Source organism: Amblyomma americanum, chromosome 11 (genome assembly GCF_052857255.1).
Source record: "Amblyomma americanum isolate KBUSLIRL-KWMA chromosome 11, ASM5285725v1, whole genome shotgun sequence".
Classification (NCBI taxonomy): Eukaryota; Metazoa; Arthropoda; class Arachnida; order Ixodida; family Ixodidae; genus Amblyomma; species Amblyomma americanum.
The window spans coordinates 58040224-58112312 of record NC_135507.1 but is presented as its reverse complement, the minus strand read 5'-3'; the positions used below and the strand labels follow the sequence as shown (position 1 = coordinate 58112312).

The following is a 72089-nucleotide window of genomic DNA, read 5'->3' as shown; positions in this document are numbered from 1 at the left end:
AAGTGTTTCACTGCAGTCTTGTTACTAGAACAGCCTCTTGAAAGTATTCAGCCTGGTGGTCATTGAGGGTTACTATTCACATATCAAAATGACGGATCAGCTGTATACTCTTTACAGCTACCAGAATTATGGTACATTTCATGACATGCTGGCTGACGAGTGCTGGAGCACCAGACTGGGGATTTGGATGAAACAATTTTCAAATGTGTGCTCGGTATCACGCTGTTTTGTTCCAGTTGTGGAGAGGTTTTCTTTTCATATTTGTTCTGTCAAACATCTAAATTTTGTGCAATATGTTGTTGCCTTTATCTTGTGTTCTCTTTGTTGTTGAGGTTTAGTTTTTGTGGCACAAGCACTACACTCTATTACTTTTCAGTATAATTTAAAATTTGTAGGGCACGCCATGAAGAACAAAACTTCTACTTTAATAATCTGTATGTGTTTATGTTCTTCATTGATGATATAGAAACTAAGTTGAGACAGCTTGTATTTTAGCTCTGGCTAGAATTTTTAGGAGAGCCTCAGTAACATAATCACATGACCAACACAAACTCGGTATTATTGTTTGTGCAATGAAAAACAGTTTTAAAATATCTATTAACAGCTGTCAGTGTAGGACTGGCCTAAAACGTTTTGTGCTCTATGTAGCTCTTCTCGGAGGCAGGATTAATTCATCTGCACCTTCAGCCTGATACCGCCAAGATACCAATTCTTGGGTGAAGTTATAATTTTTTTTTCACTGAGAAAACTTGCATCATCTTGAAGCATGGAACTTGAGCTGATTCTTAACAGCTCTAGTGTAGCGAATTTCATTATCCTCATCGCTTAATTTACATTCACCTCAGCACAATGGCCTTTTCCAGTTTAATTATATGTGTCTTGCACCAGCTGCATGCCACACTATCAGAAATCTCCTAATCTTATCTAGTGAGCTTATAATCAGCTATCTCCTCCTATATTTTCCTTAGGGTGAAATTCATTTTGTTGCGATACAATGCACAAGCTGTTTCCTGGCCTGGTGCTCAGCTTATCTGGAATAAAATGCTTGGGAAATGGGTCTCTGATCTCACCTTGAGTAGACGAAATTAACTTGTGCTAAGGCACTCTTTGGCCACAGATGCCCTTGTGCCATTAAAATCCATCAAATTCATTCTGTTGCCCTAAGATACCATTGGTGATTCATTCTCTGCATTGTATGCCCTGGCCAGATTCATTTTCTTCTTTTAATTTCTGCCAGAATATTAACAACTTCCTTGTGCATCCCTGTTTTGGTTTCACTCGGTCAGTTATTCTATTAATAATTATAATCACTTTATTGAAAACATATTTGGGGCTAAATGGCATCAAGTTTGCCAATCTGCACAATGATATATATGTTTGCTCTTGTATGTCTTTACTTGTGTGGTAATGTTTATTTTGTGCTCACTGTCTAAACAACCTTATTTGCCTATCATATCCTAAGCCCTTCTATACCTATCTTCCTTCCCCCTGGCTCTTTCTCTTTTCAATCAATCCTCCTCTTTCTTTTACACCGGCCATTGGTCACAAGGCTGCTGTGGGAACGACAGTCAGCACTGGGTCCTTTTTTGTTCATGGAATCTGCACTGCTACTATTAACACTAATAGTAAGTTATCAGTATTTTTGGGATACTGCATTTATTGTTATTTATGAAGTAGTTGGCTAAGGCAATGGGAGCAGTGTTGGATATTACAATATATCATGCATATATCTCGCTTGCAATATATCAGTGTGTTCACTATTACACTACCCTCTATTTCTTTCAGTTCGGTTATTTGGCTATAGATATATTGTGCTGCTTTCCTAGTTTGGTCCACTCAAACTAAAACTTTGCTCTTTGTGTCACAGGTAGAATCTACAATGATTGCGGCTCTGTGTCTTGTAAGCAGGAGGCAGTGTTCAATGGAGCCATGAACTTTCCTTGGAATTGAAAAGCCTTTGCCGTATTATGCTCTGAACCACGAGTGTGAAGAGGAAAATGTCATGCCTTGGATTTCTGCAGAGGTGAGCCATCGCGGTGAATCCACCAGCGCGAAAGACAGGGACGAAAAAGGAGACAAGACAGGTGCTGTCTCGCGACTAAAGTTCATTGGCGTGAACAAGGAATATATAAAAACCCAAGCAATACCATAAACCACGCAGTTACAGATAAGCATACAGGACAAAATGAGTCAAAAATCGCCCTCAACATTTCTCTGATCGGGATAGTCCAACTCATTGCGTGTTAACGAGATAGACAAAACACTCACACATTCTTCACGGAGTCATAAGACGTGTCTAGCCTCGATAATCTCCCATTTATTCTCTGAATTTACTGTCAAAATGCATGTTGCCAAAAGGAAAGGGTAGCAGACTTCACATCCCGTGCAGTGTAGCGCAGAGTTACCCCAAGCACTGAGCCAAGCCCTTACCCTCTTGTGTTCCTGTAGTCTTACATTCATACACCTTCCAGTTGCGCCTACGTAAACCAGACCACAAGATAATAATATCTGATACCACATTCATTTTACAAAGTCCATATACATTTCACTCTACACGTGTACTTATCTCGAGCCACATTCACAGAATTAGCCTTAAAATTTTACATACTTTATAGACAACTTATTAGGGGCCGAGAAAGCCACTTTTACATCGTACCTTCTGGCCACATTTTTCAAATTGTGCAACAATTTATGTACATACGGTAACACAACTGGTCTTTTGGCATCTCGCTGGCTGGCCCCAGCCTGATTGTGCCGGTCACCGCGAAACTGTCTCAGCTTCTTCAACAATTTATCATATGCTCTTGCAGTAACAAGGTTGGGAATCCTGCGTTCGTTAACCTTAAAATCTGGTCTTGGAAACTAGTCGTCATGCTGTGAAAGCATAATTTCATCAATTCTGAGCCCGCACTAGAAAGTGCAATGCTATCTTTCACTAGCTTGGAATGGTCGACATGTAGCCAGGTAGGAGCTTAACACTCGCCAGCACACATGAAGTGTGCAGAACATCAAGGTAAGGTCCAGAAACCACAGCTCTTTTTCTTGGGACATATGCTCCAAGGTAAACCTGAGATAAAGGCCTTGCTCCTTAAACAACTTGAGAAGATGTACAGGTCCCGAACTATCACAACCTTTATAAAAGACCAGAAAATCATCGACATAGCAAAAGATTTTTCCCCCAGCCCATGTACATTCTGGACAATTATTCTATCCACCCTACTCAAGAAAATATTGCTTAGCACAAGGTCAACCTTCGAACCACTACATATTCGAGACTTTAGAACACATACCGCACTGCGCTACTCTACAAACATGCTCTTCAAATAAATGCTATTCAATAACATGCTCTTCAGATAAATTTCAGAAAAGGATTCATGCAAAATTATCTCTGGTTATTTGCAAAAGCATCTGTCTACTTCGCATCATGAAGATCTATTTCTTGTACTCAATTCGCAGTGTGGTTGAGTATCTTAAGAATGACAATCCAGCGGATTGTCTTGTGATTAGTGTCGATGTAGAACTATTTTATTCTATCCCGTAAGAAGATCTTGTGAAAAGCTTATGAATGTGTATATCGGAGCGCAACGATGAGCTTGTGTTTAGGAACGGGTGTGTAACATAAGTCATTTTTGGCACTTGCCTCCTTTAATTTGAAGTGAAGAGCATGTTTGTGGAGTATGGCAGTGCGCATATGTTCAAAAGTCTGCTAAATGTATCGATTCGAAGGTTGCCCCTGTGCTAAGCAATATTCTCTTAAGCAGGGTGTATGGAATGATTGCCCAGAAATTGCATGGGCTGGGGGGGAAATCTTTCGCTACGTCTATGATTTTCTGGTCTTTTACAAAGGTTGCTATAGTGTGGGATCTGTACATATTGTGAACTTGTTTAAGGAGCAAGGCCTTTGTATTAAGTTTACCTTGGAGAAAATGTCCCAACAAAAAGAGCTGCGGTTTCTGAACCTTACCTTGATCTTCTGCACACGCCATGTGTGCTAGCGATATTCACCCAGGAGTGTTAAGCAGCTCCTTGACTGTTGGTCGAACGATTCTAAGCTAGTGAAAGATAGCATTGCGTCGTCAAGTCTAGGCTCGGTATTGGTGAAGCCATGCTTTTACAGCGTGACAACTGGTTTCCAAGAGAAGATTTTAAGGCTAATGAAAGCATGATTTCCCAACCATGCTATTGCACGAGCGTGTGATAAATTGTTAAAGCTAAGCATATAAGATTGGGCAAGTCGTTCAGACATGCTAAAGATAAGAATGGCGCAGCATCAAGCAACGAGGACAACAGGAGAGCACACCCACGCACACGTGCCATCCTTGGAGCGGATGCAGAATCTAAGAGTGCGTACTTGACATTCAGTGTTGGCAGCAAAGGATCGGGCTCGTTCAATCTTTAGTGTCCAAATCCGTGTTTCCTTGACTGTCAACGCTGAATGTCAAGCACGCGCTCTTGGATTTTGTATCTGCTCCAGGGTTGGCACTTGTGTGTGGGTGTGCTGTCCTGCTTTCCTCGTTACTTGATGCTGCGCCATTCTTCCCTTTAGCATGTTAAAAGCTGAAACCCCTTCGCAGGGACTGGCATGATCAGGCCGGGGCCAGCCAGTGAGACGTCAAAAGACTGACTGTGTTACTGTACATACATAGATTGTTGCAAAATTTGAAAACTGTGGCCAGAAGGTATGACGTAAAAATGGTGTGTTCGGCCCCTAATATGTGATCTACAGTCTGTAAAATTGTTAATAATTTTGTGAATTTCGTTAGGAAAAAGCACATGTGTCGAGTGAAACGAGGCAACATATATGTGCCTTGCAAAATGTATGTGGTGTGTCGGATACCATTATCATGTGGTTGGGTTTATGTTGGTGAAACTGGAATGTGTATCAATGTAAGAATACAGGAGCATGAGAGGTATTTGAATATTGGTAGGGGTTGTAACTTATCTGCATATTACAAGGGATGTGAAGGCTGTTAGCCATTCCTTTCGGCAACACGCATTTTGGCGCTACGTTCACGGCAGATTAACCAGAAAATTATCGAGGCTAGACACATCTTATGACTCGGTGACGAATTTGTGAGTGTGCTGCCCATAGCGTTAACATGCAGCGGGTTTGACTGTCTAGATGAGAGGAATGTTAAGGGCAATCTTTTACTTGTGTTATGATGTAGCTTATGTGTAATTGTGTAGTTTGTGGTGTGTGGCTTTTCAGTATACTCTCTGTTCACTTCAATAAACTTCAGTTGCGAGTCAGTGCCTGTTTTGTTCCTTTTCTCGTCCCTGTCTCGTGCTGATAGATTCAAGTACTTGTAGAGTAGATTCACTGAATTGTGTACTTGCAGAGGCTTGTGAAAAAAACGAGAGGAATTTTCTTTCCTTTATGCAGAATGGAAGGTTGAAATTTTTTACTTAAATGTTTGCAGCATTAAATTCTATTAGGAAAGGTAAAACCCACTTTATTTTACATTTTGTGTGCAATGGTGCCGATGGCTGCATGCAACTGAAAACATTCGTCCAGGTTATCTAGCTAGCGTCCTTCTTCCTTGCGCCACATTATCTGAAATAATATTTTGTCAGATTTATTTCAATCAGAATTTCTAAGAACATATTAATTACACCAAATTTGGTGATCATATATGACATAATTCAAAGCGTGATCATTGGTATTTTTTAGTCTGGGGCAGTACAATGAGAAGTACATAGTATATAGTACAATTAAATATGACCAGTCTAACATAAACAAAACTACTCTCTTTTTTTAAGGAAAATTTTGCTACTGAAGTGCTGGAGTGACATGGCATTATGAAGACGTGGACAGTGTGCTGTATTCATGATGGCACGAGAACTTGCGTACAGTGCTTCAGGCAATTGGTGAGTACCTTGGTGCTGTGCTTCTGCTAATGTAGCCAAATTATGTTTTTAATCTAAGAGTGTATCTGAAAACTTAAGCAAAAATTCAGTAGTATTTAGATATTCTTGCACCAGATACCACTGTGAGAATTAGTTATTAATGATGTGTCTCAGATGTACCCTTGTCTGTTGAATATAGTAAGCATGCCTTTCGAGCTGAGTGCCTCCGACGTATGAAAAAAAATGGCCACTGGGCTGCTCCACGACGCGTGGAGCAGTAGCACATTCAGGCTTCATGGAGTGGAGAATGAAGGGAGTAAATAATTTAAGAGTAGAAAACACAGCACAAACAACAGGACCAGGAAACTGACAGAACACACCGACCCTGATGACACTCTTTGCATGAAGGGTGTTATAAAGTTGCCTGTCATGTAATGCAAGATGGAGGTCGCACAGGACGGGTGTTAAATATGAGTTGATGCAGACACCTTCTGTCATTACGTAGTACTCACTGTAGAACTCGAACAAGAAGCAAAGGTAACAGCTGAGCATGGCCACTCTTGTGCTTTCCTCTGCAAGCAATCTGGAATTGCGCTAAGAAATTTTTTATGCTTTCGCTTGACATATACATCATTGCTGCATGTGGCGAGGAAAAGTACATACCCTTGATGTCAAGTGACAGTGCACTCACAGGGCTGGTAACAGCTCACTGAGGTGTTGTAATATATCTACAGGGCACCTCATGAGAAATTCTTAGGCATTAGAACATAGAGCTCTTGCAGGAATTCTCTCAAAGTTTGTTGCCACATAGACCTCTTCGTAATCAATGACCCTAAAAGGCGAGCCTTTCTTTAGTGTCACAAAAAAAGGCCAAGGACATGGGTCTTTTTGCTTCTCCATTAGTGCCAAAATGTTTGCTAGCGAGATCTTTCGCAGATATATAATTATTTCACAAAATGTCAAGAAGGAGACTGAAGCTGCGCCAAGCAGTACCAGTAAAAAACGTATCACAGCTGTTCAAAAAGCAGAAAGACTCATGCCTTCATCCTTCTTTTGCATCAGACACATGAGGACACTTCGTCTTTCTGGGTCATTTTGAAAAGGTTCACATGGCAACGGCCTTTGGTTAAATTTCTGCCAAGAGCCCTTTTTTGAAACTCTAGCATCCGTTCCTCGTGAGGTACACTGCAGAGATATTGGAATGCCCTAGTGAGCTGCTTCCGGTACGTGTGACTGCATTTTCACTGACATCAGATATTAGTACATTTTCTTGCACATGCTGAGATAATGGAAACTATGAGTGACAATATGCGGTTTGGGGGAAGTGTGCTTCCTGGGGTCGTATTCCAAGTTTGTGTCATAATAAAAAGCGTCATAATCTGCCGCAACGGGCATGCCCGGGAACTGGATAAAAACTGAGCGCAGGACTTTCGCTTCGTCTTGTCTTGCCTATAACAAATTGGATGGACGATAAATTCGGCAAGCGTCCCGCCTTTTTCAGATGTTACCAATGTTCCTTGCTCGCTAGGTTGTGCATTTAGTACTATGTACAGAAAGGCACCTGCATTGAATTGCATCTGGCGCCCATCCTTAGCTACTTTCTATTTGCACAAAATGATAAACAACTGTAAAGACTCATGCGCACAGTGCCGCCCGGGAAAGCGCATTTTGTCTGCTTCTTTCTGGATCTGTGGTTTTTACTGTTTACTGTTATGAGAAATGAATTTTGGGCAATAAATTATAACGTGTTGGTTCTCAGTGAATGGCTTTTGAAAGCTTCTACGAAAGTCGATTGTTCAATAGCGGATGGTTGAAATGTATTTGTGAAATTTATATTTGGTGTTGTGTGACCACTAAATGAGGATTTTTTTATGCTTTTCAGATGGATCCGACAGCAATGTGCAGATGTACAATGTGTGTAGTTTGCCATGAAAATAAAACGTATGTACTTGTACTCACCCAAACACTTACCACTCTTTCATTCTAAGCTGCATTCTTTGTACGTATGCAATACATAATATGCGTAAAGGAAAGCCTTGTACATATTACTTATTTCTTCGGCACCTGGACGGCTATATCTGCAGTGAACATTGCGGGCAGAAGCTATACGAAGACGCATGTTCATGTACTACAGAAAGTACATAATTACAATACAGATAATTTCCGCTCTAGATGAAATGACTTCCGAGTGAACGGAGGACGTATGCATACACATTGCGGAAACTTCAATAAGAACAAAACAGAAGCATTCATTGTGGAAAAACGATTTCGGTCTCGTGCATAGCATGGCGTAACTTTCCGTTACCAAGAATGTTACAGTCGTCATACGGAGTCTCTGTTTCTGACATTTAGTCCGTACCTCATGTTGCGGAAAACCCTCCGGCAACGCATTACCAGCGGGTTTCTCTGTACTGCGGAGCATTTTTTTTTACAGTGTACGCTGAAAATGCTATGCCGAAAGCAGCGCTCGTAAAACAAAGAAAGCCTATTTTTAAATATTGTGTAAAGTCATAGGTGAAACACTCTGGATATCCAACTTTCCTAGCTGCCCCAAGGGGGTTTACATATGCGTGCCCGCTAGCGTTTGCGCCATGAAACAAAAACCAGTTCTGAACGCCGTTGCGACCAAGCCACCATGTCGTGCCACCGAACGCCTGTTTCCGGATATGCTCTTGAGTGACATGTGGTTTGTGACCGTACACGGCGCTCGGCAATTCTCGCCAGCCCCGTCCAGCAACACCCAAGAACAGACGTTGCCACCGGTCGGTGGCACATCGTGCTTCCGCTGCAGCCAAGGTCGGCAGTTTGCTATTCCTACTTTTTTCAGCCCCGCGGCGTAACGCTCGAGTCGCACCTACTTTGCTCCCGCGGTAAGTATGTGAAACTTCGGTATGCTGTTGTGCCTTTCACGGTTTTTTGTTTCTTTGCAGATGAGCTAATTTCAGCATTCTCATGATCCAATGGCACTGGTGCATTCGGCCTGCGGTGGCATCTGGCTCGATATGGCAGTTGCCGGTGCAGCTTTCCTTTCGTGCGCCCTCTGCCTACCGCCGAAAGCACTGTACTGTCGGGCCCTTCGACCACACTGCGTCGCAGTGTCCAGTTTTCTGCCTTTTCGATAAGTAGGGCCGTGATTTATCGAGACGAGAAAACTGACATGGCCGCAGATGAAACCGGTGCCCCCTAAGCTCCTCTCGGTAGGTTCGACATCCACGCAAGATGCTCCACTCTTGCCTCACCCTCCTCACTGTAGAAGAGCCTTACTACTGACAGTGCAAGTCTGTGCTGTGAGTCTACATCAGTTGACGGCCAACATTACATTCCGTCTGTTCATCCTACATTCAGTACAAATTCTTCATTGTGTGCTTGTCTGTCTTCCATAGTCCTGTTGCTACCACTCACCCAGTTTACACTCATTTTGCCCAATGCAGCTGTAGCTAGCGTGCTGCAGAGTTTACACTTCGCCAAATTCTTACGTGTCTTGCAGCACTGCACCTACACGAGTTATATACGTCGCGGACAGATAATTGAGACACCAGTCTATATTTGCGTGCGTAGTGTTTCTGACTTTCCTCCCGCAAATCTCTCGATAACGCCAAGACGAGTTAAAGGCGTTTTCATTTTTTATTTTCCCTGATTTCGCCTTTCATCGTTATTTTTTGGACCAGTCGTTGAATCCCCAGTTTGTAAGTTATGCTTTATCTGTACCAGTGGAATTGAAAACGAAACAAGTTTTTTCAACAGTGGAGTCATTGTTGATCATTTGTATTTCTAATTAGCTATATTTGCAAGCTTTCAAGGGGGCCTCTTGACCAGGCAAGATGGACGTCAGTCGGGCTCTTTTGCGGTGTGCAAGTTTGCTTTCTTTCAGATATTTTCGGTTCTGTCTACTTCGCCTCTTTTCCTGCATTTCTTGCTTCCTTACGTATTTCACCTGCATGTTTGTATCGGCCTTTCAGTTTTTTTCATTTGAGTCTATAGAGATCTTCAGTGTTCTGCCTTCGTCTCCCACGTAACTTAGCACGTCGCGACGCAACATTGTTATGCCGTTTACAGATCGGTGTTGCTTTTACCAACCACCATGCTTTCCGGATGGGGATGGCCGACAGTCCTGCCTGTGAAAGCTGCGGTTGTGAGGAGACCATACACAGTGTTGTGCCCTGGATCGCCTCGATCCTCGCCCATCAACAGAGCAAAAGATCCTCGGTCCGCGGCCACAGCAGTCGACTGCCCTCAAGGCATACAAGGCACTCTTTGCCTGCTTGAGAGCGACTGGATTGAGTGACAAATTGTGACAGCGTTGTGCGTGTGTATGTGTGTTATGCCTTTTTTCCCTTCTCTATTCCTCCTTTTAGCCCCCTAATCCCTCTTCCCCAGTGCAGGGTAGCCAATCGGAACCCCTTTCTGGTTAACATCCCTGTCTTTACCACCTTCTCTTTATCTATCTATCTTCATTCTGTCATGAGTTAGTGCACACTGTTGGACAAAATAATAGTAGGTAAAATAATCAAGGAGGGCTGTGGGACGTGCTCCGAAGAGGAAGGCGAAGCAAGGATTGTAAAAGTAAAAACCCGACGTAGCACAGCGACTTGTGGCACATGTGGAGAATTACATTCTAATCGCCGGGGGTGGAACGCGGCAAGCGGGCTTCATCGTCTCCTTCCCGAGGCCTACCGACTGGGCGTGGACTCCAACGCTTTCCACGTTGCTGCTTCCTGCCAACAGAACGAGGGCCCGCAGTCAACGCCTCTTAGGGATGTCGACGCGGTGACCTCCTAGGAGCTACTGCCTACGTGCCTTCTGGAGTTGCCTCGGTCCTCTGTCCCTGTCCGCGGCCATCGACGACTCGAAGCGGCGCGTCAAGGCCTTCAGTGTGTACCTCAACAGAGCAAAAGCTGTAGTAGTCGTAGTTTATTAAAATAATAAATAGGAAGGAAAAGGTTGGTTCGTTTATGGGGATTAAACGTCCCAAATCGACTCAGGCTATGAGAGACGCCGTAGTGAAGGGCTCCTGGAATTTCGACCACCTGGGGTTCTTTAACGTGCACTGACATCGCACAGTACACGGGCCTCTAGAATTTCGCCTCCATCGAAATTCGACCTCCGCCGCCGGGATCAAACCCGCGTCTTTCGGGCCAGCAGCCGAGCGCCATAAGCAATCAGCCACCGCGGCGGCTGGAAGGAAAAGGTTTTTGCTAGTCCCGGCATCTGCCGTCGATACTGAAGCACCTGAGCTGGGGCAGCGGAAATAAGGAGGGGAGAGGATAGGGAAGAGAGGATAAGCGAGAGGTAATATACACAAACTATTTACACAATAAGAATTGTGTATAGGTTGCGTGCGTGATTAGTTCATGCCGTTCGAACTTTGGTTGTCTGTGTTGAGCCAAACTGATCAGCTATTGACAGTACTCGCCCTATTTTGTTTGCCATGCATGTTCTGCACTATAAACACGAATAAGCGTGTACGGGAGCAAAGAGGTGCTAAGCTGTCCTCACTTTCAAAAATGGGAGTGCGCTAGAGGATAGACAGCCTACTCCATTTTTATTCCTTTCTTTCTGGTGTGTGTTAACTGGCTTTGTCAGTTCTCCGTTGCATAAACAGTGTTGTTTGCAACCGCCTTCATGACACTTTCACGCGATTCATATACTTTGTGTTGTTGTCGCTCTGTTGTTCGAATTTGTGTTTTATTGTTTTTATTTTGTTTTTCTGACTGCTGCCCTGCCATCATCTCGTACAGGCGTTCTCCCCTTGAAGTCGACTTGTCACTATGGAAGCCTCAATTTTCCCGTTCTTTGTGCGCGATTTCTCACTCGCCCTTTTCTTACTTTTATTGTTTACAAGTGATGTTATTCGATGCCTAGAGCAGAAATGAATGGCAGGAGTGCTTTCTGTTTACCGCCAGCCACGTACACAAGGCTTAGTGCTGAGCTCTTTCCCAGAACAAGCTGCACGTGGTCAAAGCGAGCCCGTGTAGTTCGATCTAAATTACCCCGTTCAATGCATGAAACACTCTTGTGAGTGGAAGAAACTGAAAATACGCCTACAGGAGTTCGGAGCCCGAACTCAGAACTTCCCCGTTACGCCCTCTCCCTGGCCTCTTGCCTACCGCGAGCCCGCCTGTGACTGCAGCGTCACCTCAGTTGTTTGCAGACATGTAGAATGTCTATACGCTGGTTGTGGACTGTGTAGCGGGAATTACAGTAGCTTTCTGATATATGAGACGTAACAACAATCCAGAAAATGCAGATGCGCCGTAGATTATCGTTTTGAGCGTTAGGACCACTCTAAAATGACACTAACATACTATTATTGTCGTCTGAAAGCACTTAAGCAAAATAAGAAACTAGAGTAAATAAAGAATAATTTTAACCAGTTAGTGCATTCGAGAAGTTATTCACTAAGAGGCCCTTTAATCAAAGTGAACAGCCAGAAGACCCCACTACAAATGGAACTAGTAATCATAATCGCCATAATCAGCCTGACTACGCCCACTCCAGGGCAAAGGCCTATCCTATGTCTGACCAATAAACACTGTCGTTTGCAAGCTGCGCCCACAGTATCCCCGAAAACTTCTTAATCTCACCCGCCCATCTAACTTTCTGCCGCCTCCTGCTGCGCTTGCCTTCTGGAATCCACTCCGTTATCCTTAAGGATCAGCAGTTATCTTGCCTTCGCATCATATGTCTTGCCCAACCCCTTTCTTCCTCCTGATTTTGACTCGGATGTCATTAACACGTGTTTGTTCCCTCACCCACTCTGCCCGCTTCCGGTCCCTTAACGTTACAACTATACTTTTTCTTTCCATAGATGGACTCCAATTCCTAATAATGCCCCGTATTGTGAAACTGGGAGGCACTAGCCGCTTCCTGACTTTGAATGACTATCAGCCAGAATATCCACCTTTTGGACATGTTTTTCAGGTGTTTGTGACCTGAAACATTTTTATACGTATATAATTTTTTTTTCAAAAGATGCATGCAGTCGGCCGCAGTGTTCACCTAGCTCAACAGTGTGGCAGGCAACACCCAAAACTTTTAGTGACGTATAACAATTACGAACACACATTTATATATGTTAAAGGTAAACTCATTACAGATGCATGCAACATTATATCCATATGCGCTTGATCTATAAGTGAACCCTTGTGTAGCAAGAAACTATCAATTAACGAAAAACCACCACAACAACAACAACAACAACAACAACAACAACAACAACAACAACAACAACAACAACAACAACAACAACAACAACAACAACAACAACAACAACAACAACAACAACAACAACATTAATAATAATAATAAAAATAATAATAATATTAACAGTAATAATAATAATAATAATAATCAGGCCATTGAAGACAATTTGTTTCTACAATCGCATCTCTTCAACATAGCAGTATGAATGCATTTGCACGCAGCACTGATTTATGGCAAATTCCCCATTTTCGCACCAATTACAAACTACAGTCCCTTAAGCACAACCTCCCGTTAATTTTAAATAAATATTCGAAACTTACCAATCCCAGCCTTAACCAGTGGTGGAAGTACTTTGTATCCCTATAGATGTTCTAGTGAATAACTGTTTTCTATTGTTCCAAATATTTTCCTTTATATTGTTTTTCATCACACAACCATTGTAACCACATTCTATAAACTTGTTTTCTTTTGCACTGCTTTCTACCTCGCGTTGGACTCATGTTTTTTATTTTGATTTTTAATGTGTTTAAAATCATCCATGTGCATGTTTCATTTTCAGCTTTACATTACTACAAAATTTTATACGTGTTGTACCTGTAGCCACGTTTTACACGTCTAACTGTGCTGTGTGTTTAAGTAATTGTATTTTATGTTCCTTTATTTTTTATGTTTCAAATATTCGTGTGACTTGTACTGCTGGTCCCTGGACCTCGTCAAGCTGACAAATGCACCTTTAGCCCATGTTTACCCCCAGAATTTTTTTTATAGAAATAAATGGAATTGAAAATTGAATTGGTTACCTACTATGAAATCACCATCCACTATCGAAACGATCGACTCAAATACCAACCCCAGCACAAATCCCTCGCCAAAGAAGATCAGGTTTCCTGGCCGCAACTTCAGAAGGGGACATTCCCAAATCCTTATATCTACTTCCCAATGTACCCCGCTGAATACAATTCCCGCTCCACACTCTGCAATCATTTTAAAGCAAATCTCAATCACATCCATTTCGAGTGCCCAGGGGACCAACTTCCTGTCAGCTTCCAAATCTCAAACCAAAGTAATTGAGAGACTGCGTTGCTTATCCCTCACCCGAAGGTACACCTCTGTATAGGGGGCTGGGCAATGTAGGTCGGCAAGAACCATTTTCTTCAAGCCACCTAGAGCCGTCGCCATGACCCACGCTCCTGTCTAAGCCTCATACCCAACCCCTACCCTCTTTGTCATAGGACCAATAAAATTTTATTCCTGCTCCTTCCTTACGGCGCGGTTCGGACAGTACTGCGCCATCTGTTTACCTCGAGAACTACTAATTGTTCATTAACACCTCTTTTTGGGCTAGTTGGTGCATACTTGATTTAGAGAAAACCTAGCGCATGTTTGCATGTTTGCATAGTTGCATGTTTTTGCGCTAGGTTTTCTCTAAAACTACTAATTCTGTCGAGGGCTCGCATCGGTGATTTTCTGGATTGAGCGCTCGGTTAATTCGAGTAGCGATCTTTCCCAACGGCAACATGAAAGCTGTAGGCAGCGCGTTTTCCCGGTAGAAGATGCCGGGTTAGCTTTTTTTTAAAGAAAACTGCAATCTTTTTAACTGTACCAAACGCGCCGTGTGGCGCTCCGCGATAAACACATTTTCGTGTCGAATTCCTGCTAGTGATCGATGGTTTCACTAACACGGGCATTCCCACTGACTACCTGACTGCCTACGACTATTTAGGATTCAACTAACCGCATAAAGGTACAATTGTTTTAAAATTACAAACGCCATACTATGCTGTACAGCATAGTACAACTGTACTATGCTTTCATCCATAGCCATAATAGCTATTGTGTTTCTTCTTGGGGAAACACCTACAGAACACACATATTACCGCAGCAACACATACATAATAAAGCCGTACGCATTATTACCTCCAATAAATATTTATGCTGTGCTGCAGGCTTAATGCAAGCTTATAAAATCCTAGGAGTCTCATCCATGGTTCATTATCCTCTTGGCATTCTCATTTTTAAGTTCCAGACAGGATCACTACCCATTCCGTTAATTAATAGTACCCAGTTTCCTCGACGAAGTTTCGCTCGCTTCTCATGCCAGAGCAATTTCTTACTACCTAAGCTTAGAACTAAATACAATAAATTCACAGTAAACTCATCTGCCTCATATTTGTGGAATTCATTATCACTTAGAATAAAGCAATCATCCAATATTCGTATATTAGAGCGTAGTTTCCATGCTTTTCTTCAATAGCAGTAATCTGTTTTCCATAGAGCATACTGAGCACTCACTTGAATAGCTCTCCTCTATTTACACATTTATGTACACTTACCCTACTCATGTTTTGTTTACAATTGCATCTTATTGCATTTTCGCGTGTTTTACTAATTATTTTGTGCACTCTGTTTCAATTTTATCCGCTGTGGTTCGTGCAGATTGATCTTTTGTAAGTTCGCAACAGGAGGCCTCCTGTGCAACCATTGGCATTGGGACCTCCTTCTGTACATAACAAATATGTGTATGTACTGTTTGTTCGTTTTAATAAACTGAGTCTGATTCAACGGGCGATTAAGCCGCCGCGTTGGTCCCAGTCGCGATGGCTGCACTTCTATGGAGGCGAAATGCTAGAGGACTGTGTACTGTGCAATGTTAGGGCGCATTAAAGATCGCCAAGTGGTAGAAGTTATCCAGAGCCTTTCTCTACGCCATCTCCCATTGCTGGAGTCGCTGTGGGACGCGCAAATCACCATAAAGTCAAACCAATGAAGGGGCGATTATAGAAAACACGGGATGACACCTTTACTTTTTAACACAGCAATGATTGGATTAACTTGGACAATGAGAAAGAGAGAGAGAAATAATTTTACTTTGCACCCATAAAAAATGACGGGGGAGAAGGCTGTAGGCTAAACCCCCCTTCATTACACTAACCATGGGCCGGAATCCCTTGGGACACAGCGGCGGTCAGGGCGAGACCGATGACTTTGCGTTTTTGTTATGCTTCGTGGTTGAGCAATAAGGTCTCCCAGGATTGTACATTTCTATTCGGGTCGTCATAGAATGGGCAGGTCCAGACTATGTGGACTAGATCTGCAATGCTATTGCAGTGCGTACATCTAGGATTAAAGACTTCTGGATGCCATTTACTGTACTGTTGAGGGTTTGGAAACACCCTGGTTTGCACTTTCCTCCACATGATTTTGCTCTCTCCTACACAGCTGTTTATCTGCTGCTGGATAGGTCTTACGACCGAGCTTATAAGGAGAAATGATTTTCATGGAATGTTGTGAGTTCGTCACCCGATGGGAGGTGTTCCTCGCGTGGAGGCGGTGCGTAAGCGGCGATCGACCGGGAAGTGAGCCCTCGGGTGGTCGCGTGCGCCTTCTCGTTCACCCAGAGGCCCTGATGAGCCGGGAACAAGCGAGGTTAGCTCTGATAGTGTACTTGCACTTCTCTCAGAATTTTGCATCTGCATCAGAGATTTCCGGTATCATAATTCTTAATGGCTGCCTTAGAGTCACTCACTATCAGCCTTGTAGTGTTTTGCATTATTGCTAGAGCAATGCCAACTTCTGCCTCAGTTGCACTTGTGTTTTTAACGGTGCAGCACGAGACCGGGTCTCCACTCTCACGAACCACCACCGCTGTGTGTGCTGCCTTGGGATCGTATTCGGCGGTGTCCGTATAGAGCACATCGGATCTACCTCGACATTTGAATTCTGGGCCACAGCCCTAACTTTGCGTCTACCTTCGTTAAATACTGGATGCATGTTCTTCGGCAGCGGTGGAATTTTGAGGCTCCCTGGCTGTTCTAGGTAGGTTATCGGTCCGCTATGAACACTCCGAGGGTTCAAACCCTAGGCGCTCCAAGATTTTTCTTCCAGTTTTGGTTTTTAAAAGCCTTGGATGCTGGGACGCCATGGCGGCTTCTTTGAGCTCATTTAGAGTGTTGGAGACACCTAGCCTTAGAAGTTTTACCGTGGAAGTGTTCGGAGGAAGACCTAGTGTGGTTTTGATCCCTTTTTTATTATGATTTCAATTCTGTCCTTTTCTGCTTTGGCCTGTTTGAGATGGGGACAACGTATAGCACTCGGCTTATGACGAAAGCCTGAACCAATCTCAAAAGATTGGCCTCCTTCATCCCCGCATGCTTGTTAGAAATGCGCTTGAGTAGCCGGCACGTCTGGCTGGTACTCGCTTCAAGTCTCATGATAGTTTCTGTGTTTGTGCCATTTGCTTGAATGCGCAGAACTAGGACTCGAATACCTGTCTACCGTCGGAATGGCATTGCCGTTCACTCGTAAAGCCATATCACAGCCCTTGCAAGAGGGACTGTTTCTTTTCGTTTTTTGAGATGACAAAAAAGAGCCTGTGATTTTTCTGCCGAACATTGTAAGCCACTCGGCTCGAGATATCTTTCTATAACATCTATGGCTCTCTGAAGGGTGCTTTCAATCTGTCCGTCGGTTAAGGCGCTCGCCTACTGATCCGGAATACCCAGGTTCGAACCCGACCGCGGCGGCTGCGTTTTTATGGAGGAAAAACGCTAAGGCGCCCGTGTGCTGTGCGATGTCAGTGCACGTTAAAGATCCCCAGGTGGTCGAAATTATTCCGGAGCCCTCCACTACGGCACCTCTTCTTCCTTTCTTCTTTCACTCCCTCCCTTATCCCTTCCCTTACGGTGCGGTTCAGGTGTCCAACGATATATGAGACAGATACTGCGTCATTTCCTTTCCCCCAAAACCAATTATTATTATTATTATTATGCGTTTCGATGAACTAGAAACGCTAAGGAGCCCGTGTGCTGTGCGATGTCAGCGCACATTTAAAATCCTCAGGAGGACAGAATTATTCTGGAGCCCTCCACTACGGCACCCCTTTCTTCCTTTCTTCTCTCAGTCCCTCCTTTATCTCTTCTCTTACGGCGCGGTTCATGTGTCAAAACCGAGATAGGTGAGACAGATACTGCGCCGTTTCCTTTCAAAATTGAAAATTGGTTATTGGGGAAAGGAAATGAGGCAGTAACTTCCTCACATATCCCAGGGGACACCTGAACGGCGCCGTAAGGGAAGGGATAAAGGAGGGACTGAGAGAAGAAGTGAAGAAAGAGGTGCCGTAGTGGAGGGCTCCGGAACAATTTAGACCACCTGGGGATCTTCAACATGCACTGACACCACACTGCCCTTCCCCAACCCACAATTTCACCAGAAAGGTGTATAAGAAATCCTTTGGCGTCATGAACAGCGCCTCGACCGAGAAGCTGATAAACAGGGGGCGGGGGGGGGGGGGGGGGGCTACGGCACCTATGAGGAGCACGTAAAGCGAAACCATGCTCAGGTTTCAACTGGAAAGACGTAGAAGATCGTCCGGTGGTATAGAGCGCAACTGGGATACCTAGTAGAAGACGAGGGCGAAGACAAGACCGACATTGACAACAAAAGGAGGAGCAATTTCTTGGTTCAACCGGTGCCCAGAAACATGGACACGAAAAACCACGAAGGAAGAAAGGCGACGAGATCATCGGAGTTGGGCAGGCTCCAAAAGAATAAACAGATGGTTTTGTATGTGGACGCGTCCAGGTAGAGAACAGAGGAGAAAAAGATGCCGCCACCGTATGGAAGACGAAGTAACGAGCATTAGCTGCTTGGTTTACTACATGTAAATTGAATTTGCTACAATTAGATTTAAGTGAGGTACACTATTGGAATTGCGAATTTAACACCTTTGGGTTTATAAGTGACGTCAGCAATCAGTCATTCATTGGATATATCAGTGACGTCACCAATCAATCACCAGTTCGATATAATATTAACGTCACTAATTAATCACCTAATGGGTTGTTATATCGATTTAGTATAGGGCCGTCATCTTGGAATTAGAAAATTTCACCCGAAGGGAGGTGGTAGCAGACCCGAAGAAATCGAGAAAGGTGTTGAGTAAGAGCTAACGCACTTAAAAAAATATGCAGTGGTTTAACTTACGCAACCCTGGAATTTAGCAAAAAGCAACGACTTACTAAGCGTTTGAGGCTCGTGTATGGCAGCTCCGTTACACGCTCGCGACAGCCGTTCTATATATAAACACACGACCACGTGGCTATGACGTGATATTGCATCGTCTTACGACACACCCATCGTATGTCATCACGTGGCTTCACAACACCCCATCGGATGTTCTCAATGTCAAAGGTCACCCAGAGCGAAAGGTCAACTAAAGGCCATGAGTCAAAGTCAGGGCTCAAGGATTCGAAACCAGAACTGTGTCACATATGGTCATAGACGGCTATCCTTGGTTGGGCTGAAATTTGATCAAGGTCATTGTGCTGCCTACCCGAAGATTGATTTACTTGGCATAGTAATGCTTTCCGCTCCAACATTAGCTGCGGTTTAACTACTGCAGAACCTCAGTGGTTAGCGCGCTCGGCTACTGATCCGGAGTTCCCAGGTTCGAATCCGACCGCGGTGGCAGCGTTTCGATGGAGGCGAAACACATAGGTGCCCGTGTGCTGTGCGATGTCAGTGCACGTTAAACATCCCCAGGTGGTCGAAATTATTCTGGAGCCCTCCACTACGGCACCTATTTCTTCCTATTTCTTCCTTCTTATTTAAAAGGTTTTCGCCACTTTTTTGCTATGTGTGATCTTGGTTGTTTTATGGTCGAAAGCTTCGTTGTGCGTTGCCTAAACCCCTGGATCCTGATGCCGTTTGGCGTTGTTGCGTTCGAGTACTGCGCGCGCTATATCCTCCTCGAACGCTGCATGCCCTTGGCTGGTTGTGCCGTTCCGTTCGGAGTTTAACGCGATGGCTGTAAGGAGCTCGTTCCGGAGAAAAGTCGGCGTTGTGGGCCGTTGGCGTTGTTACACGAAACACGAGAATGTACAAATAAAAATTTCTGAGGGCACTTAATTCTGCTTACACGCAGATAATGCGAACGCATGGAACAGAACTCGGGTTTTTTTCCACGACTACAGTAGGCGTTGTATCTGCAAATTTTTTTTATGCGTTGCATATTGCAATCACTCAGTTCAGCCCTTGGGCGCGGCCGGGCAGCACCAAACCACGTGACATGACGTCACGACAGCCGGAGGAAAAGCTGGGCCCCAACTCGCGTGGTCGCGCGCGGCCGCAGCCACCACCTGACTCCTGCTCCTCTCGCTAGGGGCGCTGCGCCGGCGCGTGACGTCACGGAGGAAAAGCTGGGCCCCAACTCGCGCGGTCGCGCGCGGCCGCAGCCACCACCTGACTCCCGCTCCTCGCGCTAGGGGCGCTGCCCTATGATTGACGTCACGGCATATGTATAAAAGAGCTGCGCTCCTTCGCCGGGACAGTCTTATACCCCTGTCACACGGGAATTTCGAGGGCCCTCGAACCGATAGTCTATCGACTCAAAGGCGATCGAGCGCTGCTACACGGGCAGTTTCAATGGCGATCGAGTCAATAGCCTATCGAGTCAACGGAGCAGCACGGAACTCCATCGAGATATGCAACGCATTCTTGGCTTGACCAAGCTAAGCCTGGCCATTTTTGTTATTTTTGTTTTCTATTTGTCATTTCAATTTGTTTATTTTTTATTTCTTTCTATTACCTATGTTTGTCATTTTCCTTTTATTTCTTATTTTTTACTTTTAATTTATTTTTAAGGGTTTTTTGCTTTTTATTCGGTTTTAGTATGCTGACGTGTTTAGTTTGATTGAGAGATATAGTGTGACACGTTTCTGCTTACATCCGCGCTGGCGAATCATGAGCCTATACAGGCTTTCGTCATAAAAAATCGCTTAGACAGTGGGAATGGAACCAAGGGCTCAGATTGCGAGGTGAGCACGGGCAAACGCGCTAAGAAGGCTGGTTGATTAATAATAATAATAATTGGTTTTGGGGGAAAGGAAATGGCGCAGTATCTGTCTCATATATCGTTGGACACCTGAACCGCGCCGTAAGGGAAGGGATAAAGGAGGGAGTGAAAGAAGAAAGGAAGAAGAGGTGCCGTAGTGGAGGGCTCCGGAATAATTTCGACCACCTGGGGATCTTTAACGTGCACTGACATCGCACAGTACACGGGCGCCTTAGCGTTTTTCCTCCATAAAAATGGTTGATTCGAACTGAATAGAATTTGTACTTAGTGAATGCGTTGTGGTCTCTACTTCGTGAAGTGTCTGTGTACTGATGCGCTCATGAATAATTATGTGTGTGCAAATTTCTAAACGGGACCCCATAAAAATTGCGTTCTGCTTTACAATGCATTTCAAATTACTCTAATATGAACTAATCACGCGCACAACCTTGACACATTTCTTATTGTGTAAATAGTTTGTACATATTACTTCTCCCCCTGTCCTCTATTCCTGTCCCCTCACCTCTTTCATTACATTTCTCCATTCTGCCTGCTGTCCTTTATTTCCGCTGCCCCAGCACAGGTGCTTCAGTATCGATGGCAGATGCCGGGGCTAGCAAAAATCTTTTCCTTCCTTTTTATTATTATTTTTTTAATAAAACCACTACCACCATTTACTCACGTGAGCTGTTTGAACGCAGCGCCGTCTCTGTTAAAGACATGAGTAAATGCAAATAGCTTGCACTGAGGCATGATAGGTTGGAAAAATGGCCGTGTTGGGTTTAAAGCTCCTTGATCAAATTATCAATGGGGTTTTAGTTCGGTTATGAGTTTGGGTTGATGGAGTTAGGCGTTCCAAAGCGATTCAGGCTATGAGAGACGCCGTAGTAGAGGGCTTCGGTAATTTCGCCGATCTGGAGTTAATAACGTGGACTGACATCGTATAGTGGTTGTAGATTTCAATTTAAGGAACCAGCAAACGAAATTATTGAAGACGTCAACTGGTCCAAAGGCTGAGCCCGGTGACGACATGACGGTTCCGCCCCTGCGCGCGGCAGCGTGGGTGCAACACATCGCGACCTCTTCGGTCTTTGCAGACGGGCAGGCAGCGGTGGCCGGACCTGCGTGCGTCCTGTTTTGTGCGTGGGCCAACCATTGCGATGTCGTGGTGCGCGCACCGCCCGAGCGCCTGTGATGTAGCTGTTGTCCGTGTGCCCGTGTGTTGAACGAATGCGAAGCAAGCGAGGACGCAGACCTCCAATACATCCTTTGTCTTTCACTGCGTACATACGCCTTTCCCTGACGGCGTGGCTGAGGTGTCCACTAATATGTGAGGTAGTTACTGCGCCTTTCCTTTCCCCTAAAATCGCAACAGAGACGCGCAATGCCCAATTAGGGGCAGCGTCTCCGCAGCCCATTCGGACATCTTTCGGTGGCGGACGGGCTTTCTTCAGAGGCCTGCTAGAGACTCAGGGCCATTTGTTTCATGGGCAAGGCGTTGCGTTGAACGGGCGAAGGCGTTCCGTGGACTCCCTGGCAGATCTGCAACACACTGTCGTGTTCCTTTCTTAAAGGCGAAGCTTAAGCGTCCTCCAATTTATTTGTGCCGCCTTGTTAAATTTATTTGGTCAATGCTTTTATTTTTTATGCTACGTTAACTTAATTCGTCTACCTCGTTAAAACAGACGAGGTCGGTCCTCTGTCGCTGGCGTTCTTTCACTCGAAGACGGCTCTCCTGCCGAGTTACCCGCTACTCCGTTAAGCGGTCACGTGGTCACTGACTGCGTGCACCCCGAGCCTTGCTCTTCGGGCAGCTTTGTCGTCAGACGCTTACACGCGCTTGAAACGCTTCTTGGACGCTGTACGTAGCTGCGAGCTGCGTGCAGCGCTCGTGGATCCCGGGCCTGTTTCATGTGAGGCGGAAAGGAGTATCTGCGCAGCAACGCCCTCGCGTACTTGATCTATCGGTGCGCTGTTCAGAGCCACATCTCTTGGTGGAAACGAGGAGGAGCCGTTGAACTAGACACGTGTAACTGCGCAGTCCATCCCGTCGTAATTGATTCGCAGGAAGGATATCCGCCGGAACGGTTATCCTCGCAGTGCATTTCAGTGATTGCCTGGATGCCTATATGTTTTGGCTGGTGGAACTAAAATCTTTAGTATAGAGTGAGGGCCGACTGTCAGACCATTGATGCGCAGCGTTCCAGCAGTACCAAGCTGTTGTGGACCTTAGTGTGAGACTTAGCAGTTGAGGTATGCTCGTTAGGGAAGGAATTAAACGCCGCAGATAACGCCTTGGATGCGTTGTACATCTACCCAAACTATCCGGAATGCAACGTGCAGGTAGTGCCTAAATAATATTCTTTTCAATTAAAATCAGCTGAGGCGCACACGGAAAGCCATATTTCGGTCGGCCTTATAGCGATACGGTTGGACACCCAGCTAGCGCTCTTGAGCCGTGAATGTCACCATTTGAAGCACGATGTCACGTGAGTAAGCTTCGTTGCTGTTGTCTCTCTGCTGCTGTGTCCTGTCTCATTGCATCGAACGGAATATCATGCCTTTTGAGGTAAAGTTGCTTTGGTTTGGTTTGATTTATGGGGTTTAATGTCCGAAAGCGACTCAGGCTATGAGGGGCGCCGTAGTGGAGGGCTCCGTAAATTTCGACCACATGGTGTTCTTTAACGTATAATGACATCGCCCAGTACATGGGCCTCTAGAATTTCGCCTGCATGAAAATTCGACCACCGCGGCCGGGATCGAACCCGCGTCATTCGCGTCATTAGCCGAGCGCCATAATCACATTGCCAGCGCGGCGGCTGAGGTGCAGATTGTGTTATTCCTTGAAGGTAAAAAAAAAAACACGCGCTCTGAACATCAGCGCTCGTGCACGGGTGCCATGCTGTTGCCTCCCCATATAGGCTCCTTTTGTCCTGCTTGCATTTTGAAAGTGACGATCGTGTCTTTGTTCGTCGCCGCAGGGTTTCTGCTGCGCACCGTTCCCGCTTTCGAGTCAACGAGGCGAGCTCATAGACCTAAGCCGTCTCGCCCTTGACGGGTCTTGTCTTCAACACCACTTCACCGAGTGGGCACCGCTGTAGCTCAGCGGCTCGTTGTAAAGCCAGATGGACAAAAACAGCGGCGATCAAGCACCTCCGCCTCTCGGTCGCGCTCGCGGCCGTTCGCGCGGCAGGGCACGGGCCGTGGTCCTATTGCCCGGAACACAGGCGGCACCTACGGTGCCTCAATTTCCTGCTGCCATGGCGCCGAAAGCGGCTTTGCCAAGGACTCCTGGTGTTTTGAGGCCTGCGACGGTGTCCTTGCCGGCGCCTTCGGTGGCGCCGTCGATGCCCGCCCTCGACAGCGTGGAGGGCCTGTCGTTCTCCATCGGCAGGGTGGCCATCGGACACGGGGCGCACCACCAGCAGATGGCGGCGATGGCGCCTTCAGCTGTGTTGCCGCAGGTGAATTACCTCTTGTTAAAGGGCCGTTGCCTATGTTTTAGCCCTAGGTCTATGATGTTTAGCATCCCAAAGCGACTGAGGCTATTAGCGTAGTGAAGGGCTCCGGAAAGTTTGACCACCTCGGGTTCTTTAACATGCACTGACATTGCAAAGTACACGGACCTCTAGAATTTCGCCTCCATGGAAATTCGACCACGGCGGACGGGATCCAACCCGCGTCTTTCGGGTCAGCAGCCGAGCTCCATAACCACTGAGCCACCGCGGCGGCACCCCTGGGTTTTGGGTCGTAGTAGTAGTAATTCGCAACTGAAAGATGGCTGCCACGGAAACCGTCCGAAGAGTTGCTACAGTAGGCAGGGGAGGGTGAACGCGGAATGTGCAAAGTATGGAGAGAGCGGAAGAATATGCAACCGGGGGCATTTCATTCATAACATCATCTGTTAAAGGCCCGTTACCTGGGATTCGCGTCGTAGTGCTACACGAGAACTTAAGTGTTACTCTGTAACTATGCGCATATGCATGTTGCTCTCAAATTCATTAACTCTATATAATGAAATGAAGATAACCCCCCAGTTGTCCCTCAGTCTGGCATTTCACAGTGGTGACACAGAACACGACCTGCCGAAGTTCGCCCGTATACATTACACCTCTTAGTGCATTAATCTAAAGACGAGAAGCTGCTTCAACTGGAAACGTAGGTTTTCTACGCTACGATGGTGGCCGTGGAGCGCAGGTGCCGCCTTTGCCGTCTGTTTTCGCGGGCAAAATGCAGAGACTTCGATACTGTTCATAGTATCACCTCCTTTCCTGCGGTCTAAGCATGGTCAGAAATCTACCTCACTGTCACCGTGTATGGGGTACGGAAGGCTTCACTGAGGTCGCCGTATAGGCCCGCCGAGATTATGCGCTTCGAAGAGAAAGAGTAGCATATCCTTGTTGCCAGTGTATATTGTGTATACTGATGCTGGGGTAATTGAGTGAATAAGGAAATGATGATGTGCCCAGCTGGGATAGTTTCCAGGGTGGAAGCATTAGGAGATTGACCGTATTGGCTGGAGGTGTATATGTGACACGAGAGCGTGTGGGGCTGTACACATCGCGTACGTTGCAGTGCCCAGTCCGTGTGAATATGAGACCACCGCGTCATTGTACGCCACCATCTGGTTGCGGCACGGAGTTGTGTGATGTGTCGCGCGTACGAGCCGCCTGTCTTCGTCTAGCCTTGATGTCATGCGATGGGGCAGGGGGCAAATACTAGGTTAGATGAGGCGTGGGTATTGGTAACGTGAAGAGAGAGATCGAATGGGGAAAGGCTGAAATGACGAAGTAGCCAGGGGTCCAATGGAAGGCGCCGGATAATCATGCAATCTGTCGGTTCCGGTGAACGCCAGGAAGGCAGGTAAGAGGTAGAAGAGACCGGTGTCATGTAGTCTGATGTTGACTGGGGAGATGGAGAGAAGCTTCGTGTAAATAGTTTAGGCAGAAGAGAGCCGTGTGAGTTGTTGCTTGGTAAGGAAGATTTACATCTTTGATAGCATAAAGATAGCTAAAGTCATAGTTATACATAAAGGAGGCCGGCGTGATTACATAAACAATTGCCGCCCTATCTCAATCTTACCTGTGTACTAAAAAAATATAGATCGTATCCTGAAAATGCGGGAGACGAGAGGATTTACGACTTTGAGAATATTCGCGACCATTGATTTTAGGCTGGTTATGCTTTGCGTTGTGCAGGAGATTTGTTGTTCGTATGATGCCAAACACTCCTTAAAGGCAGCTCATTGCTGTTCGAGACAAGTACTTGATGAAGGGTTGTTGGATGAAGTTAGCTTGGGTGGTACAAAGCCAGGGAGAAGGCCAGGATGGTGCCTGGCTAGGATGATGCTTGGCTGAGCAGGTGTTGACTTGGGCAACCCGCACTAGAACAAGGTGACCTTATCAATGAATGAATGTGGGATTGGATGGTGAGAATTCAGCTGCTGTCCGCTTGCTCCGCGTCGCAGGTGTCCGGTGTGATCGGGAAGGGGGATGCGGTGAGGTAATTTGCACTGGAAATCGTTATAGTCTGGCCCAAGTTGCCGTATGACTGAGGACCAAAGCTGCCGTATGAGGCAGGACGAGTGTCGGTGCCCCTTCCGATCTGTGTCCAGGTGCGGATGGGGCAGGCGATCACTTGAGGTGTGGTCCGACCGGAGTGCTATGGAGTGAGGTAGGTTGAGTTTTGTGGGTTTTCCGCGTCATAATGGGTGTCGGATGCAAGGGTACGGACCATCGTTCATGGAAGATAATTCGGTGACCATAGACCGCCTGTATTCTAACTCGGTCTCCGCTGTCGGACAGAGCACCTCGTAATGAAAGGGAGTGGTCCCCTCCGATGTGTTAGCACCACGGTGTGCAGGATTGCGACTCTTCTTCGTGAAGGTTGGGTGCAGAGGTTCAGCATCGCCAGAAAGTGGCTCTGAGCTTTTTAATATGCGATGCCCACAATGTAGGCACTTTTATTGTTTTAGAGCCTTAGTTCGATGTGGTTGGCAGCCATATTGCTTGGACCTATTTGCAGCAGTCAAAAAGAGCACGAGTTTTCACACCAGCGCGTATCTGATGTAACGGTTGTACGGGTTGTTGCAGTATTCAAGATCTCCTCGTTGATCACCTCAAGAGGAGTATGAGTTAAGGCGTAAGCCTATCTTCACTCATGAGTGCCGTGGACGGAAGTTGTGCACAGAAATTTTTAGTACGAACTGTCAATCACAAGTTGTGTGGTTAACAATTAAAAAAAGGTAAGCAACAGTTCACAAGCAAATAACGTATATGCAGTGAAATAAAAGAAAACATAAACGTTAAAATAAAAAGAGAAATAAAACAAAAAGAAAAACAAATTACAAAAATGAAATATTAAAAGTTAACAGAAGTGACGACGAATAATAAAAATACTGAAAAATAGAGGGAAAGCTGGTTTTTGAGGAAAGGAAATGACGAAGTAACTGTCTCACATATCTCGGCGCAGACACGAACCGCGCTGTAAGGGAAGTGATGAAGGGAGTGAAAGAAGAAAGGAAGTAAGAGGTGCCATGTGGACATCTCCGGAATAATTTCTACCACCTCGGTTTCTTTAACCTGCACCGACATCGCACAGCACAGAGGCGCCTTTTGCGTTTCGCCTTCACCGAAACGCGAGCGCCCACGACGGATCGAACCAGGGTACTCCTGCTCGATAATCGAGCGCCCTAACCGCTCAGCCACCGCGGCGGGTGAAAAATGGAGGGAAGAACAGAGGACATGGGTAGGGTTTCGTAATTATGCTCTTAAGCAGACTTTGCGCATTCGTGTAAATTTAAGTATATCCTTATTGTGAGCGGCGGCTTTGTGTGCAAAGCTGTCTCCTTCCCTCTCTCTGTATGTCTGCTTGCAGCAGTTCCAGTTCGCACCAGCCGTTACACCTGGCGACAGTGGCGACTGCGGCCGCCAAGAAACACGGCGTCGCCGCGACGAGTTCGCCGTTGTCGAGACGCTACCTGCGCACATCGACAACAAGAGGGGCACTTCGGGCAGCCCCATCAAGGTTGTGGCCAACTACTTCCGGCTGCTTTCCATGCCCCAGTGCTGCATACACCAGTACCACGTGGAGTTCACGCCGACGGTGGAGTCTAGTCGCATGCGGCGCACCCTACTCGTGGACTACATGGACATGTTCGACAAGTGCCTCGTGTTCGATGGCATGTCTGACTTGAAGTCGCCCAAGCGGCTGAACCAGGACATCACCGAGGTGTTCCCGTAGCGGCGCACCGACGGCATAATCATCTGCGTCCGCTTCAAGTGGGTCCAGGAACTGGCCCCGTTCAACCCGTAGCTGCTGCGCCTCTTCAACACGCAGATGCGCCTCAACCTGGAGCGCCTGGACTTTGTGCAGATCAACCGGTACTTCTTCGACAAGCGCGCCGTGGCGAGCATTCCGTAGCACGCACTCGAGCTGTGGCAGGGGCTCGTCACGGCCATTGGTCAGCACGATGCGGGCGTCCTGTGGGTGACGGACACGCTGCACAAGGTGCTGCGTCGCGACAGCGTCTTCGACCTCATGTCTCAGATCCAGCACGTCCCGAACTACAAGAACGAGTGCGTGAAACGGGTGGCCGGCTGCATTGTCTTGACGCCCTACAACAACAAGACCTACAGGGTGGACGACATTGACTGGGACAAGAACCCGGCCTGCACCTTTGAAACCAAGGAGGGATCCAAGACGTACGCCGACTACTACCGGGTACGTGTTGCTACTAGTGGCATATTATAGGTTCTGTGCAAAGTGGTCAATTAACTGGTGGCGTCGTCGCCATTACATCAGAAAATTCTTCCAATATATTATGCCAGGAGGGTCCATTCCGAAGTGGTACCCGAATTTTTCCAAGTTTGTCTCTCCATCTGGCTCAGCCGCCTCTGACTAAATCGCGTTTTCCGTCCTTTGATGTCTTTCTGTGACAAACCACTACCTATCTGGCATGCAGCTCATTCAGTTTCCTCAAACAGTTATCCTTGTGTTGCAAAGCCCAGCATATTCGAGGGTTGGTGTGCTTAGCAGTATTGCTGCTGGTACGACTGACCCCGTCTGTCCTTGGGCGATGCCATGTGCAGGACCAGTACGAGAGGCGCATCCGCGACATGCGCCAGCCGCTGCTGGTGGTCCGTCCCAAGGAAAAGGACCTGCGTGCCGGCCGCACGCAGAACATCTACCTCGTGCCGGAGCTGTGTGTCCTGACGGGACTCACTGACGAGGTGGGCAGTCGGTTTGAATTTAGTACTGTTTGACCTTTTCTACGGCGGCCGCTGTTTATAATGGGTATAACTCCTGTGTTCGCGACTTGGCCGGGGGTTTAAGGAGGAGGCGGGGAGGGATCAGGCCATTGATGCGCTGCTCGGCGAGCGTGGAAAAACAACTTGAAAATACAACGCAGAGTGGTGGGAGAGGATGAGGTACCGCGGCACGACGCATAGGGCTCTGCAGTGACGGCGCGGTGCGGTAAGGGGAAGGTGTGTTAAGTTGAACACCGTAACAGTTGCAGCTGTGTTCTCTTTTAATGTGCGGCAAACGGAAACGTTTGTCAATTTGTCATGTGGCAAACCTCATGGCACTTCTAATCAGCAAGCCATAGCGCCAGGAACTCTAGTCCAACAATGCCTATACGGCTGTTCGACACCTATACGGCTGTTTGTCACTCGTTTTTTTCTTTGCCAGCGTTAGCTGTTAAAGCGGCATCTGATATAGATGTAGTTTGGTCATAACGCCCTGCATTCTACCGCGTGATCTACAACAGCGTCAGCCTTAGGAGCTTAATTTAATTCAATTCACTTGTTACCTGCTTGCCACAGTTGAAAGGTTGCAGTGTGCAAATAGGGAAATCAAGCTTTCAGCATATAGCGGAGAGGGGCTGGGAAAGTACTAGAGGGATGGTAGAGAAGGTGGGAGGGGATAGGTCTCTAGATAAGAATTCGCTTATTCTCATGACCACGGCTACAGTCGGATACACCTCAAGAACGAAGCGGCTTCTCCCCGTCAAAGGACATCCTTCCAGCCAACGGCGTCGGCCGATTCTCATGACAATGGAGTGAGCGGCGCCACAGTGCAGTGAGGAAACTGTCCCTTTTTCATCTGCGACTCCTTGCATTGTCACCCTAACAAGGTCGTGAGAACCACTGCCTGATGCCAGTGGTCGCAAAGGGGTCCTGTGATGGGGGAAAACCACTTTTTTCTTGTCTTATATTTGACTATAGGTTATCGCTTATGATTGACAAAGGAGATTCCAGGGCCAAATGCAGAGCTAAACGAAAGGAATAACAGCTTTCGCCGATTAAGTGGTTAAGCTAGTCAGGGTAGCTCTGCTTAGTCAGCTTATATAGAATAAGTGCCACCTGTTGCTTACAGGATCAGAGGCAGGAGAGCGCTCGAGACAACGGGAGCATGGCTGTCGCAGTGCATTACCATCTGCCACCGCGTCATTAGTGACGTCGTCTATCGAATGCGCCGGTCTACTCTACTGAAGTACCAGTCGTCCTGTTTAGAGTAGAGCGCGTCTGGTGTGAATGCAATGCTACTCCACCCTCCCCGGTGGCCCTGTGGTAAGAGCGCTCGGCTACTGAGCCTTAAGACCTGGGCTCATGGCTGCGCGCTTCGATGGGGCGGAACGCCGAAGGTGCCCAGGTACTGTGCGATGTGAGCGGGCGTTAAAGAAAACCAAGCGGTCGACAATAATGCGGAGCCTAAACTCCCTCAATTTACAATTGATATTTTACTTCGTGGCGTGGATACTTGAGGCTGTATTCCGAAGGTGTTCACGGAACGGGCAGGTTCACTTCGGTCCGCACCGGTTGGTTCCAGCCCGAAACGCGGGCGTGACGGCTGCGTGACCTGACGCGGGCGTGACCTGACGTATTCTTTCATGTTACGTACTATTACTATGATATTGAACTTTGTACTGCATCAATAATAGGGTCATTGCACCAAGGACGGAACACACGGACGCATTTAGAACACCTAGTGATGTAAATTACTTCGCGCCTTCTATAACGGCCTCCCTCATGGCTTGTGTTGCTGTGGGACGTTAAACCCCAAGTACCGTACTGTACCGTCTTAGTTCGAAAACACTATTATGATGGGTTATCCTGGAGCAAGGTTTTGCGCTGTTTGTGGCTTTGTGCCATCACTGTCGACGGTGCCGCCATCGTTTACAATCCTAGCGCCACCGCTTGGCCAATACTCTCACCCATAACGCGTCGCCTGCGCGCTTCGCCATCCCCGCTCACAGTGCGCTACAGCCGTCAGGGTCGGAATCACGTGAGCAACAGCTCATGCCGTGCCGTGTCTTTTCATGCGGTTGCATTTCAATAGCTAGGGTTTATACAGTTCTGCTTCCCCACATCTAAACAATTTAGGTGAAAATTCTCTATCATTTTTATTCGCGCATGACCACATAAATTCGTTATTCTATTATATGCCTGGAGGCTATATATACTTGCGCAGCTTCTAGGGCGTTTCAGTCGGCTCTAAATTTCCCCACTAGACGCCGGCTGATTTCACCGCTAGGCCTCGGCCGTTTTGGTTGAACAGGCGAAGCCCATCTTAAGTTTTTCAAAATGGCGTTTCGACAGTGACAGAGGCAACAGTGTCCCTATCGGACAACGCTATAGTGACGCCTCAAATGGACTGTCTGTCTCTATGCATGCAAAAGGCGACAGTTTCTAGAGTACCTTTCCGGTGTAAACTTTTACGAGTACTTCGCAGGCGTTATCTTCGGCGGTGGTAAGCATTCCGAGCTTCGCTCCCTTTCCTCCCACCCCGCGGGCGAAGGAGAGGTGTTTTGTTAGGTCACATAAGTGATCGCTCTTCGAGCGTGTCAGCAGCTTCAAGCGTGCTACGCTGTATCCGCATCAACGTATTATCCGGGAAGCTTGCTTCGTTACGATGCGCGGCGTACTCGTGGGTGTGCTACGAGATATTCATTCCACCTTTTACGCGATTAGTACGCGTTAACCGAAACGTTCGTGATAAGCCACTACGCCGTGAGCCGGCATCAAGATATGAGGCTGAATGGAAGCGGAGTTGGGGCATTTCGTGCTGCAACTTCCTAAGCGCACGTTTTGCTCATGCGAGTACGCCTTGAACTGGCTTTACGAGGTTTTACTGCATTACAAAACTGGTACCGCAAAATGCTTAGGACTTAGTATGTACTAAAAACCTGAATTTAAAATTAAAAGGTTGGAAAGCAGAAATGGGGGTTTGTGCTTCTTCTTCATAAGGTTTGTGTTCGAATTGATTTGAATGCGCTACAAACTTTTTTGGAGCAACGGGCTTGGGGACGGGAAGGCGTCAGCATCTTTTACCGTTCCTTGTACCCATAAAGCGTGTCCAGTTGCTGTCTAACGGGCCCTTAATTGCCTCGGAGATGCGCGCCAACGTGTCCGTGATGCGGGACCTGGCTCAGCACACCCGCGTGGAGCCTTCCAAACAGGTGCGGAACCTGCTGGAGTTCATGGACCGCATCAACAACAACGACGCTATCCGCAACAATATGGACAGCTGGGGGATCCGGTTCGACGACTCGCTCGTCAGAATCGACGCCCGCGTGCTGCCGCCCGAGAAGGTGATGCAGGGCAGCAACGCGTACCGCTACAGCGCGGCCACGGCCGACTTCTCGCGCGAGACGCGCGACCGGCCGCTGCACTTGGCCGTCGCCGTCGAGTCGTGGATCGTCCTCTGCCACCGGCGCGAGGAGGCCAACGTGACGGAGTTCGTGCGCACCCTGATGTCCGTGTGCCCGCCCATGGGCGTCAAGATCAGCCAACCACACCTGGTGCTGCTGGACGACGACCTGCCCAGCGGCTTCGTGGAAGCCCTGCGCCAGCTAGCCAGAGCGGGCAATATACAGCTGGCTTTGATCGTGCTTCCCAACAACCGGAAGGACCGCTACGACCTGATCAAGAAGGAGGCCTGCGTCGACCTCGGCCCCCACACGCAGGTCGGCCGAGGCTATTGTTCTTTGTCGCCCGAAGCGGGTAGCGAGATCCAGTAAAAACTCTGGATTTACTTTTCAAGACTTCTCCGGAGTCTGTTTTTGCGGTGCTGTAAGATGACCATTGTACAGGGGGCCTGCGGCTTCAACAGGCTATCCTCATTACAGCTTTTTCTGCAGACCTCTGGCTTCCTTTAAATTGTATTTGATGCCAACAGGAGTTGTTATTATCATTATTATAGAGCGCCGAGTCCAGCTTCCTTGAAACGCAATTGTAATCAGTTGGAATGAGTGTTCGCTTCGCCCTTTGTGTGCAAAATAGGGAAGGTGTGGTGCGCGTTGATGTGGTTTGTTTTTCAAGCCTCAAATAATTTATAATTACCTCATTTCAGTTCTTCGGTTGGTTTCATTTGTATAAATGGAGGCTCCAATTAGTCATAACTGGCGGGAACGCTGTGCGTAAAGAGAATAATCACTTCATTTGACGTGGTGAGCACCGAGCAATTCTCTGGCTAGGAGCATCACTGTCTAGTTGGTCGTGCTGTAATCTATATTACTGTCAAGATTAGCTGTTGCCTCTTTTCGCTGCGCTGTAAACAGTTACGCCAAGAGCGATGCGAGGGCTGTCTGGGTGTGAAAGTTGGTCGACGTGTATGTAAGTGTTAATGTAGCAAGGAGCTGTGGGTTCAGATGAGGCAAGTAGACTGGGACAGATGGGGCAAGTGGACTGAAGAAAGCAAAGCCATGGCTAATGCAGTACAGTGCATAATGGTGCCGATGGCCCTCATTGTATTCGCTACACTTTCCAGGTGATCCTCGCCCGCACCATCGGCAACCGCAAGAACATCCGCTCGGTGGCCACCAAGGTGGCGGTGCAGCTGAACTGCAAGCTGGGCGGCGAGGCCTGGTGCCTGGAGATCCCTCTGGTCAGCACCATGGTGGTCGGCTACGACCCCTACCGCGACTCGAGCTCACCCCATCGCTCGGCGGGCGCCTTCGTGGCCAGCATAAACAAGAGCCTGACGCGGTGGTACTCGCGCGTCTCCTTCCACGACACCCACGAGGGGCTGGGCTACTCGCTTGCCTCGCTGCTGCGTGACGCGCTGCGCAAGTACTCGCAGTGCAATGACGGCGCTTCACCCGACCGCATCATCTTCTTCCGCGACGGGGTGTCCGACGGACAGATCCCCCAGGTTAGCATTTCTGGTGGTACTCTGTTTACCTGCAGTTTTAATGCCACAGCGTCAGAGGCATTGTTACCCAGAACGCCAGGCATTGTCCTTGTGAGCGAAAACATTCTCCGCCAACGCTGCCCCAGTGTTCGACTTCATGGTGTTAGCTACGGGAGCTTCGTATTTGCATCGGTGTGCTGATCAGCAAACATGAAGAAGAGTAAACACGTAGACCTCATGAGGCAATGGTTGGTTTATTTGATTCCAATCTATTATAGTTCGTGGGGAAAATTAAAACTTGTTGGTGTCTGTTTTGGAGAATATAGGGGTTAGAAAACTAGGGTGGTAATGTCGAGTTTGTCTAGCAGATAACGGCTTTAAGTATAATGAGGGGTCCAGACCAAATTTGTTCTCTAATAAAAGCGCAAGAAACTCTAACCTGAACTTTTTTCTTCGGAGTTCAAGTCGTTCAATTTGGTTAATTTCCATCAAAGTGGTGGGGGAGTCAGTCTTTGCATATTTATTAAAGATGAATCCAACAGCCTTTCTCTGTATTCGTTCCAAATTATAGATTATAGAAGATTATACAAGAATAACAAATTAGCTTGATGTTAGGAGGCGCGTTCTTCAGTTTATGTCTTAAGCAGCACAATTGCGAAATACGGAAGAGCAAATGTTATTGATATGCAAGTTCCACGTTAATTTGCTAGTTATAGTTATGCCTAAGTATTTGTAGTTAGATACTTGTTCAAGAGGGGACAAAATTAATTTGTATGTGTAACTATGTGGTATGTTTTTTCTTGTTATCGGAAGATACACACTTTTGTCAGCATTGAGAACCATGCCCCATTGGTCCCAACATTTCAAAACATTGTTCACAGCATTGTTCAAAACATTCTGGTCATCCCTATTAGTAATTTCTTTGAATAATATACAATCGTCTGCGAACAATCTAATATGCACTGATGGGCTAATTACTTGAACAATGTCATTAATATATAAAAGAAAAAGCAGAGGGCCCAAGACACTTCCCTGTGGTACACCGGATGAAACTGGAAGAGAGCTCGAACAATGTCCACCAACTTCAACAAACTGCCTGCGGTCCTTTAAGTATGCGGTTATACAAATTATGAAAATCTCGGGAATGCCAATATGTTTCATTTTTAGAATTAATTTATCATGAGGAACTTTGTCGAACGCCTTGCTGAAATCGAAAAAAATTGCATCAATTTGGCCCTTACTATCTATACAGGATGCGAATGAGTTAATTACCGTAATCAGTGGTGTTACTGTCGAGAAACTCCTTCTGAACCTGTGTTGGAATTCGTTTATGACCAAATTTTTTTCTAGAAATTCATTCACACAGTGCGCAACTATATGCTCTAGTAGCTTACAGCACGATGAAGTCAATGATATGGGACGATAGTTTTGCAACAAAAGACGACTTCCTTTTTTGTAAACGGGGACAATTCGGGCTGTCCTCCCGTCACCAGGTAATTTGCTTGTCAGCAAAGAAGCACGAAATATGATCACGAGGAATTTCGCCTGGGTTTCAGCATAACGACGAAGGAATACATTTGGAATACTATCAGGACCACATGACGTTTTCGTTTTTAAGTTTAATAACATAGAAAAGACACCTGAATAAGATATGAAGTTCACTTCAGAAAGATGATACACCCGGCTATTCGCGGTACACGCGCTCGGAGCGGAAAATACGCTTTGAAAGTACTCATTAAAATGCTGGGCAATAGCCATCTGATCACATACCATAGCGTTGTTCACCGAAACTTGTGACACGGTTTTCTTTTTCTCACTGATGTAATTCCAAAATTTACTTGGCTCGTTTTTTATGAAATTTTGATGTGATGTGTTAAAAAAAATTTTTAGAATCACGTATGGCGCATGCTAGATTGTCGAGCAAATGTTTAATCTCTCTAGGGTGTGTGTGTGTGCTTCTTCTTGTGCCGTTTTACCTTTCGCCGGAGTTGAATTATGCTACGTGTCATTCATGGGGTTTCCTTACGTTCTTTTCTATATTTGCTTGGCACAAAAGTTTCGATGCATTAAAAACAAATTTTTTTGAACCGGTCCCAGAGTGCGCAGACATCAGTATCATCGAAATCAAGAAAGCAGGTTTCTAGATGCTCAGTTACAGATGTGTCGTTAGCACGTGAATAATCTTTAAAACAACGTAGTGATGATTGTTTGTTTTTAGTGTGTTGTACCAAAGGCAAGGAAGCACTAACTAGGCAGTGATCAGAAAGCCCATGCTCCACAGTGACAGTAAACCTTACAAGATTGCGAGGCAGGAACAACAGATCTAATAATGATTTCGTGGAACCAACTTGACGGGTTGGTTCGTGAACTACTTGCATCAAGTTGTGAGTTAGCATTATATTAAACATTTTATTTGCATGCTTACTTTTAGCACCAAAACACTCAAGGCGTTCCCAATCCACACCAGGCAAGTTGAAATCTCCCATCAACAAAATTTTGCTATTTTCGTGCTGCGACATATGATTTTGTAGTTTATTTAAGCAGTCAGGTCCAGAATCGGGAGGTCTATACAGAGCTTATAAAACGAAGCTATGACCCCAACAAGACAATTTTACGCATAGGTATTCAATTTCTGGTACCTCGTCCTGCAAGACGGCCGCAATTTGTTTCTTAATGAGGATAGCTATGCCACCACCTCTAGATTCTCTATCTTTTCGAAATACCGTGTAGGCGGGAGGAAATACATCATCATCGTTCACTTCGCTGTGAAGCCACGTCTCCGTAATCACTGTAATGTGTGGATCATGCTGTGATAAGGTTATTTCAAGATTGGCTGTTTTATTAACTAAATTACGTGCATTAAGGTTCACTACACGCTGCTGCTTGCACTGTTCCGAGTGACGTCATGCCTCGTCCTCTTGAGGTGTTCTAGGTTTTGAGGAGGCTATCTTTACGTGCTTTTTTTGGGATTCATCCCAGACGAGCATATCTTTATCCACTTTTAGCTTATCGTGAAAAAGGGCGACCTTTTTTTTTCTTGACAACGTTCAGCATTAAAAAATCTCGCTGGGGAAATAATGAGGTGCATGTGGGGTAATTTATTAGAGCCAAAAATGTCCCGAAAGTGGGCGGGGTCGTGGCAAAAGTGGCGCAAAATTCGAAATCACAGCAAGTGGACGGAGCTAATGCGTGCCGCCAAATCTGAAAAAACCGGAAGTGAAGACGGAGCGAAGCATGGCGCCAGATTTGGAAACGAAGCGTGGAACCAAGTTAATAAAATCAAAATGTGCAATGATAGAATCTAATTTACGCAAAGAGTGGGAAAGAGGGGCGAAGAGGCGTCAATGCTTATGAATTCCTCCAATGCGGGTGCTGCAGTGATCTCATAATCTTGTTTAACTGTTATAAATTGGTCTCAAAATTCTCCGTTTTCAGTTCTGCACTTTTAACCTTATTCCACCTCTCTGGTTTTGAGCCACCAATCGTCCAGTCACTTTCTCGTAACTTCCAATGTCCTCTGCTGTCAGCAGCAATGCACTGGCAGGTGGTGCTGGTGGCGGCAGCGGGCGCGACTGAAGCGTGTCTCGGGTGTGCGCGGCGCAGGTGAAGGAGTGGGAGATCAATCAGATCGTGGCCTCGCTGCAAGCGCTCTTCCCGGGCGTGCAGCACAAGCTGGCCTTCGTGGTGGTGACCAAGCACATCTCCACGCGTTTCTTCCTGCCGGGCCGTGAGCACATGATGACCAACCCGCTGCCGGGCACCGTGGTCGACAGCGAGGTGATGCGCCCCGAGCGGTACGACTTCTTCCTGGTGTCGCAGAGCGTGCGCCAGGGCACCGTGGCCCCGACCCTCTACAACGTCATCTACGACACGACGGGCCTCAAGCCCGACCTGTACGCCACCCTGTACGCCACCTGTACTTCAACTGGCCGGGCACCATCCGCGTGCCGGCCCCGTGCCATTACGCCCACAAGCTGGCCTTCCTCGCCGGCCAATCGATGCACGCGGAGCACAACCCGCGCCTCTCCTCTACCCTGTATTACCTCTAAACTGCTGGCGTTCGGGGTTTGCCGACGTTCGCTGGTGTGAGGAAGGTGGGAAGGGAGGCTTGTGCCCTCTGCTTTCTTCTGCACTCTTGCGCACAGCATCTAAGGAGTACGGAAAGGGGCTAAGCAGGTGTGTGTGGTCGACCACCGCATGTTGCCATGGCTTTTCATGAAACAAGGGCCGGCAGAAGCAGGGAGGGCCTGTGTGCCTTGGTCCTTTTGTGCCTTTGTCCCGCCTCTGTTGCACTGTTCACCCACCATGAATTTTTGCCTGTAAATGCTGTCAGTTGCTTTACTTTCAAAACTTCTTGAAGCAACTTTTTGTTTGTTGTGTGGTCATTACATATTGGTTTGCTTTGAATTTGTGTTGAAAGTTTTTGTGTGTAAATGTTGTCAGTTGGTTGGTTTGCTTTCAAAAGTTGTGCAAGAAGCTTTTTGTTTTTGTGTTGACTTGACAAGTTGGTTTGCTTTGATTTTGTACTGAAACTTTTTGTGCGTAAATGTTGTTCTATGGTCTGGTTTTCAAAGTTGTTGAAGCAGTTTTTTTGGTTCTGTTGTGTTTACATCATGGTTTCCTTTAAATTTGTATTGAAACCTATAGTTTGTAAATGTTGTCACAAAAACTTCACTGAAACTGATTTGGTTGGGGAAGTTGTGCCGTTACCATTTGGTAAAAAAGCCCCCTGAAGCCTGCGAGGTTCCTACATGAGAAGTTGATGACCAACCCCATTCCTCTGCTTGCTGCTTTGCTGGGTCTCATAGTTGAAGGGACCATTTGTAACACTCATGCGCTCAAGAGGGGTTAACTTCTTGTGTGAGAGTAAATAGGCAGAGGGCAGGGGAAGCTAGGTCTTCAAAACGGAAGAATGGTGCTACACCAAGCAGTGTAAGGATCTGAAATTGAAGTTTTTTCCATGTAGCATCTTGACATAGAATTATAATTCGGCATAGATTTATGTTGTCTTTAGATATTTTGATTTGAATTGCGACTGCAAACACTTTATGAAAAACAGTAGTACTGGTCTGGCTAGAATAGTCGCGTAATTTCAGTATTGTATGCTCAGGAAAGCCCCCCGAGTGCTTCCAGGTTTCTACATGTCGAATGTAATGACATTTCCCCGATCTCTTACCTTAACATCACAGTTTACAATATGGGTTTCAACGCTCATGCCTGAAAAGGGCTAAGTATGTCAGTAGGAGCAGGCAGATGGCAATGGAAGCTCTACTATGTAGCATAGGGATCCTTAAATTCTTGGCTTAGGGGCCTTTTCTGAGCATAAATTATCAAAATTAGAAACTAAGCAACCAACCTGAGTCGCACGCATTGTATGCGAACTAAAATTCTCAAATTTAAAGGACTTAAAAATGCTAATTGCTTCAGAAAGAAGGGTGTTAAGTGGAATTGGAATATGCTAAATGTGCAGTTATGTGATTTATACAAGGTGTGCATTATTTCATTGAACGATGTGTAGCGTAACGTTTCATATTTCTCCGATGTTTCAAAAAGCTTGGCAGTTAACCGAGTTTGTGTTATATCAGTCAAAGCATTGAAGGCTGTTTAAATGGTATCGAGATGTTGGGCTTCCTGTCAGTGAAGTGCTTCTTGCATAATGCTATTTTCTTATTTGGGATATCATACATATGTAGCAGTTGCCTAGCTTGAAATTACTTTTGTGCACTTCTGGTGATTTGGACAAACAGATTCTTTTGGATATAATTTGCAGTGTGTTCAATAAAATTCATACTAAGTTTCCCGCTTGAACACTTGCGCTTCATTGACGTAGCATTGGTATGGGACAAGTACTCTGGCTTCATGGCTGCTGTCTATGCAAACATTACGTGGCTGGGTTCTTCGCTTCGTGTTGTGTAGTGTTACGGTATTGTATGATACTTGTAGCTCTGGTGCTTAATGAGATAGGAAAGTGAAGTGTTCAAAAGCTGCGTGAAACTTACGCACGCTGAAGTTTTCATTTGTTCGTACCAAAATTTGGAACACCAAGAAAGATGCATGACCGCTTGTGTTAGCTGCCCTGCGTGTTTTTCATGCCGGGTCGGTATTCTAGGTCAAAACTTCCATTCAGCAGGAAGGCGAAACGAGAAAGACTCCCATGCGTTAATGATACCCAGGTGGTCGAAATTATTCAGTAGACTTTTACTAAGGCACCTATACCTTTCTTCTGTCTCTTCCTCTTTTATCCCTTCTCTTACAGCGCGGTTCAGGTGCCCAACGTGATATGTGCGACAGTTATGGCGTCATTTCCTTTCCTCAAAAAAAATTTCACTTTCGATCACCTAAAGCCCGCTTCACATAGCGCGATTGTCAACGCAGCGCAGTGTATATGAGCCGTTTTGCGACACCAATTCGCGTCGCTGTCGTCGCAGACCTACTGCGACTGGCTTCCAAGAAGTTTGGCGCATTGCCGCAAAGTAGGTGCGATCATTCTGAATACCCCAGTCGTCAGTTTGGGTGCCTTGAGGCACCCTACGGCCAGCTTGGTTCCGACGGTGTGCCGCCTGGCAGGAAACGAAGCTGTGGAAGCCGGATTTTTGCGAAATAAAAGTGCGTGATAGCTGAATTTAAACAATCCTGCAAATTTAGACAACAAATTACACGTAGTTCGGTGGTTTAGTATTGCTAAGAACGAAACATTGTGGGAAGCATTGGGAACATTAGCATACGGAACATTGGGAAAGCATGGTTCTTTGCAGGTGGGCCCCACCGTCACGTACCTGAAATCACGATTGAGGTGTCCACTGACCTATGGAGCAAGTTATGCGCGTCTTGAGCTTTTTCACCATCGTGCCAATTTACCATCTATAAAAAACCGCGTTTACGCAGCAATGTCTACGCCAACCCGCATGGTCCATGTGCCGTGTTCCTGCTACAACACTGTCCACGCTATCGCATGCTGCGCACATATGTCACTATCGGAACATTAGTTTGACATTAGTATTGACGAAGATAATGATGTGAAATGCTCAGCCCGAGACTGTGCTGCAAGGCTCTCTCTCCCTCTGTCTCTGTTTGCGCGCGAGTGCGTGCGTGCGTGCGCGTGTGTGTGCTAGTGTGTGCAGACATGCGTGCGTGTGTGCGCGTGTGTGTGTGTTGATCACACGCGTGTGTGATCGCGCCTCAACTTTTTCTTTAGGCCTGATCGGCTGCGGTGATATTACAGTGCTTTCGTGCACTGCACCAGCTGCGCCGATCTTTTAGCGCCCTCGAGAGTTCGAATCGCAGTGGAGCAATGTTTATTTCATTTATTTAAGGTTTGCAAAAGGTCAAGCTTCACACAATACCGGTAAGCTGGTTTGACGTCTGAACTAGTGATTTCGCACTGAAATTCCGTTATCTGACAAGGGGCATCAAGAGCAAAATCTTCGTTGTCTTACGGGCGTAGCACGCGAGGGGCTCTTTTCGATGACACAGCTGGCCACCGCAGTTTTCATCCTTGTCGTACTTTATTCGTAAAGATCTGCAGCAGGTGCTAACGCAACCCGAACTTCTCCAACCGAAACCGCCACAGGTCCTGGTATACCCGCCGCGGCGGCTGACTCGATAGGGCGCTCGTCTACAGAGCCGGAGAACCTGGGTTCGAACCACCGCGGCGGCCGCGTTTCGATGGAGGTGAAACGCAAAAGGCGCCGGTGCGCTGTGCGATGCCAGTGCTCGTTAAAGATCCCCAGGTGGTCGAAATTATTCCGCAGCCCTCCACTACGGTACCTGTTTATTCCTTTCTTCTCTTTTCCCCTCCTCTATCCCTTTCCTTAAGGCGCGGTTTGAGTGTCCACCAAAACATGACAGCGTTGCGGCGTCATTTCTATTCTTCAAAACCAATTTTAAGTTCTCAATGGCATACGCCGCAGCCGTTTGTCGTGTCGGCCCCCGCAAAAGCGGTGTCTGACACATTGCCGATCATCGGCCTCTGTGCTGCCATTGCTGAGGGGCTGTTCACGAGTACCACAACTGCCTTTACAGACGAATGGCTCGGCTAGGAATTTGTCCCAACGCGCCACGAGCGCTGCGCAGTCAGCGGCCGCATCCGTTAGCATAAAACTATTCCCGGTCGCCTTTCCCGCGTACTTTCCTATATACGGCGGCCTGAAGCGGAGAAGGTGGCCTAGACCCCGTAGGGAAAACCAGAAGCGGCAACATTTGGGGAGTGGCTGTTCCACTGCAACCAGAAAAAAAATTAATGCAGACTAGCTCAGCTAGTCCAGGATATACAAAGCGAAAAATGTCGGCGTTCGCTCTGTTCATTGGTGTTGAGAATGTTCTAGACGGCGATGGCTTTGAGCATAAGAAGGGCGCATATATGGCTACCTGGATATACGGATGCGTCATTCGTGCTTTGATACATGTGACGGTGGTGAGGGGAGATGTGGCCTATATGCATTAGCGCTGACAGCGTTGTGGCTGATAGGCGGCACTGCAGCTATAGCTGGGCCGCAGCGTTCATTTGGTGATCAATCTCTCGCGATCAACCATTAACTGCATGGCCCCTCCCATGGTGACAGGGAGGGTGCGCTGCCTATCCAGTGTGCGCAACACAATCAAACAGGTTTTTGCAGTTGAACACCAATGCCACGTACATGAAAGCGAGATTGAGGTCTCCACTGACCCATGGAGCCGGTTGTGCGCCTTTGCTTTCGCGTAAAAGAACGGCCTTGGCTAAGTTGTCAACGCTAATGAACTCTATGAACGCCGTCGGCTCACTTGATTTGTTTGGTTTTTGAGGAAATGAAATGGCACAGTAACCGTCTCACATATCTCGGTGGACACCCGAACCGCGCAGTAAAGAAAGGGATGAAGGAGGGAGGGCAAGAAGAAAGAAAAAACTGAAAATATAGAGGCGCTGCGCTGCGCAGCGGCGGAACACCTGTGGCTCGGTGCTACTAGTGGCGTATGAGCAGTAGTGTCTAGGGAGCGGGAGAGAGGGAGAAATATCCGTCGCGAGGCGCGCGTTGTGACGCCACATGCCTCCTCGGAGCACAGCCACGGCGTAACCACAAGTTCGCGGACAGTGTAAAGCTTTCGCCTGAAGAGTTTTTTGGGAGAAGGAAATGGCGCAGTATCTGTCACATCTTGACGGACACCTGAATCGCGCCGTGAGGGGAGAGATAAAGGAGGAACAGAGAGAATGAAGGAAGAAAGAGGTGCCGTAGTGGACGGCTCCGGAATAATTTCGAATAATAAACCGGCTAGGCAATCGCCAAGTCGCAGCCGTTTGAGTATAGCACGTGCGTCTCCCTCGCTGTGAGGGCCTAATCTGCCCGAGAAACTCGGGCATGACCGTTGTAACTTCTACAGACACCGGTTCCGAGTACTCTGTTCTAAGTGGGCCATTCGCCACAACTCGAAAATGGTAACTACGCCTTGTACGAGCCCGCAGATTTCTGCTGCCGGAGGTCACTTGATCACTCCGACTTGCACAAGCAGGTCCAAGGTAACGTTTCGACAAGAGACGTCCCTGGCAACATTCACAGTACTCGACCAGTGTTCCCGTGACGTCAACCTTGGCATGGATTTTTTAACAGAAAATGCCGCAGTTATTGATTTTCAGTCCAAGTCAGTAACCTCCCCGCCAGGCGAGGAAGCCGACGCTCAGCCGTTCGCCTCATCAAGCCTGCCACTTTGTGGCCTTGCATCCTTTGTGGTATTTCTCCAGAACCATTTAACAGTGACTATACGTCTCTTCGAAACCTGTCTTATAATGGTTTGCACAGGTAGAATATTCCGTATTATCACGAGAAATGTTGCCTCCGAGATGACAGCCGTTACGGTGGACCAGCCATATACGTTCCAGATGACGAAAGATATCATCGCTGACATGACATCTGCTTTTCCTGCTCCAAGTTATTCCGTATCGTTATAATTTGGCAGTTTTTTGTTGTCAGGCAATAACCGAATTCTATTATCGAATCCATTTATCGTTCGAAATCGTAATCATACAATGGTTTCTGCTCCCAGTTCCAAGCCGTCTTAAATCAACTTAAAAGTTATACAGCGCTAAAAAAACACGCACAAATAGACAGTAGACAGGACGGGCGCTGAACTCCAATCGATAGAGATCAGTTGCTGAAAGACAAGAGTTACATGTTATCATCGCCTAATGATAGCACCAACTGTAGCATTTGCAACTAACGTGTATAAATGACCGCATTTTATCCAGTTGATCGCTCGCAAGTGCCGGCGTATTTTATGAATCCGTCGACAGTCCCGCATTCGTTAAACAAAGCAGAATTCAAGCACGTAGACAGAAAACAAAAGCACGAGCGTTCAAAAGCTCGGCTATAAGCCAGTCTGTTCGGAGGTTACTTTTCTCCGTGCTTAACGAAACCTATGAAACGCATTGCCGCTGGTCCGTAGTTCACTACAGAGCCCTGGTCACATTGGCGACGGACGGTGTAGAAAAGAGCATTGGACGCCCACAGAGCCAGTTTGTATCGGTTTTTGAATACTCCTTTTCACGCGAAGATTATTGTAATTTAGATGTTAGCGAGAATGTACTCGAGGTATACATTTTACACGGTACGCTTTCAACTAAATATGGCCGATTGTTTCCACGTAACTTTTCTCAAAGCGAACCTAGACGGCACGTGTGCGGAAGGATATCTGACTAAAACTAAAATAACGTGCAGATGCCGTTCCTGCTCATATTGTGGACGATACTGCACTGGAACGCGACGAAGAATTCGGGCATGCTCCTGACGGCGACGTTGCACGCCTGTCTGGAGCTGAAGCGTCCGTAGCTGCCCCCGTGTGGTCGGTGTCCCGACGGCGACTGTGAGCAGACCGTGAGGCAGGACCTTCGGAAGAACGTCCGGAGCATGGAGGTCTTCTCCCCCGACTTTACCGCCGATGTCGACCAAGTGCGGTACGCTTCTAGGGTGGCGCGGAGCCCCAAAGCGAAGCTCAGGGCGTCCACCACGTCCGATGCGTGCTTGGCGTCACCCGCCTGCTTGTGGCACTCGGTCGCAGTCTCCAATAGCGAGGTGACGGCGCGCTCTTCCTCTTCGGTTCTCGTCTTGGGCGAGAGGAAGGCGTGCACTATTCTGGTGGCCATGAAGAAGCCCAGGGAGGCGTAGTTGAAGAATTTGTCCGCCTCCCCGTACACCATGGGCGGGAGCAGGGCGTAGGGGGACAGGCACATCTCCTGGCTCACGTCAGCGAGCAGCTTGCCATCCACGCAGGTGTCGAGCAGTTCTTCGGGCACCAGAAAGTGCGCGTGCCACATGCTCTCCTGGTAGAGGGTAGGCATGGCTGGAAACGCTTGGTAGGCGCTCTCCAGACGGCTCATGTTGAGGTAAGGTCCCGAGAAGACGCTCTTGTAAGAGTACGAGCGCAGGCTGTGGCTGAGCAGAATCCGCGCCGAGGTCTCGACACGCCGGTTGAGAGACACCCGCTTGACGAGCTGAAGCGTGACCAGGGTCATCATCTCCCTGATGGCGATCACGGTCCGCTGCGGAGCCAGCGTAGATATTTCGAAGGAGCGCCGAGCAGCGGACAGTTCCTTGGCGTTGAGCAACAGCAGACACGTCTCACTCGCGACATCGGGCCGGCCGTCTACCTTCACGTTGAGGTCGTACACGGCTGAGACAGCATTCACGACGTGCGCGAACAGGTACACCGAGTGGGCCGTGTCATCAGCGAGGGCGAACAGCTGCAGGCTTGTCTTCAGCAGCTTGGGAGCGTCCAAGGCCACCGTTGAGTCATTGGTGACGTTCAAGCGAGTGTGTCTTTCCACGGCTTGCAGCCAGCTCTCAGTGTCGCCGAGTCCGAGGTGGGGCAGGGCAGTCTTGGCGTCACCGAGGAGCCTGGACTCGTTGCGGTCGCGGCTGCTGTATGCTTCCAGGACCTTCCGGTGGAGTTCCTGCGTTCGGTTCGTGATTCCTTGTGGATCTCCTTCCAGAGAGCGGTTCACCAGGACGACCACCGTCTCAAGCAGTGTGGTCAGCCTCGACGGGTTGATCAGCTTGTCGTCTTCGAGCGGAGACACAACGAAGCTGTACTTCAGCTCGAGCGTGACCACCCTGATTACCACTGAGACGGAGAATCGTGCGCTCATGGCGACCAGCACGTCGACCAGTTCGTGGGGGCTCCTCTTGGCGATGAGCGTGTCCCAGCGGAGGCCGGTGGTCTCCGAGAAGCGCTCGACGAAATAGGCAATGTCGTGGCGACTCTTCATGTCCTGCGAGCGAGAGCAGAGTGAGGAGTTGCACTGTGAACGCATTCGATCTGCAACTGCCTTGAGAGTGGCATGAAACCAGTAGGCTCAGAACAACACGTAAAGGGTGCAGTGCTGTGGTAAAAATGGTAAGTTCTGTGTGGACCAGGAGAATGTTCCGCATAGTATTAGGCAGAAAGCACTCAACCCCTCACATAAGCCAAGAATCGTGTCATCGTACGTTACGTATAGGTAGCCGCAAAATTTTTCGCAACACGAAAATTACAATTAAGCATAATTACTGGGCAGCCTAGGAATATGCAGCAATGAATTTAAGGGTGTGCATTGATGTTCCCAGCGTGAACTGCACAACGCATTACTCATTGCCTGGCTGCGCTTCTAGTCATCAAGGAAATTGACGTTATTCTTAATATCGGCATTCCGAAAACTTTTGTGGGCATCTGCCCGTTAGTTTCTTGTGCCGTTGCCTAGAAAGAGGAGTTACTACCCAAGCTCCGGTAAGTTGGGAGGAGCGTAACACCAGCTGCGCGAGAAGTTTTTCGGGAAGAGGAACATTGGTTGCACAATCACTATGGTGTCTAGCGCCGCCGCGGTGGCTAAGTGGTTATGGCGCTCGGCTGCTGGCCCGACAGACGTGGATTCGATCCCGGAAGCAGCGGTCGCTTTTCGATGGAGGCAAAATGCTATAGGCCCGTGTATTGTGCGATGTCAGTACACGTTAAAGAAGAACAGGTGGTCGAAATTCCCGGAGCCCTACACTACGGCGTCTACCATAGCCTGAGTCTCTTTGGGACGTTAAACCCCCATAAACCATAAACCTATGGTGGTTGTACCAGGAACAGCCACCTGCCAGTGCAGTGGCGCATCGCTAAAGCGCTGTGGCAAAGCGCTGATAGTGGCAGGAAGGCTCGCCGCCATCTATGAACGTCAGGTAGATTATTACCAATTCTGTATTTACGCTGTAGATATCGCATCGTACTCTCAAGGCAGAGCTTAAATGTTCCCTCCTTTTCGAGAATGAATACCTGGTTTTGCACGTCTACACGGTTTAACCACGTTAATCCGCTACTAAAATCCGATAGTGTTAGTCCTATTGAATCTTGAATGTTCCGTGGAGTAGAACTCGGTGTATAAATAGTTTTGAAATGTCATAAAAATGCGAGCCCCCTATGTCGCTCAACAAGCGCTCCGTCATCTAGACACAAGGAAAACCGCGAATTGCATGCAGCAGCAAGTGGGGAGCCTAAGCATTACATTGCCTCTGCAAAGGGAACTTCAGTGTAACACTCGAAAATATAGAAGGCGCTGTTCAGAGCAGACCCACTCCAAGCATGGTGAGTCCCGTGTAGCGATGTGTCTCATGTGCGCCATGCTTATTTCAAGCTTTATTTTCAGGAAAAAGGGAAGTAAATGTGGCTCTTTTCGGAGGAGCACGCCAAAAAATTGGCGAATTAAAACCCTGCCTAGAAATAAATGTTTAATTTGGCTTCCTGGCTTCTTTCTGGCTACTCTTCAATTCTGTTTTGGCACATTTACTGGCCACATTTTTTAATCGCACCGTCACCGCCATCGGGAATGGGGCGATTAGGGATCCTAGGGAGTTAGGGAGCTTACACGCCTGCGCAGCGCGACTCTAAAGAAGGCGACATCTTGAGAAAGATTAATGGGCACGGCGAAACCAGATGGATCATGTCGCTCACCAAACAATTTGTGTTGCTTCCCCAGGTTTTGCTGCTTGCAAGCGTCGCTTCATCGTACAAAGCAAGCTCATCGACAGTGCTCTTCGTGCGTGACGTGAAAGACTACCGCCCCCTTTTCCTCGCCTTCTTCAATCTGCCGACCATAAAGTGCGCTACGATGCGCACGTGAAATCAGCTACCATATCGGGATGCCCTATAAAAGACCGTCCACAACAGTTCTTCGCCAGTGGGCACTGCGAAACCAGAGAGATCATGTCGCTCACCAAACAACTTGTGTTGCTTCCCCAGGTTTTTCTGCTTGCAAGCGTCACTTCATCGTACAAAGCATGCTCATCGACAGTGCTCTTCGTGCGTGACGTGGAAGACTACCGCCCCATTTTCCTCGCCTTCTGCCACCTGCCGACCACAAAGTGCGCTACGATGCGCACGTGAAATCAGCTACCATATCGGGATGCCCTATAAAAGACCGTCCACAACAGTTCTTCGCCAGTGGGCACTGCGAAACCAGAGGGATCATATCGCTCACCAAACAATTTGTGTTGCTTCCCCAAATTTTTCTGCTTGCAAGCGTCACTTCATCGTACAAAGCATGCTCATCGACAGTGCTCTTCGTGCGTGACGTGGAAGACTACCGCCCCATTTTCCTCGCCTTCTGCCACCTGCCGACCACAAAGTGCGCTACGATGCGCACGTGAAATCAGCTACCATATCGGGATGCCCTATAAAAGACCGTCCACAACAGTTCTTCGCCAGTGGGCACTGCGAAACCAGAGAGATCATTTCGCTCACCAAACAATTTGTGTTGCTTCCCCAGGTTTTTCTACTTGCGTCGCTTCATCGTTCAAAGCATGCTCATCGACAGTGCTCTTCGTGCGTGACGTGGAAGACTACCGCCCCATTTTCCTCGCCTTCTGCCACCTGCCGACCACAAAGTGCGCTACGATGCGCACGTGAAATCAGCCGCCGCATCGGGATGCTCTATAAAAGACTGTCCAGAACAGTTCTTCTCCAGTGGGCACGGCGTAACCGGAGGGACCATGTCGCTCACCAAACAATTTGTGTTGCTTCCCCAGGTCAGTTTGGCTGTCTCTACTATCCGCAGTAATGATGTTACATTGTTAGTTCTGCCGTGCCCAAAGATATGCATGTCAATTGCTTACGATTGTTTGTGTATGTGTAAATTGCTCGTTTGTGGCGACATCGAAGAACATCCTGGACCCACATTTGAAGAGATGTTTGCTAACCTTCAGATGGGGCAGGCAAACATAATAACTGAGCTGGCTGGTATTCGGGAGTGTCTTACATCAAATGAACCAGCTATTACCACTGTTAACACTCGACGGAATCTAACTGACAAGTTGCTGCTAGAAATTCGCGTGAAAACCTCCCAAATCCAAACATTAGAAGGCACAGTTATAGCCTTAAATCAGAAAGTTAGCAAACAGTACAAATACTGACTCATCTCGAAGACCGATCAAGCTTAGTTGTCTTCGGTGTCAAAGAGCAAGATCACGAAGATGATGAGGCGTTGCGTAAAGCTATCATCAGTGACATATTTTTAGAAAAACTGCAACAGTCCTGCAGCTCTGTCGCATGTATTCACCGTCTTGGAAGACAGCCAGGAAAAAGGCCTGTTATTGTACATTTTCAGGACTATTTAGAAAAAGAGGCTGTTTTTCGCAACGTACGTAAGCTAAAAGGTAGCGGTATATCTATTCAGAATGACTACAGCAAAGAAACTGAGAAAGCGTAAACTTCTATGGGAAACTGCTAAATCAGATGTCGACAGCGGGGAACGTGCTTTTCTTATCAATGACAAACTGAAAGTTGATGGCTGCTTCTATGCTTGGGACGATAATCTAAATCAACGAATTGCCATCAGCCGCGAACGCCAAACTTGTGATAAAGAATGACGCAACACCTGCGTCGTTTCTAAAACTTTGAGAGTTCTAAATTTCAATGCTGGAAGTAAAGTAAATAAGGCTGAACAGCTTGAATTCCTTCTTTAGTATTACCCACACATTACAATAGTCACAGAAACATGGCTGAACGATGGTTTTAGTGACGAAATATTGGTATCACCATCGCATAAGATATTTCGCCGGGATCGTGGATCAAGGGGCGGTGGTACTGATATCATTTTAAAAAGCACGATTACCTCCGAAATGCTTCCTCAGATTGATAACCATGAAAGTCTATTTGTTAAGATTAACTGTTGAGGACACGTAGTTGTGGTATGTGCAATTTGTACGCCACCGCCATACCCTCCCGAGTTCTTGATTTCACTACGTGACTACATGCTTGCGCTGCAAAACCGGCAAATTATTCTGGCTGGTGATTTTAACCTACCTGCAGTGGACTGGCTACATAGGCCTGAAATACAGCTTGATAGCCCTGTTCTCGACATAATGCTTGCATGCGAGTTAAAACAAATCATACTTGAAAACACGCGCGATAATGGTGACACTAGCTCAATATTGGATCTTGTATTTGTTAGCAAGAATATTACAGAGTTCGAGGTTTGCATGGAGAAGAGAATATCGGACCACAGGCTTGTGCTCTTCAGTTGCAGCCTTGATAACTGCCCGAAAAAATACATTACAGGTTGTAATAACACTTCAGTCATGTCAATGATCAATCCGTCCTTGATGAACTATGGAAGCTGGTTGACAACTTACCAAAAACTGACATTGCTTCATCATGGCAGGCGTTTGTAACTTGCTGTAAATACTGCATCGGTGCCTTTGTTCCGACAAAATGCATTAAAGCACAGCGATCAAACCCATGGGTTGACAGAAAAAATATACATTTCAAGCGTAGGATAAAACGCGCAAAAAAGCGGAAGAACAGAAACTCCGTAGATATTCGCCAACTGCAAACCCAGATTTCTGAAGCATTATTGCTAGCCCGAGAGAAATATTTTTCGAGTAACTTGCCGAACTACATAAAAACTAGCCCTGATAAATTTTGGCGGTACCTTGGAAATGAGAGCACACACTTGTAAGAAATAAGGCAGCGCGATAATGTGATTTCTGATCCACAGGAAATTTCCAACATAATGAACATTTTCATTCTGTATTCAACCAGGTTGATAGTGTCACAGATGCTTCGTCTTCTTGCTACCACGTGTCAGACTTCACATCTTTTGAAGGCGTGTTTTCATTATTGCTAAAGGTTAAACAAAAATCTTCTGAAGGCCCAGATGGCATGCCGAATTCCTTCCATCATCGTTACGCCGAGCCTATTGCACACATTTTAACAGCTATCTTTTCTTTATCTATTAGCACGGCAACTTTACTTCAAAATTGGAGTGTGGCCCGTGTGATAGCAGTCCACGAAAAAGGTGACCGGCAGCTTGTGGAAAAATACCGCCCAATTTCACTGACATCTACGAGCTGCAAAACACTAGAACACATCATCGCTCACGACATAACAAATTTTCTTGAAGCTAACAACTTACTCTCTTCATTTCAGCTTGGATTGCGGAGGGGTTTGTCGACATGTACCCCAGTTTTAACAACTGTTGACGAAATCGCTCTAACACTTGATCCTTCTGGGCAGGTTGATCTTATCTTCCTTTAGTTTAGCAAAGCGTTCCTGAAAAACTTACTAATTTTGGTCTTCCTGCATTCATCATAAACTGGATAAGAGCGTACCTTTCGAACCGCACTCAGTTCGTGGATGTTAATGGCCATGCCTTCAATGCGTTTCTGGTTTCGTCCGGAGTCCTTCAAGGAAGCGTGCTGGGACCAATTCTTTTCTTAATCTATGTTAATGATATAACTATTGCCGGTCATCCTCATGTTAGCATCAGTTTGTTCGTGGACGAATGTCTGATCTTTAAAAAAGTTACAGGCCGTGACGATCAACTTCACTTGCACAATAGTTTAGCCACGCTTAATAAATAGTGCACGGCTTGGTATATGACCCTAAACACTGAAAAAACGGTCTTACTTCGCGTCACGAACAAAAACAGGCAATTTTATTTTCATATTTCATCAATAATACTCAAATAAAGGAAGTCACAGAATACAAATACCTGGGCGTAACGTTTACAAACACTCTTTCGTGATGCAAACATATTGATAACATTTGCGGATCCGCATCTCGAAAACTCTGCTTTCTGCGTCATAAGCTGAAAACAGCACCTTCTGATTTGAAAATGCTAGCCTACAGAACTTACGTATTGCCGAAATTAGAGTACGCCGCTATAGTATGGGATCCCTTTCATCTAAAGCATAAACATAAACTTCAAATGGTTCAGAGGCCAGCAGTGACGTTCATTTTCAACAAGTTCAGGCCCACTGATTCCCAGTCACAACTCATGGTTGACAACCATATCCCTACCTTAGAATTGCGAAGAACTATAGCACGACTTAAATTTATTTTCACGATGTATGACAAGTCGCTAGAATATAATGGACGGCCATACATTCAACGTGACCTGCCATGCGTATCAAGGCACCGTCACGCGCACAATTTGCTGCCTTTGCATGCCCGTACTAACTTGTAAATTTTTTTCTCCTCGTACAGTTAGTCAGTGGAAGGGTCTCACCTCTGAAATTTTTTCCTCTGATAATTTTGACCAGGCGCTGCTGCTGTATTTTGCGTCGTGACATTCTGTGACTTTTTTCCGTAATTTTATCAGGTTATCATTATTTTAAGGTGTAGAGTATGCAAGTTCATTTCTGTGAGATTACGTAAAAATCATTCTACATAACTGAAATGCGTGCTTGTTCACTTTAGTTCTCTTCCCATGTTTTGTTCTGTTTCACATGTTAAACGCAACAGCTTTTTTATATAACCTATGTTAATCGGGAGAAAATGTACGACATGCCCACCTGCTTGGTCTCGTTTACACCGCAGTATTTCTAAATAAATAATAAATAAATAAAATTTCACTAGACCAAGAAGCCGTTTGAGAGTGCTGCGTCCAGTTTTTGAGGTAAATGGCGATACACTACTGCAGCCGCTTCCAAATGCCTCGTGTGCACTTCAGAGGCAGCACGCCATCAATCCTAGAGACAAACAATGCGCGAAAAGCCGGGAAGGCGTGCTGTAGGTGCAGCTTCATATTTTGGATGGTCCTCTATCGAGATGGAGTAAGAAGGCAGCGGCAAACAATTACGTGAACTTTATCACGCATCATGTTTGATTTTATCATGCATCTTCGGCATCGTTCAAAGACACTTCCGGCGAATGCCCTTTTCCACGCGTTACGCAAGACACACTGCAAATTGCCAAACAGTTTCTAAAGTGTATGCTGGGAGCGTGTTCTGTTTATGTGAGGAAAGAAGATGTGCTACAAAAAGAAACTAGAGTGGCTAATGGCAATTAGACGAGTAGAGTTTGGTCAACAGCTTCAACGCAAACCAGCTTTAACCTCCTACTGAACTGCTGTCGAGAACGTGAAAAAACTATTCTCGCAAGATCACCATCTACGTTCAGTGATCAATTAATAATTAATTTTTAACGTACACGCGGCTTGAACACCAAGCAAATTGGCGAAAATTTCGTGCTCATTGCTTTGTTTCTTGAGTTTATTCTGGAACTATTTGTTTCCTTTCATAACTACTGTATTCATAATATATCTTCTGTATATATATATATATATATATATATATATATATATATATATATATATATATATATATATATATATATATATATATATATATATATATGGCGTAGTTTCATTTGGCAACTTCTAGCTTGAATTCTGGCTCCTTTTAAATATTGGTTCGTCCCCTCCCATAAATGCATGCTTGAACATTGCGCATTGCGCGCTTATCATATTCGTATAATGTCATCTGTTTGGGTGTTATCTGTGGCACCTAAGCAGGTGGAACTGTGGAACCACCACAGAACTACCTAACTATGGAACCACTGTTAGGGCACCTGTGACACCACGCGCAATCAATCACGCTTTTTTCGAACTTCACCTCGCCTTCAATAAAAAAAGTTCTAACGGAACGGCCACAAATTCAAGCCAGTAGACGTGACTCGAGCGTTACGCCAGCTACAGTGGCATCACCGCAAGGCCTAAACGTAGGTTTCACCCAAGTCATAGCGTCCACCATCTCTGGATCAGTACAGCGCAGCAAAAGCCTCAGCGTTTTGTCAACCTGCCGTTCCCAACCGGTTCCCGCGTACACTGTGGAAGGTAGCCACAGTACCGAAAGGATGCGCCCGTGACCTGACGTGAAAGCTATCTGCAGCTTACCATGGGGCCGCCGCGGGGGCTCAGGTTTTACGGCGCTCGACTGCTGACTCTGAAGAAGCGGGTTCGATCACGTCCATGGCGGTCGAATTTGGATGGAGGAGAAATTCTAGAGGCCCGTGTACTGTGCGATGCCAGTGCACGTTAAAGAACCGCGGGTGGTCGAAATTTCCGGGGGCTTTCTTGAACTACGGCGTCACTCACAGCCTGAGCCGCTATGGGGCGTGAAACACCCATAAACCGAACTATAGCTTACCATGTAGCAGGAGCGGTAGTAAGCGGCAAGCTTCTCGAACGTCGCGTAGGCCCTTGTGAAGCCCCGTGGGTAGGAGGTGAGGGCGTCGCGCAGGGCACGATGCCCCTCGGCCGTCAGCGCCGCTTCGAAGGACGGTGCGGCACCCCATCGGCCGCACACGTGCTCGTAGAAGTCGTCGCACGGCGACACCCGCGGCTCAGACACCCTGTCCAGGAACGCCTCGGCCTCCTGCGTTTCGATGAGACGACCCTTATTACTGAGAAATCGACGGAAGTCCAAAAGATTCATGGGGACACCTAAGCAGAAAAGAGTAAAAAGCGGGCATGTTGTCCTTTAGCGCACTGCCGTTTACACACTCTGCAAAGAAAGAAGTAAAAGGGGAGTATGGTGTCCTCTGGCACACTCCCTTTTTATAAAAGGGAGCTTACTCCCATTTTACTCCCCAAATAGGCATACCCTTGTTCAGAGTTCACAATATGTGTCGACAGTGCGATAGCATTAGAGGTTGCTGATGCTTCCACCGAAGATGATGTCATTTCAGATCTCGCGATGTCATGTCCGGTCAGATGAGGTTACCACGCACTCGGGAGAATGGATATTATCCGATGTGGTCACGTCACGTCGTTCCAGCCAATCGGCGAATTCTCTGACCAACGACACATTTTTTTCCCCAGTGAGGCTTCTAATAATCTTGAATTATTAGCCCAAGTACTGACATGCGGAGGCTATTACCATCTAAGCCGGGCCCACAGCAGGGCAAATGACTCTAAACATGACCTCAAATTCGTCGTCAGCGTGACAACGCCCACTGCAAGACAAAGGCATTTCCCGTATCCCGCCATTTAACCCACCCGCCGCGGTGGCTCAGGGGTTAGAATGCTCGGCTACTGATCCGGAGTTCCCGGGTTCGCACCCGACCGCGGCGGCTGCGTTGTTATGGAGGCAAAAGGCAAAGGCGCCCGTGAGCTGTGCGATGTCAGTGCACGTTAAAGATCCCCAGGTGGCCGAAATTATTCCGGAGCACTCCACTACGGCACCTCTTTCTTCCTTCTTTCACTCCATCCTTTATCCCTTCCCTTACGGCACGGTCCAGGTGTCCAACGACATATGAGACAGATACTGCGCCATTTCTTTTCCCCCCAAAACAATTATTATTATTATTATAATTTAACCCTGCCCTGTGCCAGCTGCGGCCACCCTATCCCCGCAAGCTTCTTAATATCAACCGCCCACCTAACTTTCTACCACCAAAATTAACCAACACTCAACGGACGTGCGATGGGGATAGACGCATAATTTCACAAGAAAGTAATCATTGAAGAGGCAAACCGCGCCCTGCAAGCTGTCTGATTTGCGTGTGTTAGCAAATGAAGATAAAAGTAGAAGCGTCGAACGTGGCATCGACCACAAGAGTATGCATGTGTTATGCAAAACGGGCGTAGTGTCCCAGGCTTCCGTTTACCTGCCTTCTGGTTTGTGTAGGCCAGACGGAACCTTGCAATAACAAGGTCAACGAGAAGGTGAGCAGTCGTTGGAATCGAATTCCGAGAAACGTCGACCAGAACGCTGCGAATATTTGCGATAGCGATTGCTCACCTCTTGTCGGGTTGACAAAGTTCGTCTTCTATGCAAAAGACCAAACGGCACGGGACATCCTTGAAGCCTCCAAGATATCTGAACACAGTCCGGACAAGTGTGTCAGCGATATTTCGTTTCATGTATTCTATAAGGAGTTGGAATTTCTCGGTTGGACGAAATGATTGTGTTGACGCTATGGACGGTCACGTGTATTTACTGCGCATGCGCGCTGTTGGTCGCAAAAAGGTCGAAACACCAAGACAAGAGGGAAGGAACAACAATTGCTTGTGGTGTCTTCTTGTGGTGTCTTCCCTCTTGTCTTTGTGTTTCGACCTTTTCGCGCTTTTCGTCATCGTGATCTTTCAGCAACCAGCCCAAAGGACAAAAAAGTATGGTGGGGCAGCCAGAAAAAGAATGTAAACCAATATGCCCCTGCCTGTGCCACTAAGCATAACAGGCCGAAGGGAAGACGAGACACACAGTGCTACCGATCTTTGACGGTAGGAAGGCAGCGCAGTTCCAGAAATCTCGTGTTGACAGTCCACGCTCGTCCCATTTACGTTTAGTGTCTGCATCATCTCGCGTGCAGCTTTGGTTTCAAATAACGAATATTATCGTAGCCCTGAACAAAGCGTCATAGGAGAAGCTCACCTCGCAGGCTGGGCATTGCGCGGAGGCGCACCGATGACGTCAGGCTCAGCGAACAGCCAGGCACCGAGAGAGGCGAGCGCTCCGAGGAACACCAGGGCGACAGCCTGGTTGAGCGCCAGGTTCAGGGGTAGCACGTCATTCGGCTGTCGGTGCTTGTGCTTCTGGTCCCCGCTCAGGATTTCTCCCGAGAAGCTTCAGTGCAGAGACGGTGGAAAGAAAATGTGTTCATGGAAGAGCGCCTTCATGACCTCAACGACGATTACAACACTGATGGAACATGCTCCACTCAAACCGGCTCCCTGCCCTTACTTTCGCGTTACGACGGAGGCGAAACGCTTAGGCGCCCGCGTGCTGTGCGATGTCAGTGCAAGCTAAAGATCACCAGGTGGTCGAAATTGTTCCGAAGCCCTCCACTACGGAACCATGTTCTTCCTTTCTTCTCTTGGCCCTTGCTTTATTCCTTCTCTTAGGCACAGTTCAGGTGTCCGCCGATGTGTGAGACAGATACTGCGTCATTTCCTTTCCCTCAAAACCAATTTATTATTATGTGAGTCCCCACGTCATCATCATCTCCAGCCCAAATTCACCAAATAGGCGTTTCCTACATTAGGCGTCTCCTACATATCTCCAGTTACCATGTGCTGTGCCAGGTATCGCTGCTCTGGCTCCGTAAGCATCTGAGTCTTATCCGCCCACCTTATTCTCTACCACTCTGACTTTGCTGCCCTTGTCTTACCTTGGAACGCACTTTATATCCATCAGCGGCCATCGGTTAACTGCAATTTGCGTTACATGTCTTTACTGCGGCCATTTCTGGTTTTTTAATCTTAGCTGGATATCACAAACTCGTGTATGTTCCCCTATCTATTCTGTGCTCTCCCTGTCTCTTAACGTTATACCTACCATTCTCCTTCGTATAGCTCATTGCGCTGTCCTAAATTTAAATACAAGCTTTCATTTTCCCCTCGAAGTTTCTGCGTCTTAGGAGTGGACTGAAAAAATACAACTGTTTTATGCTTATACTAGCAGACTGCTAGTCATGGCCTTTTGTTTAAATACACCGTTTTCAGTACTTATACAGCGCCTTAATTTGGAGATTGTTGTGAGCAGATATGGGTATGAACAAAAAAAAGTACAGTATTCGAAAGGCGCAAAAACACCATCAATTCATATGGTTTTAAGATTTACACAGCGGCAAAATACAGCGACAAAACCAAAAATTGTAGATAACAACTGTGTCAGCAACTAGGTCATCTAGAATTGAGACTAAACTTAGCACTACTATGACAAAAGAATCCCGGATAACAGGGAATAACATTACAGATGCTGCAGAAACAATATCAGCATGCAGGCAAGTTATTCGTCTCTTTTATGGCGCAGGAAAAGTGCCTAAGGTTCGCCTTCACAACACTGCTTTTGAAAAGGAGGTCAAAGCGCAGTTTCCAATGGAGACATACCAAGACGTCGGCTGCACAACCTTACCACATATTGAGTCGTTCGAATACGGCGCCCTTACCTCCTGCATTATTGCCTACAGATCTTATATTCCTGACACTAAAAACTTGTCACTATTCACAGCAAACTATTTTCAATGATTCTTCACAATATTTTCTGCGAAGATTCTGTCTCGCTCTCCTAGACCAAAGCTATTGCACACGCATCTTAACCTCTATCACAAAGGCTTGTTTTGCCCCACCCTCTACCAAACAAATTCCCGATCTGCCAACACCAACGCCGACCAACACTCTACCATTCCTTTTGGGCCTACGTGACATCACTCATAACCCTCCCCATCGCTCCTCTGGGGAAGATGCCCTGTCCAGCACGGAACTGACCCACCAGGAATATAGCGGATGCCAACGGGCTATGGAATGATAGCCGTTCTTTTTAACACTGCTTTGACCGGCACGAACCTGCAAATCCTGAGACAGCAGCTCTAGCGAGCCTGCTGGATCGCGGTCGCACACGGAGCCCTGGACCGAGGGCTCCACTCAAGTTTTCCCTCCTCTTCCTCCTAGACCTAAAGAAATTAAATATTGTTTTGCATGATACGCCAAGGCAAACTCGTATACTGCGTAAGGGTTAGAAAGCGCTAACTGGCATGGAAGGGACACACGCAAACACACACGACGTTCCCTTTCGATGAAATACCAACTAGGCCCCATACTTGCTCTTGTGACGTATCCTACGCCCATGACGTTTTCCGTTCGGGTACTCACGGGCTCAGTTCACCCTCCGACAGGACGTCCGAGTCTTGCTTCATCCCTTCCTGGTGTGTGCCAGATGCCGGGAGGTATCACCGTGGGGATTAGGCTTCCCACTGTTCAGCACAGGTAGCCCCGAAACAATGGCGACCGATGGCGTTCCACTGCGCTTTCAGCTGCTCAGACCATAAAAGGAAGGACGCTGAGTAATGATGATTGTGGCTTAGCGCGTGACACTTCTTTCTTCTTATGCTGTCTATGACCACATGCGAGAATGATTCCCGTGTCATAAGGCGAGATAGGCGCAGGCAAAGTGAGAAAGCGAAAGCTCCTTATAAAAAAAGATTGCACTCAGCGTGTTAAATCCGCTGCCATGTAACTCGGCGCTTTGCACGGGGTTTACAGAGAGAAAAGCGGTTTGAGAGAAGCACCGGAAATAGCTTTAAACGTGTGTTGTAAAATATGCTGTCAGATAATATTCATTAAACAATAGCTGAAGTAATGTATCAAATACTGCGTGAGGAATAAAGATAAATTGGAACATGCACTTGCATTCTCCGGCTGAACTCGATGCCAGATTAAATCACGATCTCACAATACGTCCTTGCTTCGCACGCACTAGCATCTTTCGCTGTTGCTTTTTTCCTGATGTGATGCAGCTGTGGAATCAACTGCCTCTTTATGTTGTATGTAGGAGCCTATAACAGCCTTTTAAGCAAGTTTTGACAAATATTTTAATCAGCGCTGCCCTGTTGTTCTCTGCGTGCCGTATTCTAACATATGTGTGCATTTCTTTTTGAGTTCTGGGTAATTAGTTCGAGCGTAAAAGCATTTGAATGTCGTATTAGGGTAACTTTAACTCGAAGTGTTCGTCATTTCTTGAGTTTGATATTTAGATATGTATTAGTGTTTTGTCCGAATCATTTGTATTCCCTCACACTCGTGGCGCTAAAATGAGGGTTAACAGTATGAATAAGTAACTAAATAAATAATAGATTCCAAAGAAGGATACAAAATTAGAGATGTCCCCAGGTGGCCGAAATTATTCCGGAGACCTCCACTACAGTACCTCTTTCTTCCTTTCTTTTTTCACTCTCTCCTTTTACCCTTCCCTTACGGTGACTGACTGATTGATGTTTCTGAGAGGAAGGAGGAAAAGGAAAGAGCACGAGCCTGCCTACTGGCTCAAGCCGAGCTATGCTCGCTGCCGCGTGCTGAAAGTAGGATAGGATGGGATAGGGTAGGATAGGAAGGAAAGGGAAAGAGCACGGGCCTGCCTACTGGCTCAAGCCGAGCCATGCTCGCTGCCCCGTGCTTAAAGTAGGATAGGATGGGATAGGATAGGATAGGAAGGAAAGGGAAAGAGCACGGGCCTGCCTACTGGCTCAAGCCGAGCCATGCTCGCTGCCGCGTGCTGAAAGTAGGATAGGATGGGATAGGATAGGATAGGAAGGAAAGGGAAAGAGCACGGGCCTGCCTACTGGCTCAAGCCGAGCCATGCTCGCTGCCCCGTGCTGAAAGTAGGAAGGATGGGATAGGATAGGATAGGAAGGAAAGGGAAAGAGCACGGGCCTGCCTACTGGCTCAAGCCGAGCCATGCTCGCTGCCGCGTGCTGAAAGTAGGATAGGATGGGATAGGGTAGGATAGGAAGGAAAGGGAAAGAGCACGGGCCTGCCTACTGGCTCAAGCCGAGCCATGCTCGCTGCCCCGTGCTTAAAGTAGGATAGGATGGGATAGGATAGGATAGGATAGGAAGGAAAGGGAAAGAGCACGGGCCTGCCTACTGGCTCAAGCCGAGCCATGCTCGCTGCCGCGTGCTGAAAGTAGGATAGGATGGGATAGGATAGGATAGGAAAGAAAGGGAAAGAGCACGGGCCTGCCTACTGGCTCAAGCCGAGCCATGCTCGCTGCCGCGTGCTGAAAGTAGGATAGGATGGGATAGGATAGGATAGGAAAGAAAGGGAAAGAGCACGGGCCTGCCTACTGGCTCAAGCCGAGCCATGCTCGCTGCCGCGTGCTTAAAGTAGGATAGGATGGGATAGGATAGGATAGGAAGGAAAGGGAAAGAGCACGGGCCTGCCTACTGGCTCAAGCCGAGCCATGCTCGCTGCCGCGTGCTGAAAGTAGGATAGGATGGGATAGGATAGGATAGGAAGGAAAGGGAAAGAGCACGGGCCTGCCTACTGGCTCAAGCCGAGCCATGCTCGCTGCCGCGTGCTGAAAGTAGGATAGGATGGGATAGGATAGGATAGGAAGGAAAGGGAAAGAGCACGGGCCTGCCTATCAATCAATCAATCAATCAGGTTTATTTCACATCAAGGATGTGGGGAGCGGGGACAAAAAGCCTATAGAGGCTTGTCGGAGGTCCCCGCCCCCTACAGCAACTACATTGTGCACAAAAACCCACAATCACACAACGGTACATTATATGTTATGCCTGTGACATATTTAAAGCAAAAGCACATTGCATCGAAAATAAAACATGTTCAGGGCATCAAAGAACACTAACCATCAAACATATCACGTAAAAAGGGAAGGCATAAAAGCAGGCTGAGTTAGTTCACTAAAGAAAGAAACTATATGCTGTTACTCTTCACTAATTACAGTTTTTCACAAATTGTTTAAAATGGACGGGATATTATAGGACAGCATTTGTCTGCCGTAGTTAGTTCGCGTTCGCGGTAAATACCAGTTGTCTCCGATGCGCGTATTGTAGGGGCGTTCTCTGCATGTTAGCCGAGACTGGCTCAAGCCGAGCCATGATCGCTGCCGCGTGCTGAAAGTAGGATAGGATGGGATAGGGTAGGATAGGAAGGAAAGGGAAAGAGCACGGGCCTGCCTACTGGCTCAAGCCGAGCCATGCTCGCTGCCGCGTGCTGAAAGTAGGATAGGATGGGATAGGATAGGATAGGAAAGAAAGGGGAAGAGCACGGGCCTGCCTACTGGCTCAAGCCGAGCCATGCTCGCTGCCGCGTGCTGAAAGTAGGATAGGATGGGATAGGATGGGATAGGAAGGAAAGGGAAAGAGCACGGGCCTGCCTACTGGCTCAAGCCGAGCCATGCTCGCTGCCCCGTGCTTAAAGTAGGATAGGATGGGATAGGATAGGATAGGAAGGAAAGGGAAAGAGCACGGGCCTGCCTACTGGCTCAAGCCGAGCCATGCTCGCTGCCCCGTGCTGAAAGTAGGAAGGATGGGATAGGATAGGATAGGAAGGAAAGGGAAAGAGCACGGGCCTGCCTACTGGCTCAAGCCGAGCCATGCTCGCTGCCGCGTGCTGAAAGTAGGAAGGATGGGATAGGATAGGATAGGAAGGAAAGGGAAAGAGCACGGGCCTGCCTACTGGCTCAAGCCGAGCCATGCTCGCTGCCGCGTGCTGAAAGTAGGATAGGATGGGATAGGATAGGATAGGAAAGAAAGGGAAAGAGCACGGGCCTGCCTACTGGCTCAAGCCGAGCCATGCTCGCTGCCGCGTGCTGAAAGTAGGAAGGATGGGATAGGATAGGATAGGAAGGAAAGGGAAAGAGCACGGGCCTGCCTACTGGCTCAAGCCGAGCCATGCTCGCTGCCGCGTGCTGAAAGTAGGAAGGATGGGATAGGATAGGATAGGAAGGAAAGGGAAAGAGCACGGGCCTGCCTACTGGCTCAAGCCGAGCCATGCTCGCTGCCGCGTGCTGAAAGTAGGAAGGATGGGATAGGATAGGATAGGAAAGAAAGGGAAAGAGCACGGGCCTGCCTACTGGCTCAAGCCGAGCCATGCTCGCTGCCGCGTGCTGAAAGTAGGATAGGATGGGATAGGATAGGATAGGAAAGAAAGGGAAAGAGCACGGGCCTGCCTACTGGCTCAAGCCGAGCCATGATCGCTGCCGCGTGCTGAAAGTAGGATAGGATGGGATAGGGTAGGATAGGAAGGAAAAGGAAAGAGCACGGGCCTGCCTACTGGCTCAAGCCGAGCCATGCTCGCTGCCGCGTGCTGAAAGTAGGATAGGATGGGATAGGATGGGATAGGAAGGAAAGGGAAAGAGCACGGGCCTGCCTACTGGCTCAAGCCGAGCCATGCTCGCTGCCCCGTGCTGAAAGTAGGAAGGATGGGATAGGATAGGATAGGAAGGAAAGGGAAAGAGCACGGGCCTGCCTACTGGCTCAAGCCGAGCCATGCTCGCTGCCCCGTGCTTAAAGTAGGATAGGATGGGATAGGATAGGATAGGATAGGAAGGAAAGGGAAAGAGCACGGGCCTGCCTACTGGCTCAAGCCGAGCCATGCTCGCTGCCGCGTGCTGAAAGTAGGATAGGATGGGATAGGATAGGATAGGAAAGAAAGGGAAAGAGCACGGGCCTGCCTACTGGCTCAAGCCGAGCCATGCTCGCTGCCGCGTGCTGAAAGTAGGATAGGATGGGATAGGATAGGATAGGAAAGAAAGGGAAAGAGCACGGGCCTGCCTACTGGCTCAAGCCGAGCCATGCTCGCTGCCGCGTGCTTAAAGTAGGATAGGATGGGATAGGATAGGATAGGAAGGAAAGGGAAAGAGCACGGGCCTGCCTACTGGCTCAAGCCGAGCCATGCTCGCTGCCGCGCGCTTAAAGTAGGATAGGATGGCATAGGATAGGATAGGATAGGAAGGAAAGGGAAAGAGCACGGGCCTGCCTACTGGCTCAAGCCGAGCCATGCTCGCTGCCGCGTGCTGAAAGTAGGATAGGATGGGATAGGATAGGATAGGAAGGAAAGGAAAGTATAGGAGAGCAAAGAGCGAAAGAAAAGACGCGCTGGTCCCGGAGGCAGTGGAATACCGGGCCGACCCGTGCCAGAGTGCTTCAAGCCAAGCACTTCGCCATTATCCAAAATTGAGTTTAATATCTTAGGTCCAAGGACCCGCTGCAGATAATAAATCAGGTACCAGGTGTGAAGTTTTGATACGTATAGGTGTTTAGTTTGAATAATTTGTATTCCCTCACTATCGTGGCCCTGAAATGAGGGTTAAGACTATGAATAAATAAATAAATAATAGACGCGTGATCAGTACCTTACGGCGCGGTTCAGGTGTCCAACGATATATGAGACAGATACTGCGCCATTCCCCCCCCCCCCCCTAAAAAACGGTTATAGATATGCAATGCCCCGCAGACTCGGAAACAAAATGTCACTGCTGGAGAGTGTAGCACACTGCCTATTCTATTTACTCTGCAGATTTTATTTCTGGGAAAGGCAAAAAAAGAGCATAATCCCTTGGTTAGCCGTGAATGGACTGCTCTGTTTAGAATGCCACTCAGCAGGAAAATGTTACCGCATCGCGTTAACGTCTACTTGGTCCGATTTCTAAAACATGCGCTGAAGTAGCTACAGCAGCGCCCCGCTTGGTGGCGGGCCGTCAATATTAATACTTGTACCTGGGAACCTCAACAGATGGCTCTACTATCCCACGCAATATGATGTTTGCTGCAACTTTGCCGGGAATGTGTTTCGCGGTGCAGCCAACTTTGCTACCGTTGTCTAATGTGGTAAGTCATAAGGAAAAGCGGACTAATTGGTGGTTTGAATGACATTGAGAGAAGACAAACCTCACACGAAATGCGTGGCCTCTTACGATGTACCAGGCAGCGTTTGACGTGGGGGCTTCGCCGAGAGCGAACACCGCACGCTGAACGTTGAGGTTGACCTCACGTCTCCAACTGTAAAGCGAAAGCGTTACTACTCCCGTCCGTAGCTTGTTCGGCGTCTGTTTCATATAGGCTTGAACCCAGGAGAAGTAGCATAAGCGATAAAAGCGAATTTTCAATTTTTCGGGAGCTTCGAGAGCGAAGGAGAAGTGAACAACTAGCCCCCGGGACAGTTGACCCCTCAGTTGTGCTTTAAGCTAAGTGGCAGTAGTGACAAATGTGCGCTGCAAGCATTGGCATTGGCAACTCTGCGGCAGAAACGCTGCTTTGAATGTATACGCCACCCGCCGGGGTGGTTCAGTTGTAAAGGCACCCGTCTGCTGACACGGTGGAGCCGGGTTTGAGCCCGACCGCGGCGAGCATTGCGACGGAGGCGAAGCGCAAAAGGCGCCTGTATAAAGCGCACTGAAATACCAAAATACAAGGCCGCCTTTCCGTTTCGCCCCCATCGAAACGGGTGCTTTTGTGTTTCGTTGGCGACGAAAAATATATGTATATAATATTCGGATTTTGGGGAAAGGAAATGGACTCGCCGCGGTGGTTCAGTGGTTAGAGCGCACGGCTACTGATCCGGAGTTCCCGGGTTCGAACCGGACCGCTGCGGCTACGTTTTTATGGAGGCAAAACGCTAAGGCGCCTATGTGCTGTGCGATGTCAGTGCTCGTTAAATATCCCCAGGTGGTCGAAATTATACCGGAGCCCTCCACTACGTCACCTCGTTCTTCCTTTCTTCTTTCACTCCCTCCTTTATCCCTTCCCTTACGGCACGGTTCAGGTGTCCAACGATGTATGAGACAGATACTGTGCCATTTCCTTCCCCCAAAACCAATTATTGTTTTTATTATTATTAAAGGAAATGGCGCAGTGTCAGTCCCATATGTCGTTGGACACCTCAACCGTGCCGTAAAGGAAGGGATAAAGTAGGGAGTGAAAGAAGAAAGGAAGAAAGGTGCCGTAATGAAGGATACCGGAACAATTTCGACCACCTGGGGATATTTACCGGGCACTGACATCGCACAGCACACGGGCGCCTTAGCGTTCTCCATCCATAAAAACGCAGCCGCCGCGGTCGGGTTCGAACCTGGGAACTCCAGATCAGCAGCCGAGCGCGCTAACCACTGAGCCACGGGGCGGGTAAAAAGAAAGCCCCAGGTGGTCTAAATTTCCGGAGTCCACTGCGGCGTGCTGTGCGCGTTTTAATTCCTCCAACATGAACTAATCACGCGCACAACCTGGACACATTTCTTATTGTGTAAATAGTTTGTATATATTACTTCTCCCCCTATCCTCTCTTCCTGTCCCCTCACCTCTTTCACTTCATTTCTCCATTCTGCCTGCTATCCTTTATTTCCGCTGCCCCAGCTCAGGTGCTTCAGTATCGATGACAGATGCTGAGGCTAGAAAAATCTTTTCCTTCCTTTTTGCTATTATATTAATAAAAACCACTACCACCACCACCACCACTGCGGCGTCCCTCATAGCCCGAGTCACTTCGGGACGTTAAACCCCAGTAAGCCAACGAAACCTTAAAAGCACGCATGCGCGAACAGCTAGTCGATATCTTCTGTGGTGAAGCTGTGGCCGTCGGTAGTTGGATGCTGCTTTTTTGGGAAACCAGGTGGTTAATAAAAAAACGGACGTTGCGGAGTACTAGGCTGAGTTTAAGAAATAAAATATTTCTTCGGAGAAAATGATATAAACTCTTAACGCGCTCCGCTTAGCACATCGGGAAATTGCGGATTATATCGCCCCACGGAATAGGGGTGAGCCTGAAACGAAATAATGAAGGGCATAGCAATTCCAGGACTGCGCTTAGTTGACGCTGTTCGCGTGCTGTCAGAGCCTTTCAGCCAAGGCACATTTGCTTGCTGGATTTCGCTGCTTCGTTACAAAAATGGTCGATAGACTGTCTATTGACTTCTTGTAGACTCTCTATATATACATGTTTTCTTCCTATCGATTTTTTATGTCTATTCGAAGTCTTTAGATGGTCTATAGAAAAAAGATTACGAAATGTGCATGGCCATAAATGTATAAATTGTATATACGATTTGTATTGCCTAGACAATGTTCTCCTGGGTTTGTCTGTAGAGCATTTATTGACTTTATAGACAGAAGTCTATAGACAACCTAAAAAAAAAGTTTTGCAACGGCCGGACGTCCTGCCGGCACCTTGGTCCTATTTAGTTCCCGTTATTCAAGCTTGGCAGCTTCCTCGGTCTCCTTGGCTCCCGTAGGAACTGCAAACGTCGGCCGGTCCGCCGGTTCTGTGTTAACTGGAGAATTATGTTGGCTGCCCTCGTCCCATTTGCGCTTTACGTGGGCGCGTTCTGCCGCCTAATAACGCCATAGTGTTAAAGGCGCGTTCCCCTGAAAATCTGGTGTTGGCGTTGTCGACACCGGCGTTGTTAGCGAAGAATCACGGGAATGGCTAAGGCAGGTGGTCTTCAGAGAGAAACCTAGGAGCCAGGTGGGCCACCTATGTCACGTGACCTTCCGGCGTCATCGCAACCTGCCCACCTGCAAATGATCAAGCTGCCCATCGTGGCAAGTGGCAGTTAAAATTAATGATTGATCGCTCGGTAAGAGCAACCAGGGACGCGCAAGGCCCACAGTTGCAAGTACCTGCCATCCCAGGGCAGTGGCGCATCGCTGAACCGCGCGGCCACAACGTCAACCGGTTGTTCCTGCTTATCCAACACCTGACACCTTCTCCCCTCAGCCGCCTGCCACCCCTACACTGCCACTGACTACACTGCCACCCCTACACTGCCACTGCCGAATAAATACCATGGACTCCATGACATAGTTCAGCAGACATCTCCAGTTAATGATCTAGTCGAGCCCCTCACGCCATCGCCTGATCATCACCGCCGCGGCTGTGATAACTGTCCACTTCGACTGCCTGAAACCGTACTACGACCCCGCTATTATCTCGTGCCTTTAAGCCACCAGGATGTCGCCTTTTCACCCCGGCGGTAATGTAATTAAGACAGAGAATAAAGCTTTGATCTCCCAGTGGCCAGGCCGACGAAAGAGAGAAAGCAGACGGAAGACGAAAGTGACGAAGTACAGTTTGGCGCTCAAGAACGCTAGACTACTGAGCTGCGATGTACTAACAAAGATTGTTGCCGTCCACATTTCTTGTTTGATTTGCATCTTTACACTATATATATACTCATATTATATACTGCATATATTAAAACTGTACATCTGGAGCGTTAACCAACTTTGGTCTCGTGTGTCCGTCTCCGCTGGAATGTTGCGTACTATATTCGATATTGCCAAATCATGCCGACTTACAATTCGTCGTTTTTTCTATGCATTGCAACAGCGAACGTTGTTTCATACATTTAACGCAGGCTTACGCTAAAGTACCCTTGGAATAATTCATGGTTGTGTCAAACCAATCGGTAAGATATTCCATAACCATTTCGTTACTTCGCAGTTCGCTTCTGCAGATAGCCAATTCTTCGCTGAATGTGGATTTCTTGAGAACGCGTGGAAGTGCTGCCGGCGCCATTTTGTTGCCGACGGCGTTTTTACTTCTAGAATTTTCCTGAATAGCACAAGCTTCGCGGTTTGGAAGGGCAGCCACCTTCTTTGGTCAACGAAAGTGTCAGTCTGTATGTCTGTTGTTGCCAGGAAGAAAAGGAAAGTGCACAGGCCTGCTCACTGGCTCAAGCCGAGCCACAATCGCTACCACGTGCAGATAGATAGTAGGAGAGTTCAAAGATGGTATAGAAAGACAGGATAGAAAAGACGCACGGTGTAATGACGCAGGCCGATCCCGGAGGCAGTGCAATACCGGTCCAGCCGGTGGCAAAAGAGAAGCAACCTTCAAACTCTCCACCACATTTCCAAAAATAAGTCCAATTGGGACCCGTATCAGATATTCAACGGGGTTGAGATTCCTCAATCTCTTACACGATGACCTTAATAAACACCTTCCATGATAATGGTATGTTTGCTGATGCAGGCTGTACGACTCTGGTATCGAGAAATTCTTTTGTCAGCTTATCGCGTTATCTGTGGTATAAGAAATCATCATGAAGTCCTTTATTCGCTGTAGGGTATATTCAGCGCTCGGCGCTAGTTCCCGCTCCTTAATGAACATGAGGAGTTGCAGTGAATTTTTCAACAAAAATAAACACTGATAATGGTGACTGTCAGCGCCAAACGGACGGAATGGTGTTCGTACCCTCGTGGTAGTCGGTATTCTTTTACCATTCGGCATGGTTTAATCCTTCAGTTGAGTAGGACCACAACCCGGTTAAAAATAATTTGATTAACATGTGGAACAATTTGAACATTTGCCCACACTTGAACGCTCCGCTAATGATCGGACACTTTCAGCAGCTCCTCGAAAGCTGTCCGCGCCACTCACGCCTGACGTCCGTGAGAAGTTATCGCTCGGAAAGTTCACGAAAATTTCATTTCGTGTGCCGTGTGCATCTTTATTTCCTTTGTGTGCCTTTTGTTCAGTGCTTTTGGCAGGCTAAAAGTGCGGAAACCGAAACACATATTTTCTTATGGCATTAATATCGTGGCAAGATCAGACTGATTTCTGAGTGAAAGAGGTGCGTTGTCTTCACTGCAATTTCTAGAATCGCCTAACTGCCAGCCTCAGCGGAGCAACACTCCTAACAGCTGAATACAGTCTCTCAACCAGTGAATTTTTCATGCAACTCGCGTCTTTTGCTCGGCAGCAAAATTTGCCTTTGAATAAACTTTCTTTTCATTCGTGGTGAACCACCTAGCTTCACTACATACATTGTAGGCGCTCAGGTTCATCGATTTGCAAGAATGCAGGTCTAAATTAATGAATGACACCTTCGCATGATAAGCTAAGGATTATTTCACTCACTTATCGGTTGAGGATTTTCGCTATAAGTATATTGCTCCTTAATTCAAATGGTATTAAACAGCAATCCACACGTATAAACAACTGAAAGTTAATGTGAGGATGTCAGAGGCAGACACAATGTTTTACAGTGTGAATATGAGGCCAGGGTGACGAAGAATTTTGCAGTCAAGTCCACGAAGCTTCGGCCTCTCATGGCTAAGGGTACTCGAGTGCTGCGCCAGAGTACGCGGGATCAATCAGTCGGCTGGGGCAGCGTTTCGATGGAGTCGAATCTCGACAGGCGCTCGTGTGCCCTGCGATGTCAGTGCACGTTAAAGACCCACAGGTGGGCTAAACTCTTCCGGAGCCCTCCACTATAGCAACACAGTATTTCTTGTTTCACATCCATTAGCCTCCTTTCCCATACGGTGCGTTGGGGTGTCCACCGAGATGAGACCATTACTACACCGTTTCCTTTCCTCAAACAGCCTATTTGTCAAAGGCCAATTTTCATTGTACAGCACACGGTTGTTTTTTTTTGTTGTTGTTCGTCGACCGGGTAAAGCGAAATGAAGAGTAAAAATATTGTCTCCGCTTCGCCTAAATCTGAAATTCTAGTTTGACATTGATTAAAACTTCGATGCAGCGTCACCAGTACATAATAAGCTTGGAAAGCAAGCAAAGGTTCCACTTTTAGACGTTGAATTTGTTGAGGAGAGGCCTCTAGTGGACTACTGATTTTTAGTGCGCTGAATGGATTAGCTAGCGGTATTAATCAAGTAAGCACCGGATCTTTTTGCGGTCTCTTGACCCCGCATCAGATTCGGCTATTGTTTGTGCACAATCACGAGCTTATTATCTCGTATTGATGCCCGCCACCAGTTGGATTTGGAACTAGATGTCTCGGCCAGATGTATTATGTGCTCCCATGTACCCTTTTTTTTGTACACATTGATTGCTGGTCTGGCGGTTAAATAGACCTCCCTTTTAAAGCGAAAGCTTTACTTGCCGCGAACTTCCGATTTCGCCGCGGCGGTGCTCCGAGGAGGCAGGTACATCCTGTGACATATTATAAATTAATAACAGTCAACATGATTGTATATAAATTTTTTTTCCTTTTATAATTCCCTGTAACCTAACAGCACGCATCTAAACAACATCGAAGATACTTAACATTGTTGTACAGTTTTTCCTTTGTTTTTCTTTTAACACGCCAGCAAGTGTAATGGCGACCGCTACATTTATTGTATTTGTTTATTTTGTGTGTGTATGGGCCGAGTGCAGTTTGCTTACCCCCAGGGAGGAAGGCCCTCGTCAGGCACCACGCCTTTTGGCCTCCTTCCTGAAGTGTATGAAACACACTTCAAATAAATACTTTTCAAACTTTTCAAACTACACAACGCCTGCTTCGCCGCGGATATTTCTCTCTCTCTCGCTCCCTAGTCACTAGTGCGCATCCGCCACTAGTAGCACCGAGCCACAGGTGTTCCGCCGCTGCGCAGCGCCGCGCCTTTCCTCAAAATCCAACTTTAAATTTTCAGTTCTTTCTTTCTTCTTTCCCTCCCTCTTTATCCCTTCCTTTACGGCGCAGTTCGGGTGTCCACTTAGATATGTGAGACGGTTACTGTGCCATTTCCTTTCCTCAAAAACAAAACCAAACAAAACAAGTAAGCCGACGGCGTTCATAGAGTTCAATGCGTTGTCAACTTTGCAAAGGCCGTTCATTTTCGCGAAAGGAAAGGCGCAAAACCGGCCCCGTGGGTCCGTGGAGATCTCAATCTCGCTTTCATGTACGTGGCGTTGGTGTCCAACTGCAAAAGCCTGCTCTGACTGCGTTCCGCACACTGGATAGGCAGCGGGCCCTCCCTGCCACCCTGGGAGGTGGCATGCAGTTAATGATTGATCGCGAGGGATTGATCACCAAATCAACGCTGCGGCCAAGCTATTGCTGCCGTGCCGCATATCAGCCACAACGCTGTCTGCACTAATGCATTCAGGCCACATCTCGCTCTCACCACGGCCGCATGTAACAAAGCACGAATGAGGCGGCCGCATATCCAGGGAGCCAGTTATGCGCCCTTCCTTTGCTCAAAGCCATCGTCATCTAGAACATTGTTAACGTCAACGCCAATGAACACAGTGAACGCCGTCATCTTCCGCTTTGAACATCTGGGATTAGCTGAGCTAATCCACATTTAATTGTTTTTGTATTGATGAAGCGCATGTAGCTATCGCTAACAAGCCTGTTTCCATAAAATTCTTTATTTTTGTGAAGTCTTCCGAAACTTGGGATCACTTATGTTCACCTTGCAAATATGGCGCGATAGTGTTGAAGTGCCAGTGCGGTCGGTTGAGGATTCCTTGGCGCACCAATAAGCAGATATCGGCACGCTTTTCACGTGAAATCACATCCTCCTGTATTACACGTTATCGCACAGAATAACCCGCCGCGTTAGCTCAGTGGTTAAAGTGCTCGGCTACTGATCCCCAAAAACAAATTATTATTTTATTATCCTCCTGAACGAACATACTGATTTGTGAAGAAGTAGATTGTACAACTCCCGACAAAATGGACTCCAGTTCACTTCCGCTTGACAACACTTTGAAGCAAACGCTTCACTTTTTAAGCGGCGCCGATTTCGCACGACTGCATGAATGACCTTGAACAGGAGGAGCGGGCCTGCGTAAGTAACCACGTGACGCACCACGTGACTTGCAGCAGCTGCAGTCGCG

At 47.4% G+C, this 72089-nt stretch overlaps 1 pseudogene; it reads left to right on the top strand.

Annotated features, from left to right (window-relative positions):
* The first annotated feature begins 24141 nt into the window (after nt 1-24141).
* Nucleotides 24142-38104, top strand: LOC144109655 (piwi-like protein 1; annotated as a pseudogene).
* The last annotated feature ends 33985 nt before the right edge of the window (nt 38105-72089 follow it).